Source organism: Hoplias malabaricus, chromosome 1, assembly GCF_029633855.1.
Source record: "Hoplias malabaricus isolate fHopMal1 chromosome 1, fHopMal1.hap1, whole genome shotgun sequence".
In the NCBI taxonomy this organism is placed as follows: domain Eukaryota; kingdom Metazoa; phylum Chordata; class Actinopteri; order Characiformes; family Erythrinidae; genus Hoplias; species Hoplias malabaricus.
In genome coordinates this window covers 41,298,719-41,370,807 of record NC_089800.1, presented here as the reverse complement: position 1 = coordinate 41,370,807, position 72,089 = coordinate 41,298,719, and the positions used below count along the sequence as shown (strand labels likewise).

The 72,089-nt window shown below is 39.5% G+C and overlaps 8 protein-coding genes and 1 pseudogene across 8 annotated transcripts; all 9 read right to left on the bottom strand.

Moving 5' to 3' along the window:
* Positions 1–184: 184 nt before the first annotated feature.
* LOC136666040 (odorant receptor 131-2-like) lies at positions 185–1,156 on the bottom strand. The gene has a single exon (XM_066644042.1). It carries the CDS (start codon positions 1,154–1,156, stop codon positions 185–187), a length of 972 nt encoding a protein of 323 aa, XP_066500139.1.
* A 13,445-nt stretch (positions 1,157–14,601) lies between these two features.
* LOC136665967 (odorant receptor 131-2-like) lies at positions 14,602–15,573 on the bottom strand. The gene has a single exon (XM_066643913.1). It carries the CDS (start codon positions 15,571–15,573, stop codon positions 14,602–14,604), a length of 972 nt encoding a protein of 323 aa, XP_066500010.1.
* A 9,307-nt stretch (positions 15,574–24,880) lies between these two features.
* Positions 24,881–25,852, bottom strand: LOC136665896 (odorant receptor 131-2-like). Its single transcript, XM_066643789.1, has one exon. The coding sequence runs from the start codon at positions 25,850–25,852 to the stop codon at positions 24,881–24,883; it is 972 nt and encodes a 323-aa protein (XP_066499886.1).
* Positions 25,853–29,821: 3,969 nt separating this feature from the next.
* Positions 29,822–30,720, bottom strand: LOC136665825 (odorant receptor 131-2-like; annotated as a pseudogene).
* Positions 30,721–37,280: 6,560 nt separating this feature from the next.
* Positions 37,281–38,210, bottom strand: LOC136665759 (odorant receptor 131-2-like). Its single transcript, XM_066643534.1, has one exon. The coding sequence runs from the start codon at positions 38,208–38,210 to the stop codon at positions 37,281–37,283; it is 930 nt and encodes a 309-aa protein (XP_066499631.1).
* Positions 38,211–41,553: 3,343 nt separating this feature from the next.
* LOC136665695 (odorant receptor 131-2-like) lies at positions 41,554–46,002 on the bottom strand. The gene is made up of 2 exons (XM_066643411.1): positions 45,062–46,002; positions 41,554–41,593 (listed from the first exon to the last, which is right to left on the bottom strand). Exons 1-2 carry the CDS (start codon positions 46,000–46,002, stop codon positions 41,554–41,556), a joined length of 981 nt encoding a protein of 326 aa, XP_066499508.1.
* Positions 46,003–50,172: 4,170 nt separating this feature from the next.
* Positions 50,173–51,054, bottom strand: LOC136665612 (odorant receptor 131-2-like). Its single transcript, XM_066643289.1, has one exon. The coding sequence runs from the start codon at positions 51,052–51,054 to the stop codon at positions 50,173–50,175; it is 882 nt and encodes a 293-aa protein (XP_066499386.1).
* A 4,323-nt stretch (positions 51,055–55,377) lies between these two features.
* Positions 55,378–56,250, bottom strand: LOC136665534 (odorant receptor 131-2-like). Its single transcript, XM_066643186.1, has one exon. It carries the CDS (start codon positions 56,248–56,250, stop codon positions 55,378–55,380), a length of 873 nt encoding a protein of 290 aa, XP_066499283.1.
* Positions 56,251–65,076: 8,826 nt separating this feature from the next.
* LOC136665432 (odorant receptor 131-2-like) lies at positions 65,077–70,616 on the bottom strand. The gene is made up of 4 exons (XM_066643100.1): positions 69,731–70,616; positions 67,997–68,069; positions 66,411–66,576; positions 65,077–65,598 (listed from the first exon to the last, which is right to left on the bottom strand). Exons 1-4 carry the CDS (start codon positions 70,614–70,616, stop codon positions 65,077–65,079), a joined length of 1,647 nt encoding a protein of 548 aa, XP_066499197.1.
* Positions 70,617–72,089: the final 1,473 nt, after the last annotated feature.

Sequence of the window (72,089 nt, the reverse complement as noted above, 5' to 3'; positions counted from 1 at the left end):
TTAATGGTACTCAGAGGCCACAGCATATTATTACAATATTACAGAAATCAGAGACAAAGCATTCAGTGATTTTTTTATTTAGGGATCTACTGTTATTTTCACTTATTCAATGATTCTCATTGTGTATCAAACACTGGGAAATTCTGAAAATTTGGACAGTATTACAATTTTAAAGGGCTTTAGTTTAGCGAGGTCTTATTTTCCACTTATTGAACTGGAACAATGTTGAGAAAAAGCTATCGAAGCCACACAAAGCCTGACGTTTTAAAACATAGAAAAACTTTTCATCTCTGAGTCCATAAATCAATGGACTTAAACAACGAGGTGCTATAAAGAACATCACAAAAACAGCTAATTTTAAATGAGCATACACATAGACATCTTTCTTAGAAAATAACATTTCTATATACGGGTTTACAAACTGCATTATACTGAGAAACAGTTGAAAAGCATGAAGGATCACAGTTCTTAGACTCTTATTAGTAGATTTCTTATTGTCTGCAGAGGCTCTGGCAGCAGTCATTATCTTGATGTAGGTGAAGACAATGATGATGATCATAAAGAGAAAAACAAGCTGAAATAGTGCAACACGTGTTTGTGCCTGCCATTCTTCCTCTAACATTACTTCCCCAGTGCACACAGCATAAGAGAGCAGAGCTGAAGGATGGACAACAGAAAGATAAGCTATTAATGTGGACAATGGAGCTATGGAGCTTATACCCCACATGATAAAAAATCCAAAGAGTCTGGTCCTGCTGGTAGAGATATCAGCATGTCTTAAAGGCATGCAGATAGCAACATAGCGCTCCAGACACATTGCCACAAGAGTCAGTGGCGAACAAATTGTGCAAATACTTACAATTGTACATATAAGAATACAAGGAATCATATGAATATGGTACTTATAATAATTCCATAACAACATTACATCACTCAATACCATCAGAAAAGAATCTACTAATAGTGTTTGTGCAAACAAAATGTAGCGAGTGTCCTCCCTGAACATCTCTTTTTTCAGAAAAGTGAATATCATCAGGCAGTTCACATAGAAAAAATTTATCACCAGTACCTGTACCAACATAACCTGTTTCATAAAAACTCTGGAAAAATTCATCATGTCAATATTTAAGCTACTGTTACCCACTGAGTCCTGCATTTCTGGAAGAGGATTCACCGATTTCACATATTAATAAAATCAAACCACCAAAAAAAACCACCCAATACATAAATAAATTAGTCAAATATAAAACCCACCAACACAGGTCAAAAGTTTATATCGGTGTTACATGAGGAAAATCTGTAAAATATAAAACAAACACTAGATGCAGTGGTTACCTAGAGCTTAAAGCTTGGTTTTATATGGTTCACAAATACCCTTGCTTATAAGGAGGGCCCAGTGGAACTTCAGTTTCATAACCAGAACTGCATAGCAACATTGTGGATAACATTAATATTTAATTGTGTCCTATAAAAAAAAGAGATTCATATACATATTTAGCTTAACTATATTTAGCATATTTGTAATAAAATAGTATATTTAGGTATAGTATTTTGGAATGATGTGTGTTATTTATTAGGGGTTGAAAAATATAGTGTGAGAACCCTGTTGTTTTTAAAATAAAATCCTGATTAAGATTTTTAAATACGCAGAACATTGTTTGATTAATGTACAATTTAAATAAGTATAAGAGACCTGCAAAATAATGATTAAAAATACAGTGCTGAACATATGTTATGGGTAAGGGAGTATAATAGCAACAGAATAGCAGATATGTTTTCAATCGTGTTTTAAATATGGTTACAATGCATTTTTACCATCTGTGAATTCATTCTAGATGATTCTGTTCAGTGGCTGAAAGCTGCCTTGAGTTTATTTGTAATTTTCAGCACTGCTAACAGACTGTGCACTGCTGATCTGGGATTCCTGAGTGGAGCAGCTCAGAGACAGAAGTCTGTCGCACAACTTGCTCCTCTCTTTCACAAATACTGTGTGTAGTGGGTGTTTATTATTGTCCAGTATTGAGTGCAGTTTGTTTAGAGTCCGTTTTTCAGCTACTGTAACCAGTAATTCCAGCTCGAAGCCGACCACTGTCCCAGCACGCATAATCAGTTTTCTTATCCTCTTTTCATCTTTCTTTGTAATTCTGCTTCCCCAGCACAAAACAGCATAAAAGAGGACACTGGCGACTACAGATTGAAGAAACACGTGCAGCAGTGATTTGCATATGTTGAAGGCTTTGACCCTTCCTGAACAAATAGTCCATATTAGTTGACCAGTCCAGTTTCTTTGTTTGGGAGGCTGCACCGACCTAGGAAAGTACACCACCATCTCCTTTCTCTTTGATGTATTTAGCAGTAGGTGGTTTTTCTGGCACCATAGAACAAAGTCCTTCACTAGGTTCCTGTATTCCCCTTCCTGCCCATCCCTGACACATCCAAGAACAACTGTCATCTGAGAACTTCTGCACGTGGCAGGTCTCAGAATTGTAGTTGAAGTCTGAAGTGTAAAGTGTGAAGAGAAAAGGGGACAGTACAGTTTCCTGCAGTGCTCCTGTGCTACTACTAACTGTTTCGTAATTACAGTTACCTATCCTAATGTACTGTGGTCTGTAAGTGAGGTAATGTGTAATCCAGGTTGCCAGCTGTGAGTCCACATGCATTCCAGTCAGTTTGTCTCTGAGCAAAAGAGGCTATACAGTGTTAAAGGCGCTGGAGAATAAAAAAAAACAAGATTCTAACAGCGCAGCCTCAGTAGGCAACTGTAGTGGATCTATTACATGCTGGACTTGAGGTCTGAGAAGGCGGACTAACAGTCGCTCCATGGTCTTGGTGATGTGCAAAGTCAGTGCTATTGGTCTGAAGTCATTCAGCACATCTGGGCACTTATTTTTACGTGCAGGAATGATGCATGATGTTTTCCAGAGTGTGGGGACCCTTCCTGGTCGCAGACTTAAATTGAATGTACTGTAGAGGTTCTCCCAGCTCGGAAGCACAGGTCATTAGTAGTTACGGGCATACTTTATCCGGACCCACTGACTTTCTGGTGCAAATCTGCCTCAGCTCACTTTTGACCTGGTCTGCAGTGATGACAGGTGGAAAGTGGGCTGAAAGTGCTATATTAACACCCTGAGTGAGGTGTTAGTCATAGGCTGTGGCAGGACGTGAGTGGTCAATCGCTGTATGGACTGAAGTCATTGGGTTGATAGCTGGCTGTAGGTGCAATGTCTGGACACCCACTAGCAGTCAGATCCGGAACAGGACAGTTAAAGCGGTTGTAAAATAGACTGATCTCATTCTCCACATTGCCATCATGAACTTTTTCCTTACTCTGCTTGTAGCCCGTGACTGTCCTCATACCATGCCAGAACTCCCTGGTGTTATTCTTTTGCAGTTTCTGCTCCACTGTACACTCCTAAGTTCCTCCTGGTTCTTATTTTGAAAAGCACTTTTCTTCTTATTCAGGAGGACTTTGACGTCACTGGTTATCCAGGGTTTGTTGTTAGCCTAGCAGCATACAGTTCTTTTTGGAACAGCAATGTCCATGCAGAAGATTATGTATTCTGTATCAGTGGCGGATGCTGGTCTTTCAAGGAGGGGAAGCTCAATTTCAGCCTACATCATAAAAGGTGTCGGTTTATTTATACATAAATTCTACCCTCCATTCCTTTTCAAGAAAATGATCTGTGACTCTGTCGTACCAACAAGGCGTCTGTTCCAGGGACTTGACTAGTGTCCTCTCAATGGCCAGCAGAGCTAGGCTGCTTAAACGGCCTTGGCCCATGTGAAGTGTGTCCGCCTGAGTGGTAGTAACGGTAGTGACTAGTGCTTTGTGACGGTGGAGGGGCTCAGCAGCACCCGCTGGACAGAAACTGCAATAGAAGTCAGAAAGAGTGATAGAAGTCAGTCTCCAAACACAAGCTGCTACAAACCCCACCAGAAATAGAAGCTCGATTTGTCACTAGTCGTTTTTAACAAAGAAAATGGCGCTAAGAGGTTTAAGAAAGTCTCCGGTTCAACTCAGTTCAGAATGAAAATGTAATGCTCCCACGGATCTTTACAGCAAAGGATCGCTGATTCGCTCATTTCGCTGTCAATCAAAAGGGGATTCAGCCTCAGACAGATCATCATGCAGAAGCTGAGCGTTCCGGGCCAGCCGAGGCCAGCCCACTGCCCCATAGACCCCCAGAGACGCTGAGCGTCCGATGGGCGGGACAAAGCCCAGCATTTATCCAATGACTCATCTCATTTCGCTGCACTTCACTGCTTCACTATTGAAGTCTGTGGACGCTAAGCGTCCTCACTGTTTAAAGCACTGTGAAGCTGCGGGAATGACTGAGAGGAAAGCCGCATCTTTACCAGTGATAAGAAGCTGATTCTGAACAAAAGTTGAGCGCGTTGTAGTGCATATTTATTCAATGACATGTACACCCAACAGTATATATTTGATCACTTATTTTTTGACATTTTAGGGGAAGCTGAGCTTCTCTTGCAGTCTTAGAGCAATCGCCTCTGTTCTGTATTCTGTTACACAGTGTGTGATTCCGTCAACATCCTCCCCCGATGATTCCTGAAACAAAATCCAGTCAGTATATGCCAAACAGTCCTGTAGAGACTTCCAGAGACCATTTTCTGAAAGTGCGTGAGGTTTTAGGCTGTCGTTTAACAAGGGGTTTGTATTGTGGCTGTAAGTGAATGATGTTGTGGTCAAATTTTCCTAGTGGGGGCAGTATTATGGCAGTGTATGCATCCTTGACATTTGCATAGAAAAGATCAATTGTCCTGCTTTTTCTTGTAGGGCGGTCTACATACTGATGGAATGCAGGTAATGTAGAAACCAGTGTAGTATGGTTGAAATCACCAGAGATAGCAAGGAAAGCATCTGGGTGCTGGGTCTGTAGTCTTGCGATTGTTGCATGTGTGATATCACACACAGATTCCGCATCAGCCTATGCTGGAATGTAAACACACACAGCAATGGGAGAACACTCTAGGCACATAATAGAGTCATAGACTCAACTCTATCAGTTCAAAGTCCCGGCAGCAGATCACCTCCTTCACTGTAACATGTACAGGATTGTACCATCTGTTGTTAATAAAGAACACTTTTGCATTTGCCGGTAAGCTTAGCATATTCATGTTAGCTTTGGGAATGTTGCTGGTTCGTCACGTTTCAGTAAGACAGAAATATTAGAAATATTTTGATTTATAACTATGATTGTAGTAGAGTGCCTTTTGGGCTCTTAGAAGTTGACATGTTGTACACTGGAGATTTGATAGTTCTGTACCAAAATGTCTGAGCAGCCTGATTCTTGTCTTGCCATTCAAAATTAAGACAATATAAATTCTGAGGTGGATTCCAGCTTGTTCTGTAGATGTTTGAATAAGACTGATTTTTTTGCAACAGTCTTCTATCTGTTTTCCCAATTTTGTACAGAGTGTTTTGTGCTTTTTCAGGGTAAATAAGGGATGCTACTGATTATTTTGCTAGGGCAGTAGTCTTGTTGGAAAACACGTCCTTGCTGTTGTTCTGACTTTTGTGGGATAGAGGGGCCCATTACTTTTTAGGGAGATCTTTGATGCAGCACATCAGACTCCTCCTATTTAAAAAAACCATTTAGTGTTTTTTTTTTCTGGGGTTTACTCTGAACTGTAGTTTTATATAAAATACACAATAAAATGGCACAGGTGTGCAGAATTGGCATTATACAGCCGGTTATGTGTGAACATACGGATGTCTTTTATCTTTTATATCCTTTTATCCCTGCTGCTACTTTGCTGTACACGCCGGCCTAGTGTGGCCGCTATCTCTGCTGTACTGCCCACGAGTGGGTCTGCTTTCCCCGCTGCTACTCTGCTCTGGGCCTTGGCAAAGTGCTGCTATCTTTGCTGATATGCCATTAAACATGCAGACTGGGAGTTGTTGCTATCTCTGCTGTACTCAGACTTAATCCATTCATGCTCATTCTGTATTGTTTTGTGGTCTGTTTGCTCTGTTTATGTATTTCACTCCCTCCCTATAGCTTGGTGTATAGCTGGATAAATAGCTCATTTACTAGTGGCTCCTAAGCTTTAGCTCACCAGGCTCTTTGACTCAGAGAGGAGACGTGGCTATGGTAGCCTTATGATTGGTCATGGTAATACTGACATAACAATTAGGACTGCCCATTCTACATTGAGAGGAGAGTAGTACTGGTCATTTTTGAGGAGAAATTGATCATATTTCTGTTTTGTGTTTTTATTTAAACATTGCTGAATGTTTCACATAATACACAAGCTTAGAATTATACAAAAAAAATCTAAATCTCAAAATAAAAAGTCTCATGAGAGGCTCCACACCAGTGAAAAGCTCCACAAGATAATCCCTTGCTGAACACGCCACAGTAAACCCTGGTTACGTATGTAACCATGGATTTATGAATGGTGGATGACCACCAGGGCGGTGCCAAAATGGATGTATCCCTGCTGTGCCACAGGCAACCGAGAACATATGCCAACAAAGTCACTTATGTGACACTGCGTGAGCATTCTCCGCAGTATATAAGCATAGAGGGAGACTTCCCGTCATTCAGTAGTGACTGCAAAAAGGACAGAAGTGTCTATAGCATGCAGGAGTGCAGGTCTAAATCTTGGCCAGCGCACCAGGCCTCAAAAAACTTCCATCTGCCCTCATAAAGGGCATGAGTAGAAGGGTCCCTAGAATTATCAATAGTTTGTTGCACCTGGGGAAAATACCACTCTAGCCCAGTGGGGGGCCTAAGGTATTGTGAGAGCAGATCTGAACGACCCATTCGCTCCCATGGTGTACCTTGAACCAGGGAAAGCAAAAGCAGAAACCACGGTTTGTATGGCCATTGAGGTGCCACCAAGAGGATCCAATGGCTTTCCCGGCACACTTCGTCCAAGACAGCTGGGAGAAGTGAAAAGGCAGGAAAAGCATAGGGTAGTGCCTCGAACAGTCATAGGCTAGGGCATCCTCATCCAGTCATCCAGTGGGTTGTCTTGCAACTGTTCTGAAACTGTAGGAGCGGGAACCCTGCGTCCGATGCAGCCGTGGAAAGAATATCTGAATCTGGTACAGGCTGAGGCAAAGCTGAGCCCAGAGAATCCGCTGAAGCTTCTTCTGACTGCCTCTGATTCTGGCTGCCCATAGCTAAAACCAAGTACTTCAGCTGGTTCAGCTCAGAGAAAACAGTGTCCATCCTGTCAGATAGAGCACTAGAACATTTCGGATGTGGCTTTTCCGTGAGGCTCAGGTGGTTCGTTTGGCTCGTATTTTTGCCACCATGTCTCGTGCCTTAAGGCCCATCAGGCGTTCCCAGCAATTGGTCACCGCCATCACGGTGCAGTTGATGCACGGGTCCATAAGTGCCTTGTGCAGGTGGTCCAGGCTCCAGGATGGAGGGCCAGTGAATACAGCTAATCATTCATTCATTATCTATAACCACTTATCCAGTTCAGGGTCGGGGTGGGTCCAGAGCCTACATGGAATCATTGGGCGCAAGGCAGGAATACACCCTGGAGGGGGTGCCACACCCACACACACACACACACACACACACCCACGGACACTTTTTTAATCCACCTACCAACGTGAGGTTTTGGACTGTGGGAGGAAACCGCAGCACCCGGAGGAAACCCACGCGGACACGGGGAGAACACACCAACTCATCACAGACAGTCACCCAGAGCGGGAATCGAACCCACAACCTCCAGGCCCCTGGAGCTGTGTGACTGCGACACTACCTGCTGCCGCCCTACAGCATATCTAAAGGAAAAGGAACCACGTCATAAAACGTGTTACTGGCGTATACTGCGTGGCCTCGGTGGATTCAGTGCACCGAGCACTAAGGAGCAGAAAGGAAAAATGCGCTAGTTTGCGTTGATGCCCAGTGCTATAGCCTTTGGTGTACCCTTTCTGAATGCTGGAGAAGGGTACTCACCCGTTAGGTTCTGAGTGGTTCGTACTGCGTATACGTTTGTAAATAAGTTCTAGTGTACCAGGCTACGTACAGTGGCCGGCTGAAGTATTCAAAGAGACGAGAACAGAAGTGAAGAGAAGAAAAAACAGCTCTATAAGTCGAAGAAATATTCTGAAGCTTAAAGCGAGCTGTGCTCAATTGGCTTCCAAGGCGAGAAGAGGAGGCAGTAAAGCGTGATCCAAACAGCTATATACTGCAGAGGATGCTAATGCGGTGTCATGTGTCGTGTGACTTCATTGGCATACGCTCTCAGTTGGTCGTGGCAGGGCAGGAATACCATTTTTGGCACCACCCTGGCAGTCAGGAGATATGAAACATAACACGCCTTTATTTCCTGTGTAATGGTAACGCACTGTTGTGGTGCTCCTGGCGCCCAGGCAATGAGAACGTTTTATGTAAAATCTACATGAATGCAAAGCTGAGGGCATACCTCCTTGGACTTAGTGTAGCTGTGAACCAATGAGTGGCTGCCAGCTGTGAGGCAGGGGATGGGGGCACTGCTGGATGCTGCTTTCTACAGGGGTTCGGTCACAGCTCTCAGCTGGTGGGTCAGAAGTGATTGATACATCTGTAAACTAATAGCAGGGACACAGACGAACACAAAGAAAGGCGATGTGCGGAGCTCATTCACCCTCTGGGCCTGGGAGAAGGGGGAGTGTCTGGGAACAAGAGGCACACTCCACAGGTGCACAGGAGCGCTTAAGGCTGAAAGAGCGCTATGGAAAGCCATCCAGGCCAAAATATTTTAGAATAAAATTAAATGTACAAGTTTTATCACTTAACAACAAATAAAACCTTTATGTTTTGTGACAGACTATTTGAAACTTTTGGGCAGTTTGAGGTACACATTGTCTGCTTTCAGAAATTTCAGTATAACCCCATAATACTTGACTGTTTATCCTTAAAATTTGTAAGTTGTCTTACAAGACCCTAGTGAATCAGAAATGGTTATCCTCAGCACCCGGCATCACATTGTTTACGCCTAAAATAAAAGGCACCTTTTGATTTTTGCCTTGTTTTTTTGTCTTCCTGTTCTCAACTGGGGGCGGCACGGTGGCGCAGGGACCTGGAGGTTGTGGGTTCGATTCCCGCTCCGGGTGACTGTCTGTGAGGAGTTGGTGTTTCCTCCGGGTGCTCCGGTTTCCTCCCACAGTCCAAAAACACACGTTGCAGGTGGATTGGCGACTCGAAAGTGTCCGTGTGAGTGAATGTGTGTGTGTCTGTGTTGCCCTGTGAAGGACTGGCGTCCCCTCCAGGGTGTATTCCCGCCTTGCGCCCAATAATTCCAGGTAGGCTCTGGACCCCCCCCCGCGACCCTAAATTGGATAAGCGGTTACAGATAATGGATGGATGGATGGATGTTCTCAACTGGAATCTAAATGATGGAAACAAATTCCTGAAGATGAATAAATGTCTTGGCCAAAATGTCTACATCAGTTTAAGCCTTGAATGATCATTCCACTTTTAGTGGCACTCCGTATCTTGCAAATCCTTTTGTACCACCTTTGGCAGTCAGTCTAACAACGAGTATTTGAAGAACGCGAGTGAGACAGAATCTTCTTTTAAATGTTTACTTATAAAACACAAAAGTACTCAATATGGCTTGGTCAAAAAACTGTGCTGTTTCTTCATCTCTAACTGCCATCTGACCTTTTTTCATGCAAGCAAAAAAATATATATTTCCTTTTAACTCGATGGACCCTATATATATAGCTATTTTGCTATTCCGTTTATTTGTCAGTGCCTCTTTCAGTTGCATTTAAACAGTAATTATGTGACATATTGAATATGGCTATGTTGTTTTATTTTCTAAAGAACCTTAGCTACTCAAATATGTAATCACTTGAGGTTTTCATGCTGACCGATAAATCAATTTTTCTATAAAGTTGTCATGTTTTGACCAAAAATTTTACCTAGCGCCTGCTTTTTTTTTTCATATTTCTCAATGTACAGCCTTGAAATAATATTCCCACAGTGGATATCTTGACACAGATTGTTAGTGTGAGGTGTATTTTAGTTGAAAACATAAGCATTTTTGATGCTAATTTATTACATGTCATATTACTGTGACAAAATAAATTTTTAGCATCAGACGGACATATTTTTCTTGATTTTCTAAGCTCTGGGATGTATGACTGATAAAGTTCTGACAGTCACAGCAGGCCCAGACTTTCAGGAATTTAGTTCAGGGCAAATATGGACAATATCCCAACAAATAAAAAACATTTTGGTACTTTGGCAGTTTTCTCAGATGCTGATAATGTTTACAGTTATTATTATTATTATAATCTTTTTAAAAAATGATGAAATAATACTTGTTTATTTAGAAAACACACAATAAATAATTATTTAAGCTGTTTAGTTTATATTTGTTGATCTAATGCAGTGTTATTTGATGTGAAACCTAAAAAAAACCTTGAAAAACTATAAATCAATAATAGAAATATGTTTTTGCTGATGACTCATATTTTTCTGCCCAGAGACAGCGTGGGTTGATGTTATGTGAGTCAAAACGAAACTGAAAGTAAACAGCGTCTTTCTTGTCCCTTTTTCAGCGTTTTTTTTTTATGATTTTAGCGCCTATCATTAGTCTTTCATGACAAGGACATAAGACCAAAATTTTGAAGGAGCGCCTTGATTTTTAGGTGGTTTTTCACACTGGATTACTCCCAGAGGCTTCACTATTTTTAGAAACGGTAGGATCTGCGCTTTCTAACGGTATACGGAGCTCACAGAAGCATTCAGACATTCAAGACTTACAAAGCTGATTATATAAGGTGTGTTTCTACCCCGCAAAATGCGGGGTTCGGGTTCAAATGGTTAAGGTTTATACAACACTAAATTATGCATTTTAGAAAATAAAATTATTGTAAATTCTTAATAAATTATCTTCAAATATTTGAACCTATTTTAATCTTTTTAACTAAATTATTTCAACAAATGAATTAACCCTTAACTGGCTCTTACATTACCCGGCCCCTAATTGTTTAGGCTGGAGGACTAAGCAATTGCAAAATTATAACATTAAGAGCCAACAACTTAAACTTCAAATGTCCTTAAGGATCACCTTGTCTTCCTTTTGTTAGTCGTCTAATGTTGCTTCTTTTAACAGGCATAGTTTATTTATAGGCCTTTCCAAAGTGTTGGTCTTGGTCTTAAATTTCACTCTTTGCACTGTTCCACTGGAGTCTGGCAACGTTTCAACTATCTTTCCCATAACCCAAGAGTTGTGAGGGGAAGAACAGTCCACTAATAGCACAACATCTCCCACCATGAAGTTTCTTCTGAGCTTCAGCCATTTCTGTCGCTCCTGAAGAAGTGGAAGATATTCACGTGTCCATCTAGACCAGAATAAGTATCATCTTTAAAGAAGATGCCTGGAGGCATAACTGGTTGAGGCTTCAAAAGCAGTAAGTGATTGGGAGTTAAAGGCTCAACATCGTTTACATCATCTGAAACACTCATGAGCGGCCTACCATCGATGATACTTTCTACTTCACACATTATTGTATGAAGACAGTGTGATGGAAATTTGTTTATAGAAATTATTCATAATCAATAGAGATATTTTTATTCAGCAATGACCACGCATGCTTGTGTAAACTGAAATTGTTTTATTCCTAATTCTCTGTGTGAGACAGCAGACTTATGTGTGTGTGTGTGTGTTTCAAATAACATATCGACACTTTCCGTTCAATCAACTCCCTTTGTCTCCAGACCAAAGAGATAGAGGGGGAGTCACAGGCCACGTCTGGAAAGGTGTTAGAAATACAGGAGATAGTGGAAAACAAATGGTGGGAAACTCTGAGTTTTGGGAACAGGATACAGTGAAAGATGATTGAAATGTAAAAGAGCAGACAGATGGTGAACTTCAAAGGGTTTTCCATGTATAAAAAGACGCTGATCAAAAATGGTCAGCAGAGAGGTGAAAAACAGCGTTGCGCGCACGTCCCTCTCTCACGTTAATAAAAATTGCTATCTCACTTGATGCCGACTCAGAGACTCAAAGAGCTGTCTTATTTTCTGTCATAATTTTCCACCACAACAGTCATCGTTCACTGCTCGCTCCTTCATTATGGAATTAAGGATTCTTCGCGCACTGCGAATTTGTCTTTCCCAAACCCCGCCCTGATGTGAGGCTGCTGGGCTGTTAAATATCCACTTTATTCCCTTTGGCTGCAAGGTTCTTTCAATCTTATCATTATCCTGCTGTTGTATGGCTCCCCTTAACTCTCTTTCAGCTGCCACAAAATTTGTGCCATTGTCTGACCTCATGATGGTAACTTGACCTCACATATAAACCTGCGAATTGCATTAATGCAGGAGTCCGTGTCAAGGCTGTCAGCAACTTCAATATTAAAGGCTCGAAGAGAGAGACAAATGAACATCACCCCATACCTTTTAACGGTACACCGTCCCCGTTTAACCTCAAATGATCCGAAGAAATCAACCCCAGTGTTTGTGAAAGGAGGTTGGTCTGGAAGAAGACAATCTTCAGGTAAATCCGCCATCCTTTGCTCTCCAACCTTTCCCTACGGCACACTGCATTTATTGATAATCTTCCTGATTGCAGAATTGGCTTGTGGAATCCAATATTGGCATCTCAGTTGTGCCAACACATAACTGCGTCCACAGTTGCCTTTTCTTTGATGTATGTCTCTCAAGATCAAGGAGGCAACTTTACTGTGTTTAGAAAGAATTGCTGGATGTTTAGCATTTTCCGGCATTGCATATTTGTTAAGTCTTCCATTAACCCTTAAAATGCCATCTTGAAGAATCTGATCCAGTTTAAACAATGCACTGCTGCGGCTGAGCTGTGTGCCCTTTTGCAGGATCTTAATTTCTTCTCCAAAATACTGTCTTTGATTGAACTGTATTATTTCTGATTCAGCAGTGTCCAGATCATTTAAAGTAAGTGATTTCGTTTCTATTGCACCTTTAATTTTATTTGACAGATGTTTTAACTTTGTTCTTAGCTTTCTAGGATCCTTTTCAGCCTGCTTGATTGTTCTTAATGCCTCTTTACATTCTTCCTTCCGTTTCCACAGAGCATCCTTTACATTTACCATCCAAGCCACTGATTGTTTAAGTTTATTCCAATCCAACAGAGCTCTTAACCTCTGGGTCATTGTCAAGACTTTCCTTCCATCGCACATGTTGTTCTGGCCAATCATTTTCATTTGGCAGAAACTCTGGTCCACTTATCCATGTTCCTCCTTGGACCAAGCTCTTTGCCTTTAGACCTCTGCTGGCTTGATCTGCAGGATTTTCAACTTTCAATTTGATCAAACATACTTCCACTGAGATAGCTTGGTTGCTTCTCGGATCATGGAAATTCTGTTTGCAAAAATTTTTTTAAAACAAGCAGTTTCACTGTAGATGTATCTGAGCACCGTATTGCTGTCTGTCCAGAAGACAGATTGTTGCTTCCATCTGTGTTTCCAGTGATACGGGGCCTCTCCCAAAACCTAGTGAGCTGTCTAACTAGAGAGCATTTTACGTCACTGTATGCTTGCTCCCGACACATAACCTGTCCCAATTCTTAGATACCTCATCATGCTAACATATCTTAATTTGGCAGAATTTTAAGGCAGCATCAAACACTTCCTTAGCTGTGAAAGCAATGCTAGCAGGGAGCACAAGAACAACTCCCATAAACTTTGATCCCAGAGAAAAATAAATAAAATCATGATAAAAACAGGATGATTAGAATCCACCACACTGAGGTAAACATGTTGCATGCGGTGAGTGAGAACAAGTTGTGACGCAATCAGTCTCTTTCTACAGCCTCTCAATAATCTGCCTCACGAAGACAGACAAAAGTTAGAATGCTGGCTTCTTAAACTGCTGTCTATGCAGTCACTGCCATGGTCTGCCCCTTGGCCAGGTCATATTTGATGTATTTGACGTAGTCATTATCATACATTAGAATGCTCACAATGAACAGAATAACTATTATTTTGCAAAATAAAGATTATTTGTAAAGGACTGTATGATGAAATAATTGAAATTAATGCAGTTGCTCTGTGCATAACAAGCTGATTACATCATCATCATCATCATCTTTGCCGCTTAATCCATATCAGTGTCAAGGTAAGCTGGTTGCAATAGCATTAAAATATTACATCATTGATCATTTCTGAAAAAAATTATGTGCCATTGCTGATTCTCTGAGGGATTTCTCATGAAAGGATTTTAATATGGGATTTATTGTGTACATACAACAGGAAAGAGGTTATACCACTCCAGTAATATTCCCAAAAGATTCATATACATTCATATACAAAGCAGATGATACTAATGCATGTGGACAATTATAAATTGTTTTGTTAAAAAAGAGTAAATACAGTAAAATGATTTTCTCCTGCAGTCTATAAATCTCACCATAACATGACAGAATATGAAACTAATAATACTTGGTACTTAGAGGCCACAGCATATTATTACAATATTACAGAAATCAGAGACAAAGCATTCAGTGATTTTTTTATTTAGGGATCTACTGTCAAGCATGAAATAAAATATTTATTTTCACAACACTGATTCAATGATTCTCATTGTGTACCAAACTCTGGAAAACTCTGAAAATTTGGACAGTATTACAATTTTAAAGGGCTTTAGTTTAGCGGGATCTTATTTTCCACTTATTGAACCGGAACAATGTTGAGAAAAAGCTATCGAAGCCACACAAAGCATTATGTTTTAAAACATAGAAAAACTTTTCATCTCTGAGTCCATAAATCAATGGACTTAAACAACGAGGTGCTATAAAAAACACCACAAAAACAGCAAATTTTAAATGAGCATACACATAGAAATCTATCTTTGAAAACGACATTTCTATATATGGACTTATAAACTGCATTATACTGAGAAACAGTTGAAAAGCATGAAGGATCACAGTTCTTAGACTCTTATTAGTAGATTTTTTATTGTCTGCAGAGGCCCTGGCAGCAGTCATTATCTTGATGTAGGTGAAGACAATGATGATGATCATAAAGAGAAAGACAAACTGAAAAAGTGTAACTCGTATTTGTGCCTGCCATTCTTCCTCTAACATTACTTCCACAGTGCACACAGCGTAAGAGAGCAGAGCCGAAGGATGGACAACAGAAAGATAAGCTATAAAACTGAACAGTGGAGCTATGGAGCTTATACCCCACATGATAAAAAATCCAAAGAGTCTGGTCCTGCTGGTAGAGATATCAGCATGTCTTAAAGGTATGCAGATAGCAATATAACGTTCCAGACACATTGCCACAAGAGTCAGTGGCGAACAAATTGTGCAAATATTTACAATTGTACATGTGAGAATACAAGGAATCATATGAATAGGGTACTGGAAATAATTCCATAACAACATTACATCACTCAATACCATCAGAAAAGAATCTACTAATAGTGTTTGTGCAAACAAAATGTAGCGAGTGTCCTCCCTGAACATCTCTTTTTTCAGAAAAGTGAATATCATCAGGCAGTTCACATAGAAAAAAACTATCACCAGTACCTGTACCAACATAACCTGCTTCATAAAAACTCTGGAAAAATTCATCATGTCAATATTTAAGCTACTGTTAGTCACTGAGTTCTGCATTACTGGAAGAAGAGTTATGGACTACATTTAACAAACAAATAAAAAACCCAATAGATATCACCCAAATATTCATGTGGTGGTTACATGAAGACTAGTTGTAAAATGTAAAAGCAAATACCTTTAAATGGTGAACAACAGCTAGTTTTTATAATGTTCAAATAGACCCTTGCTGATAAGGAGGGCTCAGTGGGACTAACAAAAATAGCATAGCAACGGTTTTCATTGTATTAATATTTACTTGCGTTCTGCAATGAAAAAATAAATATAAATATAAAAACAGAACATGAAAATATACATATCATGCATAAAATCTAGTTTCACTGAAAACAGTAGGAAGAAAATATTCCAGATATGGAAATATATATATATGTAATATTTATTTCCATAAAATTTGGAATGGGAACACTTGGTTTAGAAATAAGAAATAAGAAATGGTGAGAGTTTACCACACTGGGCAGGAAAATAATGAAACAATTTATAAATATACACTCTGAACATAAAATATTGAAGAAATTAGGGATTTCTTCACCCTTAGTACAGTAGACAAGGACCAAAATATTGACTTGTTGTGGAGAGGAAATCACTGTATTGGGTCAGCTACATTTTCCAAAACCACCGTCTGTGAACAGGGTTCATTGATTCATCCACAGAAACAGGTTATATCTCATAGATACAAAAATTAGTCCATATACAAGCAAAATCCAGAAACACAGCTGACTTCTCTAGGCTCAAGATAATTCAAGATGGACTGAATTAAAGAGGACCTGCAGTCTGGAGAATCAAAATTCAAAATTCTGTTTGAAAATCATGGATGGTGTATCCTCTGGGCTAAAGAGGTTAGGGACCATCTGGCTAGCTATACGAGCACAGTTCAAAACTAGTTATGGTATGGGGGTGCATTAATGTCCATAGCATGGGTAACTTCTTGTAACATCTTGAAAGCATTGAAACCATTAATGCTGAATGAGATATACATGTTTTGGATTAACAGGCTCTCATTCATACAATGTCTTTTTCTGGGAAGACCTTGATTATTTAAATTAAACAAGCCCAATCCACATTCTGCAAGGCCAGACATATAACCCACTGAATATATTAATTCATTCATTGTATGTAACCACTTATCCAGTTCAGGGTCATGGTGAGTCCAAGGTTTACCTGAAATCACTGGGTGATTCACTGACCAAAGTGGGTTTTTCGACTGTGGGAGGAAACCGGAGCACCCGGAGGAAACCCGCGCAAACACGGGGAGAACAAGGCATTTATAGAGCACCTTTCATACACAAGGGCAATTCAAAGTGCTTTACAGAGTCAAAAGGAACAGTAGAAATCAGTAAAATTAAGAGCAAGTATACAAATCATAAAAACAATTAAAATATTATTTTTAAGGCTTACAGCTCAGTTTAATGTTTTAAGACTTGATTTAAAAGTGTATAAAGTCTGGGCTCTTCTGAGAGCATTTAAGAGTGGCATAGTAGCGTCTCCATTTATCCAGCTCTGATAAATACTCTGGTCTTACACAATTAAAACATTTTTAGACCATTAACCACATCTTAAAGTCTATTCTGTAACAGACTGGTATTCAATATAAGGATTTAAAAACGGGACTGATGGCAGCTGCATTTTGAATTAGCTGAAACTGTTTATAGGACTTTTTTGGAAGTCCATTTAAGAGACCATTACAGTAATCAATCCTGCTAGAAATAAAATCATGGATAAGTTTCTCCAGGTCTGGTTTAGTCAGAAAATCTCTAACCTTCCTGATATTCTTAAGATGGTAAAATGTAGTAACCGCTTTAACATGGCTACTAAAACTGAGACCTGAGTCCATTAATACACCAAGGTTGCAAGCCAGTTCTTTAGATTTGAGGGATCTTGAGTGATCTGTTCAGACTAATGTTAGATATATGTCATATTATACAGACTGTGTGAACAGCAGAACAAAAACAATCAAATTTGGTCACGAAATCAGATTTGGGCCACTTTTACCTGCTGTGTGAACATAGCCAAAGTGTCAGCTGGACCAGAGTTATTTGGGGACAGGGCCAAGTAAATCTGAGTATCATCTGCATAGCTGTGTTAGGATAACCAGGCTTGTAGATTCTGGTCAAGAGGAAGCATGTATAAATTATAAAGAAGTGGACCAAGAATAGAACCTTGGGGGACACCCCAGGAAACTGGCACTTTCTCAGAAATATTATTTTCTATTTCTACAAAGTAGTTCCTGCCTTCCAAGTATGAAATGAATAACTTTGACTGTTCCTGAGAATCCAACCCATTTTGCAAGTCTATCTGTAAGAATTTTATGGTCAATGGTATCAAAGGCAGCACTGAGATCAAGCAGTGATAGAAGAGAAACCTTTCCAGCTTCTGTATTTAAGCGAATGTCATTAATGAACCCGGACTGAATTTGTCTAGGCTGCCATTAGTGGACAAGAAGCTAGTGATTTGCTGTTTTCTCAATAATTCTGCTAATGAACGGTAAATTAGAAATTGGTCTGTAGTCACTTAACTATATTTCTAAATTTTTCTTTTTTAGAAGAAAAACTGCAGTTTTAAGAGAGCGCTGAAAAACCCCTGACACGAGTGAAGTGTTTACAATCTGGATTATGTGTAGTGTGAAACACATTCTTTAAAAACTTGTTGGTTTGAGATGACTAACTGTGTGAATTAAAATTCAATTGCTAACAGTACAGAACTCTGACATTTCTGGATTTTAGTGTGAAAAAAGAATGAAAAACTCATTACATCTCTCAGTTGATATTACTTCAAGGGCCATTTGGATGAGTTTGTAAGTCTGTTTACCATGGCGAAGAGGATTTGGCTGTTGTTAATGTTAATTTTGATGATGCTAGAAATATAGGATTGTCGTGTTTTGCATAATATCATGCTGTTTTCACATAGTCTATCTTTGAAAATGTCTTTGTGAATATGAAGGCTGGTTTTACGCTATCTGGGTTCTGCCTTGCGACATTCCCTTTTTCGGATTTGAACAACAGTAGCATTTCTCCAAGGTGGTTTGCATTTGCAAGAACTTCAGTTTATCTGGTGCAATCCCATCCATAACACTGATTATTTTTTAGTTAAGACTATCCAGCAAAGCATCTGCAGAGTTGGATTGTTCACATGGTTTAGTGTACATTTTTCTCATGAAAAGTGTAGCTGTGCAGTCTTTTATAATCCTTTTTTGACACAAACCAGTCTGCCCATGGTGTCACTTTCAGAACTGCACAGAGGTACTCGAATTATGTAAAATCACCAAATGATAACAGCTTGCATTTAAAAGAACCATGGAACAGAGCAGCTAGACCATTTCTACTGGCACGAGATACGTTTAAAAAAATGAAAGTTTGGAGGAGCCAGCTCCTTTAAGACAGTTGCTGCACTACATTAATTTAGCCAAGTTTCTGTTCAAATATAAACTCAAGCCTGCAATCTGTAATAAAAGCCTGTATGCTGTAATAAAATCATTAATTATATGTGATTTGTTTGTGTAAGATCTGATATTTAGAAGAGCTAACTCAGTAAATTGTACACTTTGCCATAGAATCTCTGCCTCACATTTTATATGTTGTAGATTTACTACATTCACAGTGTCGGACCTGTACTCCCTGTTCTTCCTCTTCCTGATAAGTACTGGAATGGGAGAAATTACAGGCACCCAGGGTCTGAGTTTTGAAAACATGTATTGCTGACATCATTACTGCAGCAGCCAGGACCCGAAAAAACATCGCTTCCCCTCTACCCTATCAGCTGATGGAGTTGTATGGAGCTCCTCTTGCCTTTCTGGTGGTCAAAGTGTTTGTCTCTATCTTTCAGGTGCTTCAGGTGGTGATGGAGTGTGATTTTTCTTAGGGGACAGTACTGGGGATGTGGCAATAGATGAGAGTGGATTAGAAGCTGGGGTGGTTCTTTTCTGCACCAGGGAAAGTGACAGCCTTCTCCATGGCTGCTGGGAGGTTCAGTTGGGGCGATGTGGGAGGGGAAACAGAGAATATGGAGGATTCAGCTGACAGGATTGCTCATTGCCACTCATGTCCAGTGTCTGCTTCTCCCTCAGGCCATCCTCAGTGCAGGGAGGATATTCTGGTTCGGAAATGAAGTCATCAGCTTGTACAGGAGACTTCCTGAATGTTGGTGCTGATGTTGCACACTGAGAAAATTAGATTTTCTGCCAGATGTTTAACACCCCTCTTGTTTGTGTGCAGTCCATCTCTCCTAAAAAGTTCCCAAAGGACAAGTTAAAGTTGCCAATGAAGTTCAGTCCATTTGACCTGCAGCTTTTCTGTAGAAAATCCAAGTAACCTTGAGAACATATTTGTGCTTCCTGCAGGTAAATGTCTGTAGTGTCTTTACCTGTCCAATTTTAGCTTGGACAAGCAGTCCCAGTCGCAGTCACACAGCTCCGCTCTGGGTGACTGTCTGTGAGGAGTTTGGTGTGTTCTCCCCGTGTGCGCGTGGGTTTCCTCCGGGTGCTCTGGTTTCCTCCCACAGTCCAAAAAAACATGCTGGTAAGTGGATTGGCAACTCAAAAGTGAGTGTGTGAGTGAATGTGTGTGTTGCCCTATGAAGGAGTGGGGCTCCCTCCAGGGTGTATTCCCACCTTGCGCCCAATGATTCCAGGTAGGTTCTGGACCCACCGCGACCCTGAACTGGATAAGGGGTTACAGATAATGAATGAATGAATGAAGTAGGCCATCTTCACATATTATACAGCAGTATTAGCTGGAATTAATTATTATTCATGAATTATGCTCATTGACCGCTGTAGGTAAAGAAATGAAACCATGTGACCTTATGTATCCCGGGAGATAGCTGGGAGCATGTCGCTGATGCGCTGTGCTTTCTGGCGCGGCTTCCTTGAGCACTACAGACACTGGCCTCGTCACGCCAGTCATGGCAACCCCACCGTCGGAGCTGGTGTCGTGCTGAAGGTCTCTGTGGGAATTCTCCATCATCGCTGATCTACCACCTTGTGAAAGACGTGTCCATGCAGGTCTCTCCTGGGCCTCATCTCAGAAGGTGATTCTGAGGGTGCAAGTGGCCATCTTCTTCGCTGGTCCGGAAGCTTTTGTTATCACTTTGAAGGTCTGAGGTGTCCTTCATGCTCTGTGTGGCACTGGAGTTTGCTGGAATTAAACTATAGCTTTCTTAACCTATAGTTTTCTACTAGAGATAAAATTAAAATAGAGCTAGACAAACCAAGTCTGTTTAAGAAAGCCACGAGAGTCTGACGCCTGCAGAGGCGCCTGAAGAGTCATTTCAAAACCCGAGTCATTTCTCTCTTTAGCCTTGAAAAAGGCTTAAAAGAGTAAACGTGTGAAGTGAAGCGCAGGTGTGTGAAAAGAGGAGACAAAGTGGGGAAAGAATGGGTGTGTCATTTGGCGCCACTGGGTTTTAACCAGAGTTTAGAAAACTCGCCTTGAATACCGAGTAGTCCTCAGTGATTGAGGATTGGAGCCTCTCTTGCTTCTGATTGGCTGTTTCCTGTACCTTGGTAGTGACATCACATAAAATTTATGACACTTGACAAAGACTTGAAGATGATTCCTGACCATCACAGAATTCTGAATCATACTTTTGCACTATAAAAGGTTATATGTTAACACAAAGTAATATCATTCAGACAGCCATTTTTACATAATTCTTAACCAAATATCACACATAGTATGTGGCTACCTTGGTTCAACATAAATTCATATAAAAAGAAATGACTTTAAAAGCATGTAAATTAATCCCACCTATTTTGATTGTCTAAATGGAATTAATTTCAAACAGTTGTACCCATAGGCAACATGTTCATCAGGTAAACCAAGGAATTAAGGAATGTGATTATTTTGTTTAACAATCTTTCAAAATGTGTGAGAAAACAGTTTTAATCAAGGTTGAGTCTGTGCGTCTCTCTGCATTCTGCAATTGAGAAGAGTTGCATGACCCTCCAAGACCCTGTATCGTAAACTGTCCTTAAAAGGGCCTGTAGTGTCAGTTTTATGACTCTCTGACACAGACCTTCAGGCACCAATTTGGAGCCAGTTCTTGCTGAAAAGCTTATCTCAAATTCCAGTCTTACTTGGTGTGGCTTGGGGATGTCTCTGAAAACCAGCTAAAGTGTGGGTATTAAAATCAAAACTCAGAAACTCAAATTTCTTAATAGAAATTAATACACATTCATCATATCACACTACAGGTCCACTGATGAAAGATTGTATGTTGAGCCTGCTGAGTGCGTTAAAGAGGTCATTAAAGTCTCTTTTTAGAACTTCAGACTCCTGCTTGATAGTGTCATTATTTCCAACATTTACAGTAATCCGCTTCACAGTCATGCACTCAGCCAGTACAGCTGGAAGCTTTGCATTAAATTCAGTGATTGTGATGTTTGGCTCACATCGCACTGCAAATTTTGGGTTTCTTACCCTCTTAACAGTGTCATCTCCAATGAGCAGGGTGTTTGCAGGGGTGCTGTGACCGGCTGACACTTCAGGCACTTTCTGTGTTGTGTTCATGGTGTTTGTGATCCTCACCAATGGCATGCCAGTGGATCAAATCTGTTTTTATGCTGTAGTGCATAAGACCATTATTCTGGTTTGGTTCTGTGCTGTGGTCTCTGAGCAGCAGTGTTAATAGTTGATCGTTCTGGACCAGCTGTCGTACCAGGAGTAGAGAGAAAGACTACAGAGCTATACAAAGACGACATTTTGGTCTAGCTTCAATCTGCACCCATTGCCCATCTCTAGCTGTACTCACTGCAGTGTTGCCATCCACAGGATCCTCTGGTCCGGTTGTGTGCATCTCCACTGTCCACATCCCTTTCCAAAATTGTCCTTTTTTGTAGAAATCTGTAAAAATTGTGACAGCACGTGTTGGAAAAATTTAGCCATTTTAAAAGTTTCTTCTGCTGTAGCCTGATGGAACTGTCCTGGTTCCTAGAACTATCACACTATTTTAAAAAGTATCAAAAACAAAAATAAAATGCCCACTTGTGGCTTTGTAATGTTGCTCATTTCTGCTTATTTAAAAAGCTCAGATACTCTATCACAGAAAAACAAGAAGCTTTTGAAAATAAAGTAAAGAAATAAACGATGTCAGAACTATGCAGCAAAGCATCTGAACAGCAGCAGTCAAGCAGGATAATGCACCAAACTCTGCACAGATAGTAACCCAGAGCAGGGCTAGAACCCACAAGCCCAGGTCCCTGGAGTTGTATGAGTGACACTACTTTCTGGGCCACCATGCCGCCACCCCACTGAAAGCAGTACATTATAAAACACTATAATGGTGACTGTCAGCTGCTGAGCACCTGTAATTCTAGAACAAGCAAGAAAAAGAAAACATTTACATAGTATTGTTAAAAAGAGGTGATGCATCACAGTAGTAAATGCCCCTGTCCCAAATTTTGACATGTTGCTGGCATCAAGTATAAAATAAGCATTCATTTTTTTTCAAAATCTATACATTTTACTCAGCTTCAAAATTTTAAAATGTAGTCTTATATTATTTTAAGTTATATTTTTATTTAAATATTTGGTATTAATTATTTGCACATGACTGCATTTTGTTTTTATTTTCATGTTATACAGCATCCCAACTTTTTGGGAAATGGCATTTGTTGATTTTCAAATCAGTATAATTCCCCCAGTGTTCCGTTTTGTACTGTGCATTAGGAAGGTTTTGTCAACAAGAGATCTAACTATCATCATGAGCTAACTATGATTCTAGTGGTGGGTCTTATGGGCTCTTAGAAGTTGACATAGTGTACACTAGAGATTGGACATACCTATACCAATATTTGGTAAAATTAAGATATTGGAACTGAGCTTGTTCTGCAAATGTGTGAATATGCAAAAGTCCTCGATCAGGATTTTTCCCATTGCTGCTTTTAAATGTTTGTATAGTGCAAGCTGTGCTGGTATTGCTGGTTTTCTGGCTTGTTGGTTGGAGAAGACCATTATTTTTTTAGGTGAACTAAAAAGAGAGAGAACTTTGACCCAGCACATGTAAGTTTGTCCTTCTGCTCAGAGAAGCCCAGATGGGGTGAAAGCTGGAGAGCTAAGGATAGCTTAGGTTTAGTCAAACCTGAGACGTGTCCATGTAGTGTTCATTCTCACATATTAATTGTAATTCTGATATCCTGTCTGTACAATAATTTTTCAGATATATGCAGATTTAGCTTCATAGTTTTTTGACCTGTGTCCATGTGCAGAGGTTCATGATTTGACATGTTTTCATACATGGTAGAGACTAAAGCTATATTTTTTTCATGGTTTGTATAATGCAGGAGGCCATCTTTGGAGAAAATAGGATATTTTTTCAAGTTGGAAGCAGACCCCAAATTAATATTTCATTTTTAAACTTGTTGAGAAGACTGACAAATACAGTCAAGAAATGTGTCTGTGCTTTGTAGGCCCTTGACTGTGCTAGCTGGCCTATTCTGTTTGACTTCTCATGACCTCATTCTGTTAAAGTGGTCCGATGTAAGTCTGATGGGGCCATTGTTGTTAAGGGAGTCGTCAAAATTCATTAGTGATTCTAATCTGTTAACCAGGCTACAACAGCATTAAAATATTACATAAAAAATGACCAATGATACCTATTTAAACAAGAATGTGTCACTACTGATTCGCTGTGGTGAGCATGATATCAAAAAGAATTTTGATATTGAAATTTACAGTGTGCAACAGCAGAAAAGAGGTAATGTCACTCCATCAGAATTTCCAAAAGCTTCATCTAAACCTCGAAGCCAATGATAAAAATTTACATGTACATAACAATATAAATCACTTTATTAAAGGAAATTAAATATGGTAAACCAACTTATCCTGTAGTCTACAAACCAGATCGTTTTAAGACATAACATGAATCTGATAACACTGTATTTAATAGTAGTCAGTGAAGACAGCATATTAGTACCTTATTACATATATAACATTTAGTATAAGGCATTCAGTGTATTCACAATTTAGAGTTCTATTGTCAAGCATGACGTATAATATGTATTTTATCAACTCAAAAAAATAGTAGATACAGTAAAATAATTTTCTCCTGCAGTTTATAAATTTCATAATATGACAGAATATGAAACTAATAACACTTACTTAATGGTACTCAGGGGCCACAGCATATTATTACAATATTACAGAAATCAGAGACAAAGCATTCAGTGATTTATGATTTATGATTTAGGGATCTACTGTCAAGCGTGATATAAAATATATATTTTCACAACACTGATTTAATGATTCTCATTGTGTACCAAACCCTGGGAAACTCTGACATTTAGGATATAATTACAATTTTAAAGGGCTTTAGTTTAGTGAGGTCTTATTTTCCAGTTACTGAATCTGAAAACATTTGAGAAAGAACTATCAAAGCCACACAAAGCATTATGTTTTAAAACATAGAAAAACTTTTCATCTCTGAGTCCATAAATCAATGGACTTAAACAACGAGGTGCTATATAGAACATCACAAAAAGAGCATATTTCAAATGAGCATACACATAGATATCTTTCTTAGAAAATGCCATTTCTATATATGGGCTTACAAATTGCATTATACAGAGAAAGAGTTGAAAAGCATGAAGGATCACAGTTCTTAGACTCTTACTAGTTGATTTTTTATTGTCTGCAGAGGCCCTGGCAGCAGTCATTATCTTGACGTAGGTGAAGACAATGATGATGATCATAAGGAGAAAAAGAAACTGAAAAATTAAAACACGTGTTTGTGCCTGCCATTCTTCCCCTAACATTACCTCCACACTGCACACAGCATAAGAGAGCAGAGCCGAAGGATGAACAACAGAAAGATAAGCTATAAAACTGAACAGTGGAGCTATGGAGCTTATACCCCATATGGTAAGAAATCCAAAGAGTCTGGTCCTGCTGGTAGAGATGTCAGCATGTCTTAAAGGCATGCAGATAGCAACATAACGTTCCAGACACATTGCCACAAGAGTCAATGGAGAACAGATGGTGACAAGAGTTACAATTGTACATATAAGAATGCAAGGAATCATATGGATAGAGTACTTGAAGTAATTCCATAACAACATTACATCAGTAAATACCATCAGAAAAGAATCTACTAATAGTGTTTGTGCAAACAAAATGTAGCGAGTGTCCTCCCTGAACATCTCTTTTTTCAGAAAAGTGAATATCATCAGGCAGTTCACATAGAAAAATATTCCCACCAGTACCTGTACAAACATAACCTGCTTCATAAAAACTCTGGAAAAATTCATCATGTCAATATTTAAGCTACTGTTAATCATTGAGTTCTGCATCTCTGGAAGAGGATTTACTGATATTAATTAAAAAAAGAATAATCACTCAAATGTTTGAGTGGATTACCTGAAAACATGTTGCAAAATTTAAAAACAAACAGCAGTTGGATTAGCCATCTACAGCTTAAATCTAAATTATACTCCTTTTATACTGTTCACAAAGACCCCTTGCCGATAAGGAGAACCAAGTGGCACTTCAGTTCAAAAACAAGTTTTGCATAGCAACAGTGTGTTTAGCATTAATATTTAATTGTGTCCTAAAAATAATATAAAAAATTATGTGCATATTTACTATGTACCAGCTTCATAGTTTGAAGAAAATTGCATATTTGGGTACATTATTTTGAATTATTGGACAAATTAAAAGAAACCTTGTTTATTTGTGTTATTTATTAGAGATCCAAGCATGTAGTGGAACTCATATTCCCTCTATTTCTTCTTATATAAATGATTCATTCATACCAACCTAATTCTATGTAAAAACCAAATCATATATTAAATACATGTGAAACCTTTTTTTTACTTTTGTTAATCAGGATTCCAAAAGAGGGATTATTCTGCATATTATTATGGGATTATTCTGCAGAAAGTTGGCGACCTATGCGCACTATGCCCTTCATCATCTGCTGACCTTGCTCCTTCACTTGTGGCCTACCACTTCGTGGATGAGTTGCTGTCATTCCCAATCACTTCTTCTTATTTATAATACTACTGACAGTTGACTGTGGAATATTTAATAGCAAGGAAATTTCATGACTGGACTGATCTCCTGAATGTGAACCAGCTGAACACTTTGTCTCTTTTGTGGTTGTATGAAGACAAGGTTGTTCGTGTTTTGGCCGTGGGCATTGTATCAAGTTGGACTGCTCCCTTGTGCTCAAAGTTGGCACAGCATGCTAATTCTTAGCATCTAGCTCCTCCCAATTTTTTATTAACCTTAGACTTCAGGGCTTCCATAATAATGAGATATCATATTAATATTTTTATAAAAATCATAATATGTTGATATTATCAGTGTTACAGGATAAAAAAAAATCACACTCAACTTATACTGATGATTTGCACTGAATGGTGTCAGCCAGGTGTGAAAAGTCTGAATAGTAGCTGTTGATGAAAATTCTCAAGCAGGCTTCCTAGTGATCATCAGTGAGGGTGGACCTATATTTTGACTTAATAATTTCCATGTGGGAAAAGGCTCACATTCACATGAGTAGGTCCAAAAATGCTGTCAAATATGTGATAGATTTTCTTATGTTTGAGATTTTTCTTCAGTCAGCAAGTTCCAAAATTGCCCATCAGAGGCCCTTCATTTAAATGTCAGCTTGCTGGGCTAAAATATCATCCTCAAGAGCAGAAGGGTCCATATGGAACAACGATGCAATGTTTGACGGCAGCACATCAGGGTCAGCTGCTCCATCATACAGAAAGCACATTCGGCTCAGGCAAACTAAAATCTTGAAAGCGCTGTTCGAAGTCCGATAGCAAGTTCTGAATTTGCTTAATGCACCATGCACTTGTCAACTGTGTGCAAGGTGCCTTTTCCAGTCCTGACGGTGCAAGTTTGAGGACAGTAACTGTGAAAGCGTTCATGGAGCTGATCATGTCCACCGCACATTTGTATTTGCTTTGCTGCTATAAATTCAGCTCATTCAACATGTTGGTTAGATCTGTCATAAATGCCTGATCTAAGAGCCACTGTTAGTCACCCAGCTGGGTGTATTCACCATGGTGTGAGGTGCAAATAAACTCTTTGATCTCAGGTAAAAGATCCTGAAACCTCTGCAGAAATTTGCCTCTACATCTGTATGTAGCATGAGATCAGAGTACTTTCCTTCAGCTTCTTCCATGTATGTACGAAATAGGCGAATAGGCGAGGTTGTGCCCGAATCGAAGAGGTGATCTTTGTCGACACATCCATTACTTCAGGCATGTTTAACATATTTGAGCATAGTGCCTTTTGGTGCACTATACAGTGAAAATTTCTGAAAGTCTGGAAAGGCTATGTCCTCCTTGCATTTGGTAATAAACCCATTTGTGCAACCCACTAATTCAGGAGCTCTGTCAGTTGTGATGGGTACAAGCTTAGACACAGGCAACTGGGATTTGTCAATAAATGCACTGAATGCATGAAAAATGTCCCCTCCTCTTGTGTGTTCTTTCAAGGATAATATTGCAAGAAGCTCCACTTCAGGTGTCATGTCATCAAATACCATTCTAATGAAAATGCACAACTGCCCTGTATCTATGACATCTGTTGACTAATCAAATTGCAGCGAAAAGCACATGCAGTTATTTGTCTTTTTTTAAGCTGCTGCACTATGTCGTCTGCCATCATCTCGCAGTGTGGTGTAACTGTGTTCTAGCCAACTGAACAGATTTAATAGCAGACACCATCTCCACTTTTACAATCCTGAAACAATGAGTCTGCTGCCTCCAGTAAGGCCTCTTTGATTATTTCTCTTTTGATTATTTTATTCTTGAAATAATTTCTTGTGCTTCAGTGATAGCACGACTCAACTGGAATGATGCAACAGCAGCAGCTTTTGCTTTGGAGCTGGGCCTTGTAAAGATAGAATGCTGGGCAATTAATTGTGATTTCGTCGTTGTACTTTTTGTGCATAGTTCGATCAGGTCGATCTCAATCAATGTATTGGGCACCCCTAGTTTAAGGTTTTCTCAACAGTTATTCCATTTATAGTGATCAACTTAATGAACACATTCTTTCTGTTATGTGTTAATTTTGGGGTTGCATCAAAATTTGGCAGGAAGGTTTTTATGGCTTTTCTGATATTAGTAATTTCATCTGGACAGCAAGAGCTGATTTTATTGCATTGCTGAATGATTGTAATTCAGGGGCTATAAGTAGTGAAGGATTTGTTAGACTGTCAAAAGTGATGTAAAAAAATTTTGAATTATTGATGCTTTTACTGATGATGTCTGGCTTTTCTTCTTTGTTTCAAGCTTATAGTTCTGAAGTCTCTGTTTGTAAATGTCATAAGCCTTGCAAAACACTTGCAATCTATGCTGAGCTGCCAGTGAATTCAAGACAAAATAATAACAAGTGTGGATCCAAGTGCGAGGAGATTTTATTAAACAAGAAAAGTATGAAACTACAAACAGGAACCAAAACTATCAAGCTATCAACAGAGATTCCTCCAAATGTTGCTTGAATGTTGCATGTAGAGGACATGGTACTGAAAAACAGAGCCCTCATATTATTATTTCTATGAAAATTTCTGACATATACAGGATGACTTATTTAGTGGAGATAAGAATATGCCCAAAAATATTTCACCATATAAGATATATAGCCAATATAGACAATAATATGATTATGCTCATTATCAGCTTTTGTATGGACCCAATTACAACCTGTCCTTTGCTGTCTAATGGATGTTAAAATTACAAGCTATTAAAAAACTGCCAAAGTCTGTAAAGAGCACAGAAACAAGTTGATTTATCAAAATTACCAGAATATTCTGAAAGTGATGTAAATAATGATCATATTTATGTTAATCAACTCAATGGAATTATGCGTTGTTTGTTTTTGTTATTATAGGTAGAACCATGTAAAAGTGTTGCTTACAGTTACATTTCTAGATAAGAGAGATCTTTTATGAATACAAATATAACTTTGCATAATTGACCAGTACCTTCAAGCTTCAAGCAATATGTATTTCAAAAAGTCTCCATTTTGCTTGTACACTTGTTATGACCACTTTCTCTTGTTAAGATTTACTTTAAAATCCAAAGTAGATTGATGCTCTGTTTACATTTTGTATGTAATACTTGAGAACAACCTTGATATTACAGTAGATAGGGTTGGTTAAGCATTTTTTTTTTATAACAAAGTCAGTATTTCTATGACAGGCTTTAGAACATAATAGAAACATTATATTTAGGCTATAAATACTGATTTAATTTTAATGATTTAATTTAATTATTTTTTTTAAATAATTACACTTTTATTCAAGAAGGATATATAGGTCTTATTTTCCAGTCACTGAACAAAGGAGAGAAACGGCGATCAAAACCACACATGACATTATGTCTTAAAGCATGGAAAAACTTGTCATCCCTTAGACCATAAATCAATGGGCTAAGACAACGTGGTGCAATAATAAAAGCAATAAAATCAAAATATCGTACACTATTAAACAGTACAAAATCATCCTTCCAAAATGCCATTTCTATATATGGGCAAATAAATTGAAGCGTACAGAGAAACAACTGAAAGGCATGAAGGATCACGGTCTTTAGGCTCTTATTAGTTGATTTCTTTTTTTCAGAGGAGGCACCTCTGGCTGCAATCATAATCTTAATATAGGTGAAGAGGATGACTATCAGCATAAATAAAAAACAAGCTGAAAAAGCATAAAACGTGTTCGTGACTGCCATTCTTCTCCTATCATTAACTCCACACTACACACAGTATAAGAAAGCAGAGTAGAATGAGGGACCACAGAAACGTATGCTATAAAATTGAACATTGCAGGTATAAAGCTGATAGCCCATATCACAAGGAGTCCCAGAAATCTGGTCCTGCTGGTAGAGATGTTTGCATGATTTAAAGGCATTCATATAGCAACATAGCGTTCCAGACACATTGCCACCAGAGTCAGTGGAGTACAAACGGTAAAAAGAGTTGCAGCTGTACAGATTAAAATACAAGGAATCACAGGTATACTGCACTGGAAATGATTAACAATTAGCAGCAGAGCACAAATAAGCATGAGAGCAGTGTCTACAAATAGGGTTTGTGCAAACAATATGTAGCGAGTTTCTTCCCTGAACATTTCCTTTTTCAGAAAGGCTGTTATCATTAGGCAGTTCACATAGAGAAACATCAAGTCTAATATCTGCATCATTGTCATCATCACAAAGAAAGGGCTTGAAATATAATTGAACATATCATTACTTGAGTTACTGTAATCTATTGAACCCTGCATTGTTAAGGAAACAAAATTAATATTGTTCAGTTTATTGGAATACAACAAGATAAATACACACACAATCAAAAATATAAATAAAATAGTCAACAACAGAGGTAAAACCACAAGAAGTAGTGTGCCAAAGGTAAACTGCTCACTATATATTTATGAACAACCACCAAGGTACAGAGGTGGAGCCTGATATATTTTTTGGTTAATATTTTCAAATACCTGTTTTTCAGTTAATTTGTAATTTAAACTAAGTATCAACATTTTTACAGTTATTATATATAGTATATAATTTTTATTTTATTTGTATTTTCCATTTTCCATTAGTACTTAGGTTTATAAAACTTAGAATAGCAGAAATAGATTTTCCCGCCTATTTGTTTATTCAAATTTTCTTCAATTGTGGTTATTTTATGTTAAAAGGTGCAGTTACGGTTCATGAGCATTATTAAAAGTGGTTTCTTTTTGCATTTTTGATGATGCACTAGGTTGGGAGAAGATTTAGTAGAGCCAGTGATGTAGGATTTTTGTTAATATACTGTTCACATCACCCAAACTGTCAGAAATCATGGCTGGCGGACTGACGGAGACGAACTATAACAAAACAAAGAGACTTTAACAGAAAGGCAACACACAGGGAGCTAACAGAGACTGAACTAAAATACAAAGAGCTGTACAGACTAAACCTAAAATGGAGAACTATAGCAAACGGGAAAGACAGACAGACTAAAGACCTAGACAGAGATATGTGACAGAGATCTAGACAGAGATACTTCACTAAGACCTAGAAAGCTAAATAAACACAGATAGCTAAAGCTAAATATAAACACAGTACTAAATCAGAAACTAAACACAGAGGGCTAGAGCAAATAGACAGACTTAATAACATAACAAAGGAAACTACTGAGATAGACAGACCGGACTGGGTAACATGACACAGCAACATTGGAAGAGGAACATGACTAGAGGAATGAAACGAATGACAGACAAACAAGAAGTGAGACAAGGGAACTTAAATACATAACACAGACAAGACACACCTGAGACAGATAACGAGGCGGACAGACAAGAAGGCGGAACAAAGGCGGGACAAGGGCAGAGACATGGACAATAACAAACAGATTCATGTGCTAAGAGAGCACATGGCGGGGAAAACAGACATGACAGGACAAGGGCATGACAGATGCCCCCCCCCCCCCGAACGCGCAATTCCTGGGGCGCATATACCTAAACCCCCCAGGAGCTGGCGCAGGAGAGGGCACGGAAAACAAGACAACAAACCAACAGGAGACAGGATACAGGACAAGGGGCTAGAGACCTAAGACCAGAAACAAGAGACTAGACTCTGGACAGGACAGGAGACTGACAAAGGGGAGAATCAGGAGAAGAAACTTGAGACAACACAGAGGACAGAAACAGAGACAAGACAGAACTAGAGACGGGTGATGAAACACTGAAATGAAGAGGGGGACGGACTAGAGACAAAACCAGAGAGCAGACGGGACTGAGCAGGTGACTGATAAAAGGGAACAGGAGACAGGACTTGGGACTGGAAAGGAATAGACAGGACAGGAGTGGACACATGAGACTGGACAGGAGCAGGTAACTGGACAGGGGATTGGACAGGGTGCTTGACATTGGACAGGACACTGGATGGGAACGGGGACTGGACGAGAGACAGGACAGATGACGAGACTGAGGCCGGGTACTGGGACTGAACTTGAGACAGGGCAGGATATGAGACAGGAGACTGGGCTTGAACTCTGGACAGGGACTGAGACAGAACAGATGTAGGTGTGGGAGACATGACTGGTGTCAGGACAGGATTAGGAACGGGAGACAAGACAGAAGATTGGACAGGGGCATGTGACAGGACAGGGTGTTGGACATTGGGCTGGATACTGAACAGGCGTAGACAATGGATACAAGACTGGGGAAAGAACGGGACTAGAGACAGAAGGCTGGACAGGAGCAGGTGACAGAATAGGGGACAGGACAGTGGACCGGAAGGGGGACAAGACAGGTGACTGAACAGGGGACAAAACATTAGACTGGACACTGGGTGGATAAAGGGACTGGACATGATTAAAGACTGGGGACTGGAATGGAGACAGGACAGGTGACAGAACTGGGTAATGGGACTGGACAGGGGACTGGACAGATGGTTGAAACTGGGACTGGACTGGACTTGGCAGGGGAACAAGAACCAGGATGTTCACGGGGACAGACACAAACACAGTGACAGGGACAGGAACAGAGACAAAGGGACTTTGATAGAGACAGGAAACAGGATAGGAACAGACAGAGGAATCAAAACAGGGTGGTGCCCAGGACTGGCCAAAGTCTGTGGGGATGTCCGAGAAGCCAGTCTGGGCACAACTCTGGGGATATACGGACACGAACTGAAGAAGCTGCCTTCTCAGGGACAGAAGCGGCCTGGGTGACCGCCTTCACAGGGACAGGAACGGCCTGGGTGGTCGCCTTCACAGGGACAGGAGCGGCCTGGGTGGTCGCCTTCACAGGGACAGGAGCGGCCTGGGTGGCCGCCTTCACAGGGACAGGAGCGGCCTGGGTGGCCGCCTTCACGGGGACAGGAGCGGCCTGGGTGGCCGCCTTCATGGGGACAGGAGCGGCCTGGGTGGCCGCCTTTTTGGGGACAGAAGCGGCCTGGGTGACCGCCTTCACAGGGACAGGAACGGCCTGGGTGGTCGCCTTCACAGGGACAGGAGCGGCCTGGGTGGTCGCCTTCACAGGGACAGGAGCGGCCTGGGTGGCCGCCTTCACAGGGACAGGAGCGGCCTGGGTGGCCGCCTTCACGGGGACAGGAGCGGCCTGGGTGGCCGCCTTCATGGGGACAGGAGCGGCCTGGGTGGCCGCCTTTTTGGGGACAGGAGTGGCCGTGGAAGCTGCCTTCGCAGGGACAGGAGCGGCTGTGGAAGACACCTTCTCAGGGACAGGAGCGGCTGTGGAAGCCACCTTCTCGGGGACAGGAGCGGCTGTGGAAGCCGTCTTCGCAGGGACAGGAGCGGCTGTGGAAGCCACCTTCTCAGGGACAGGAGCGGCTGTGGAAGTCGCCTTCTCAGGGACAGGAGTGTCGGGGTTCGCCGCCATCTCGGGAACAGGAGCGGAGACAGTGACAGGGACAGGAACAGAGACAAAGGGACTTTGATAGAGACAGGAAACAGGATAGGAACAGACAGAGGAATCAAAACAGGGTGGTGCCCAGGACTGGCCAAAGTCTGTGGGGATGTCCGAGAAGCCAGTCTGGGCACAACTCTGGGGATATACGGACACGAACTGAAGAAGCTGCCTTCTCAGGGACAGAAGCCTTCACAGAGGCAGGGGCTTGTGCTGCTCGCCAGGCATGTGCTGGAGTTATTGCGGGTTTAGAGGGACTGATGGGCGCACTCGAGGGACTTCTTCAACCATAGTTCCCCAGAGCACCCAGAGGAATCCCATGCAAACACAGAGAGAACACACCACTCCTCACAGTCACCTGAGACACTACATAACTGAATGCCACGTGAAGCAGTAGAGGACTTGCATTAAATTGAGTGAATTGAAAATCCTTTATTGATTATACAGACAATGGAAGCTGACAAGTATAAAGTATGACACAACTGGACTAAAATTGGACCCAAAGTGCCACAGCGACAACAGGTCAAGCAACACAATAGGGTCACCGGAAATTATTGTGAGATGGCTGAATTTACGGACTGAAAGAAAATGGCCAGTGGCTGTAATAAAAACCACCAAATCTATGAGATAAGCAGCATTACTGAAAGTGAGAATCCTAAATTGGCAAGCATGTTGTTAAAAGATGCTGTTCTGGTTGCATACAAGGAAAAATGTAAGAAAGAGTAGGTAAGTAATGGAATAAAGATCTAGAGGGATTCCACACAGGGGAAAATTGAAAAGCCCCAAAGAGGAGCTTATATTTGCCACCACAGGAACAATGAGATGAAGAGAAATCAGCTTGTCACATTGGAGCGAGCCCTGAAAGAGACATAATCCAAATTAACCAATGAACCAGAGCATGGTGGCAAAGAAGAAAATTTCTAATTAAACAACAAAGAGATGCACATACAGTGGAAGGAAGGTGCCACAGGAGAAGTAGCAAGTATGAGGAGGAGGGCGAATTGTTTAAGAGGAAGCCACTTGTTGACGAGGTGGCATTGGGCATCCAGGATCCAAGTGACGAGCTAAAGAGAGAGCACAGGCAGTAAAGTTAGATCCTGGAAACAGCCTGGCTGCAAAAGGGAGAGGCTAGGATAAGGGTCGACAGCAGCACCTGAGGAGAGAGCACAAGCTGTAAAGTTAGAGGCTGAAAGAAGCATGGGCTGAAATTTTTGGAGCAAAGGATTTAAAGTTTCCAGAAATATTTCCACTTTGACATGGTTTGGCCTGAAATTAAAAGTGCATTTAGTTCAATTCCTTCAGCAAGGCTAGCTAACCATGCTGAGAGTCAGTAAACCATTTTGTTGTGCTGGTTTAATGAAGTAAGGATTGGCTGATTCCTTCCACATTTACCATACTCAATCGATATCTCTGTAGGTTTCTTAGGTAGTTCCTGATCACACAAAAAGATGGAAATAGGAACCGTGACAGGGTTACCTGGAGTTTTACTGGTCCGATGTATGCCTAATTGATATGTTTTTATTTAGGGTGTCAAGATTCAAATCTGTTAGCCAGATGTTAACACCAGAAAGCAGAGAACAAGAAATGAGGCTGTGAATAATATTACATACAGCAGAATTTTATTAGTCAGACCTTTATATAAAATGCAGGCATTTCTACCTAAATGTCTGGTTCCTAGCGAAGCACAATTCATTTATCATGTATATTTAACTTCTGCATTTAGTAAAGTTCAAAACAACATCACGATTAAAATGTAATATTGCCAGTACTTTTCAGTGATCATAAGTTTTCTGGTGTATTCCAAACCAGTAAGTCACATAATAGTGTTTTTGTTATTACTGTTTAGGGCCAAATATTACAGGGAATAGAATCTGGCTAGAAAAGGCCTTTGTTAATTTTCTTATTAAAAGGTAACTGTCATGTGTGCATTAGTCGTCTTTTTTACTTTTTCTACCCACCCCAAACCTCATCCTGCCCCAAGTGTTTTCTTTTTTGAAAATCACTATAGGTTCATCTTACATAAAAAAAAAACTTTTGCCAATGTTTTTGAAAACACTTGCTAAAACTTCCAGCATTTTCAGAAGATATTGTGGGTTGAACATGTATAGGCCCATGTATTTGTCTTTTAAAAAACATTTCCTGCATCTTGGCCCATGTTAGTTGGTGTAGTTAACATCATATTTACATTATACATCTATTACAAGTCATTTTTCTTATTTGATATAGTACAAGTGTCCACAGTGTACTTTGAAAAAGGCTTTGGTAAAACATTATTTTAGGTCTACCTCTTAACAGTTTATTAAGTTTTAGCAAGCGGTTAACAAACAGTTAATAGTAACATTTAGGATAAACATACTATTTGTAAGAGATGCATTTATACAATGTGTTGAATGCTGGCAACTAAACAGACATTCAGAATAATCACTGTGAGGCATAGTCACTGTTACTGTAGATATCAAGGAGCATAGTGTGTGTTTACAGCAATTTATTTGACTCTCACTGTGTAAAAATGTCTTACCCTTATGAAGTGTTTATTAATGCTATTGCTGGTTCATGGTGATTTCTGATCAACAGGAGACTCAATTGAAATCCTATTATACACATATAGTTTATTTATTAGCAATAACTATCACATTAGATCAGTCTGGATTTAAGTATTTTAACCTGTTTATATTCAAGGGTCAGTGTGTTGTATAAAGACTGAGGTCTGAAACGGAATTTTACAACTGCATAAATATTTAGGACATTAGAAAATAAACAGTTAAACTATCTTAAATGCATTAAATAAATGGATTGTATTTTACATATTTATACATGTTTACAACTGATATGTTAGAATTAAATAAATAATGGTTAATAGCTAATTATATACTTGCTAAATGTTAATTAACCGACACCGACCTTAAAAAAAAGTGTTACCAAGGCTTTTCTTAAATTCCTAAATAAGATTTATTAAGACAATAGTTACCTTGCATCATTGAACAGTATCTTGATGCTTCAGGTAGTTGGATAAATAGTACTCACATTAAAGGTAAATTGAAAATAAAGCAGAACGGCTGAGTAACCTCAATATGAAGTGTTTGTAAGAAAGTGTTTTGTACACTGGTTACCACTTTTTTCCATATGAATCTTTACTTTAAAATCCAAAGTATAATTAAGTTCTACTTAAGTTTTCTATGAATGTCAGAGATTAATTTGAAATTACTGTAACTAGGGTTTGTGAAGCATTTTCTCCTGAAAACATATATAAATTAATTTTCATAAGTGGCTGTAAAACTATGCAAACATTATATTATGTTCTAAATACTGATTTAAATAATTATTTTAACTGAATTACTTTGACAACATATTCAGGAAGGAGAGCTAGGTCTTATTTTCCAGTCATTGAACAAAGGAGAGAAACAACGATTAAAACCACACATAGCATTATGTCTTAAAGCATGGAAAAATTTGTCATCTCTTAGACCATAAATCAGTGGACTAAGACAACGAGGTGCAATAATAAAAGCAATAAAATCAAAATATCTTACACTGATAAACAATATGAGATCATCATTCCACAATGCCTTTTCTATATATGGGCATATGAACTGAAGTGTACAGAGAAACAACTGAAAGGCATGAAGGATCACTGTCTTTAGGCTCTTATTAGTTGATTTCTTTTTTTCAGAGGAGGCACCTCTGGCTGCAATCATAATCTTAATATAGGTGAAGAGGATGATTATGAGCATAAATAAAAAAACAAGCAAAAAAAGCATAAAACGTGTTTGTGCCTGCCATTCTTCTCCTATCATTAACTCCACACTACACACAGTATAAGAAAGCAGAGTAGAACGAGGGACCACAGAAACGTATGCTATAAAATTGAACATTGCAGGTATCAAACTGATAGCCCATATCACAAGGAGTCCCAGAAATCTGGTCCTGCTGGTAGAGATGTTTGCATGGTTTAAAGGCATGCATATAGCAACATAGCGTTCCAGACACATTGCCACCAGAGTCAGTGGAGTACAAACGGTAAAAAGAGTTGCAGCTGTACAGATTAAAATACAAGGAATCACAGGTATATGGCACTGGAGTAGATTAACAATCACCAGAAGAGTACATATAAGTATGAAAGCAGTGTCAACAAATAGGGTTTGTGCAAACAATATGTAGCGAGTTTCTTCCCTGAACATCTCCTTTTTCAGAAAGGTAAATATCATCAGACAGTTCACATTGAGAAACATCAAGACTAATATCTGCACTAATGACGTCATCAAAAAGAAGGGGCTTGACATGCCCATTAAAATATCATTACTTGAGTTACTGTAATCTATTACACTCTGCATTGCTGATAATATAAATTATGTTTATACATAACAGTACAACACAGTACAAAGTAAATAAATTTAAACAACTTAAGTGAAACCATAAGAAGTATTTTAAAGGCAAAGCGCTCATTCTTCAGCATTTATACCATTTTAAAATACACCAAGGTTAAGAGGTGGAGCCTTTTTTTTCTTTTCTTTTCTTCTATGAAATAGCATAGCAGCTTTTCTGTTTTTATTTTTTTCAAAGATCTGTTTTTGAGTGCAGTTTTACTGAACTTTTAAAATATAAATCTATCAGGAATTATACAAATTGCATATTCATTTGTTAATAGACAATTCAGGTTAATAGTTCTCTATTTGTACCCAGATTTAAGAAAACTGGAACAGAAGAAAGTGATTTCTCTCACAAACCTTTCCAGGTTTAGAATAACCTTTCAGTGAGTGCTTAGAGCATAGATAATGTCTCAGATTTTGAAGTCTAGGCTAAAAAACCTATATGTTTATTCATCCTATTCTGTAATGTTTTTTTTTTTTTTTTCGGTTAAACGGTACAATTAGGTATCATTGACAATATTATATTAAGTTAGTCATGGGTTGCAGTAACAATGTTTTTGGCATGGGTTACATATTGGGGACAGACTGTCTAATTTCAGAGCATAGCACTAATGTAGACGAATAGGAAAATACAGTTACGTTTTTGTTATACACAACTTTTTTCCCTGCATTGGAGAGAGTTTTACAACACATTAGCCACATTAACATTTTCATCTTAGGATCTAATGAAAAACTGTTAGCACATCAACCTCGAATGTGTTTCTCTGCTCTTCTGTCTGAATCTGACTGTGTTATCCATACACAGATCACATACAAGCTTCGGTAATCATCTTATTTCACTCACTGTTTTTCTGATAATAATCTGATTCTGCTGTCTCTGCGCTTTTAGAGTAGAACAGATTCTTGGAGGATAAGATTTTATCGCAACTGTCTACCTAAGTTATTTCTTTGGTTTGGCTTAAAGTTTAATAAGGTAGCTGTCCTTGTCTGAAAGTGTGTGAGATCAGTGCAATATATTTCCGTTAGGCCACAAAGCCGAGGCAGAATCCCAAACATCTCCCCATACACGCAGGGCAAAATCATAAAATAACAGTTTATGCACAGTGATATTTACTGAGATATAAGTTTCAAGTTTCCCTGTTGAATTAGCACCTAATTGCGGTCTGTATTATTAGTTGTATAATCTGTGATGTGCACTATGTAGGGAGTGTGATGCTACTTTGGGACCTAGCCCAAGCTCCTTTACTGTCTGAAACAGGCAAACAGAGCTATGTTTACAAATGTGACATGGATAAATGGGTCAGGGACCCATAGTTATGAGGAATGAGTAGATCCCCAATATGTTGGCTACTATGTACTGTGACGACAGCTGCAACCCTGTCACGCAGGTGTGGGAAAAGAGACAACCGGTTGCGAGTGGAGGAAAGACTTTAATCACAAATCAAATAATCCGAAATCGAAGTGAGCAGTCCAAAAGGTCATACACAGGAAAAACAGTTCTGAGCAAAGATACACAAGGGGCAATAGCAAAGAGTAATAAGAAAAACTAAACTTAGGTCAAAAACGAATAACACTATGAACGCTTGGTAAAGAATGAGACAATGCACAAAACAATACTTCACAAAGGAGTCACAGAGCATGCCAAATAAGTAGACCCAGACAGGTGCAAGCAATTCAGTATTCAGGTGATGGAGAACGATTGCTCCGTCTCCGATTGGAGACTGACCTGATGCTCCTACCCACATGAGCTCCCAGGTACTCCTGGGACCTGTAGTCTTGAGGCTTAGATGTGACAAAAGATGTTGGTGCTATATCCTCACTGCTTTTACAGACTCATTCCATTTTGACGTCAGTGGAAAAGAGTGGTATATTCATTCATTCATTATCTGTAACCGCTTATCCAGTTCAGGGTCGTGGTGGGTCCAGAGCCTACCTGGAATCGTTGGGCGCAAGGTGGGAATACACCCTGGAGGGCAACACAGACACACACACATATTCACTCACACACACTTTTGAGTCGTCAATCCACCTACCAATATGTGTTTTTGGACCATGGGAGGAAACTGGAGCACCCAGAGGAAACCCACGCGGACATGGGGAGAACACACCTTCTCACAGACACAGCTCCTCACAGACAGTCACCCGGAGCGGGAATTGAACACACAACCTCCTGGAACCTGGAGCTGTGTGACAGCGACACTAACTCCTGTGCCACCGTGCCACCCTGAGTGGTACATATATTTGTTATTTAATAATTAATTTATGCAATAACATAATTTTGAGAGTAGGACCATGCCTGAACTCCTCTCTTAGCCTTATATACCCTGCAAACTCATTTCATTTCTGTATCAAACTCGCTGTACATGGCTGACGAGATGGACATTGACTCAACTGGTTCACAATGTGAACTTGCTCCTCTGCTCTGGGTTATTTTCTGTTGATCCTCTGCCTTATATTAGGAGATGCGTTCGGCCATCGTTCGGGCATCGTCAACCCAGGCTCCTGCGCAGCCTCGGTTCCTGATTCCCTTTCTCCTGCTACTACTGGCGTACAGACAGAACCCCCACATTTGCCTAAATCATCTGTGTGTTGACCCAAGCCTCCTATTTTCCGACGCTGGGGAGCAACTTCAAGCCTTTTAATGCTTTGGAGTTTGTCCAGCTTAACTTAGCTCCAACCCAGAGAGCTGAAAGACTTTCTGAGCTAGAAGAGAGACCTTGAAGCACATGAAGAAGACTTGAACTAAGTTTGGCAGCATTCCATACTTTGCGCTTATTTAATATTTAATGACAAATAGCTTAGTCTAATAATCTTGTTTGTCCGTTCATGCATGAGCCAAAGAAATGTCCAAAGCTCTCTTAAAGAGTTACTCACAGAATATAAGCATAGAATAAAAGATGAGCTAGGTCCAGTGGCCTTGTTGTGTACAACACCAAGTACAGGGTGGGTCATTTATATGGATACACCTTAATAAAATGGGAATGGTAGGTGATGTTAACTTCCTGTTTGTGGCACATTAGTATATGGGAAGGGGAAAACTTTTTAAGATGAGTGGTGACCATGGTGGCCATTTTGAAATCGGCCATTTTGGATCCAACTTTTGTTTTTTCAATGGGAAGAGAGTCATGTGACACATCGAACTTATTGGGAATTTCACAAGAAAAACAATGGTCATATAATGTAAAGCCCACCTCTTCCGGGCTCATTGGAGGGTTGTAATTGGCTGGACTCTATTGGTTGCAGTGCAAAGTCGAGATCAGCCGATCACACACATCATGGACAAGCATGTGGGAGACCTGAGAGAATGAACACAAGAAAAACAAAAACACAAATCACGTGTACTCTATGCACACAACACCCAGATATATGATAATAGCATGATAATCCCGCCACTCATATTGGAGAATTATGACATGTAAAAATGTTAATTTTAGTCAAATAAACAAAAACCCATGGCTGTGGTTTCACACTGAACACGGTGCTCCAAGACGGTGCAGTTATGCTTTTCAGCTGCCTGATGAGGAACAATTTCATTTTGTGATGAGTAAGTGAAATATATTTTACTAGTTTTTCTGCAGCACGCTTGGCGTTGGTTAGCTTCGATGCTATGCTAGTTCAGTACTATATTTCAGCAAGGGAATACATGAGGCTGAAGGAAAATATTTTGTAATTGTGCAGAGGCACAGAGCCCAACTTAAAGAGGCAAAAATGTCTTGTAGTAAAGTTTGGATGCTCTCTGCTGCTTTTAAGCAGTGATCTATTGTTCATGTTTATGGATTTTTTGCTCCAAAGCAGCCTTTGTCATTGTTAAATATCTAAAATACCACCATTTACAACCAAACAATTCAGTCAGTCTCACTGATGGGGTGGGGTGGGGGCTAATGGGCCATTGTCTTTGATAGTGAGGAGGGGATTTCTCACCTGTGTTTCACATCTATCTTATGAATAGTCAATGTGTGAACCACAGGTATTGAGAAAAACAGTGTAACATCAGATTCTTAGCAGTATAGAAGAAAAATGTAATTATCAGAAAGCTGTAAACACCAGTGTGTAGCCAATACCCATATCTACAACGTTCAGAGCTCAAAATAAAACTTCATAAATGTTTACAATGTGTTTTTTCGCTATATATCTGTACCTTTGAAAATATGTTATTGGAAAGTCCATGTTTAGAGGACATTTAAACAAGAAAACAAACAAACAACAACAACAAAAACCCAATGGATGACATACATACTTCTCTCACATTTTTGTTGCTGGGTTTGTGCTGAATATTTGCATGTTCAGCTTTTTGGGAACAAACACTTTTACGTAGGTGAAATTTGTTAAAATAGCAAGGCATATACTTGACTCTTATGCAATACAGGTAAGTATGGTTACAGGTCGCAAGACCATGGGACCTCCTCCCTAAGCTAGCCCCCCTTGGACTCATGTGAGTGTTCTCCTGCTAGTCTCGCTCTCAATACCTGTTTCCCCTTCTTCTTATATGATTGGCCCCACCCCTAGACTGAACCATGGAATCCAAGGGGTGTGTCCAACATATTAGAATAAGCTACACATTTATTCACAAATACCATTAAAACCTATTACAACAAAACATAAAGTAACATGAGATAATACAGGTGCTGGTCATAAAATTAGAATAGCATGAACATGTTGATTTATTTCAGTAATTACATTAAAAATGTGAAACTTGTATATTATACACATTCATTACACAGACTGGTATATTTCAAGTGTTTATTTCTTTTAATTTGATGATTATAACTGACAACTAATGAAAACCCTAAATTCAGTATCTCAGAAAATTAGAATATTGTGAAAATGTTCAATATAGGCCTGGTGCCACACTCGAATCATCTAATTAACTCTAAACACCTGCAAAGGCCTTTAAATGGTGCTTCATGTGCTTCAGGAACCACCACACCACCACAAATCAGTGCTTCAAGAACCACCACGCACAGATGTATGTAAGACATGGGTTTCAGCTGTCACATTCCTTGTGTCAAGCAACTCTTGAACAGAAACAGTGTCAGAAGCGTCTTGCTTTCAAAAAGGACTGGACTGCTGCTGAGTGGTCCAAAGTTATGTTCTCCGATGAAAGTAAATTTTGCATTTCCTTTGGAAATCAAGGTCCCAGAGTCTGGAGGAAGAGAGGAGAGGCAGAGAATCCATGTTACTTGAGGTCCAGCGTAAAGTTTCCACATTCAGTGATGGTTTGGGGTGCCATGTAATCTGCTGGTTACACTGGGGTGCTGGTTGGTCCACCATATTCTGGTTTTCTGGTTATTTCTGGAAAATAATAATTAAAAAAACTAAGAAAAAACATTGAATGAGATGATGTGTCAAAACTTTTGAATGGCACTGTACATTCACAATATGTGGAAAATGGCCCAAAACAAAGAAAACCCTCCCTGAGTGGGCATTTCCAAGCATTTGACTGGTACTGTATACAAACACAAAAAATAAACAAAAATAATATATAGTTATATATTTAAGAAAGATGTGAAAAAAAGGTGACAAAAGCAAATTGCTGGAGCATTTATACTATTTTAATAGACACCAAGGTACAGAGTTGGAGCCCTCACAGACTTATTTCTGTTTGGTATCAGTGGAGCAGAGGGGAATGTATATCTGATGGTTTAGTCATTGAGTCAAATGTAAATTATGGACTGTTTAATTTCTGACTGGCATATAGGTACTGAAGGGAATCTTCTGTATTCTGTTGCATTCCAAATCCACATAAAACAGTGTATCTGGAGCCTAATTAAATAGATTTTCATTGATAAGTAGTTACATATGACAGGTAATCCTTAATCTCTTTGTATTGTAAGTAAAACACATTACATTTTTTATGATAATTATTTCTATGTAATCACCGTTTAACATCTTTACATTTATTTGCAAATAACTTTTCAATTCCCTGAGAAGGAAAAACATTTTGCCTTGACTTGGAAAATGATCCAATTATATAATTAGAAAATCACTTTCCACAAAGATTTTTTTGAAATAATATAAATAAAGTCCGGGCTGTAGGGTGGGTGACTAATGTCTGGGTATCAGTATTCCTGCACAGAGCGACCATTTTTGTCAACATACATGTGCTAATCATAATGATTTAGTTTTCATAGCCACACATCTACAAAGGTGGACTGAAGACAACGTAGCGCCTCTGACCTCCAATGTATGTGACAAGGCATTCAGACAGTTACAGACATCCATCCACCCAGCACAATTTCCCCTGTCAATTCAGCCACACTCCCTGATGAGCTCAACTATCCTTATGCATGCAATGATTGGGGAAATAAGAAGGCATTCCTTAAGACAGAACTGCTAGGGAGGAACAGCCAGCCACTGATTTTTGCACCTCAGAATGCATGGAAAGCAGCTGGCACTGCTGGTAAACCTGGCTTCAGCTTAGAGCCTGTGCAGAGCAGTTGGCACACGTGTTTCAGATATTTTCAATCTTTCGACCAGGCAGTTGTCCCAATTATTTAATGAATATGTATGCTGTGGACACAAACTACTTGCATCATTGTTTAGTACACTGGATTCTAATTCTTGTGGTCCATGCAGGAGATGAAATATATTCTCAGCATTTTCTGTTCAAATTTAAAATCTTTGTGATTTGCTAAAATTGCATGTATAAAATATTAATAGTCTTATACTATTATTTCTCTAACTGAGTGTGAAAGCATGTGTGAATAAACTCAATGTGTTCTGTTTTATGAAGATTGCCTAGGTCTTATTTTCTATTCACTGACCATAATTGGGAAAAGCTTAAGCCACACATTGCATAATGTTTTAAAACAAGGAAAAACTTTTCATCTCTTACACCATAAATCAGTGGACTGAGACAACGTGGTGCAATAAGAAAAATAATAAAATTACAATATTTTAAATTGTACAGTACTGCGGCATCAGCTTTCCAAAATGCCATTTCTATATAGGGGGTTAAAAATCGCATTATACACAGAAACAACTGAAATGCATGTAGGAGCACCGTCCTTAAACACTTGTTTGCTGATTTCTTATTTTCTAAGGAAGCAGCTCTAGCTGCAGTCATTATCTTAAAATAGGTGAAGACAATAATAATGGTTATTAAAAGGAAAAGGATCTGCAGAATTATAACACGTGTTTGTGCCTGCCATTCTTCCCCTAATGCCACTTCCACACTACAAATTGTATAGTATGACAGAGTACCTGATTGAACAACAGTAAGATATGCTATAAAAGTGAACAGTGCAGGCATAGAGCTGATACCCCATATAACAAGAAATCCAAACAATCTGGTCCTGCTGGTAGAGATGTCAGCATGTCTTAAAGGCATACAGATAGCAACATAGCGCTCCAGACACATGGCCACAAGTGTCAGTGGAGTACAACTGTTAAGAACAGATACAACTGTACAAATGATTAAACAACAAAACACATTGATGCAGTACTGATAACTACTTGCAACCATTAACATATTACTTAAAATCATGAGGGTAGAGTCAACAAACAGAGTTTGTGCAAACAATATGTAGCGAGTGTCCTCCCTGAACATATCTTTTTTCAGAAAACTGAATATCATCAGGCAGTTCACATAAAGGAATATTCCTACAAGAACCTGCACCACCAAAACCTTTACAAGCAGTAAAGGTTTTGAAAAATTCATAACCAGATTACTGCTTGAGGTTACATTAACTTGCAAGCTTTGCATATTTAAAAGAAAAAACAAATATAAACATGTAGTTTCCCAAGTTAACCACTGAAGAACAAAACATACAACAATTGCAGTGAGCATAATCAACAAGTTCATCATTATATTTCTCAGTATTTATAGAGTTGTTAAAGACAGCTTTAGTAATGCGGTGGAGAGGTGGAGCCTTTTTTGTTTTTTTGTTTAACCAACAGTGGTTAAACAACAGTTTTTATTTTTGTTTAACCAACAGTGTAGCTATTTTGATGTTGATAGAATTAAGATTAATAAATGAACTTCACGAAAACTTGTAGTTTTTCTATCTGTTAAACATTACTTTAGAAAAGTACAATATTGTGCAAATGATGGTGACAAAATATTCAGGTCGGAGGGGAATCTATGTTCACTCGACACAGGTTCAATCATTATATGTGAACATCTGGTTTAGCTCTGAGAGTTCAATAATGCCTCTTAGTAATAGTAATAAACTGTACTATTTATTTGTGTGTTTTTCATTTGATGATAATAAATTACTTATTTGTTTGTCTGTTCTCTCTGAGTACTTTGCTAAGAATTTGACCTGCCAGATGATGGTGAGAACAACAAGTTCCAGAGAATGGCCCACACACTTTAGCTCACCCTGAAAGATGCCATGACGCACCCACATGCTGATTTGGTCATATCAAGAGCAAGAAAGCTGATACATGCTGTGAGGAAATCATCAGTAGCAAATGAAACAATGATCAAAAAGTGTGCCAAAACTCTGGTCTGAGATTGTAGCAAACGCTGGAACAGCACTTTTGATATGCTGAGAAGACTGTTATAGATCAGAACTGAACTAAACCAAAGACTTGAGGAGTTGGGCATGGCCACACTTCTCACAAGCAATTGGGCTAAGCTGGAAAACCTGGTCAAGTTGCTTAAGCTCTTTGCCATTCATACAGACCAGCTCTCACATGTAGTGCCATGCCTGCCTAACCTTGAGGCACACCTATTGACGACTTCTTTTGACGATCTTGTTAGTGCCCCTGCCTCACAAGCCTTTGTGGAGTGCATCTTCTCAGTGTGTGGACTGTTGTCATCAGGCCTAAGAAACAGAACAACCACATTTCTGGTGCAGCGTGTTTTCAAGAAATTGTTGATTGACTGAAGTCCATACAAATATATCTCTCTATGTATATCTCTCTCTCTCATACACACACAATTACAGTCTTAAAGAGTTGTATTTGAGACCGCTGATTCCTTCAAATGCAAGGACTTCAATTATTTTTTTGTTTACAGTGTTGTGCAGAATGCCCAAATCATTCACTGTGTTCACTTACTGATGTTATATACAATATGAGAGGTACAGTATTGTTAGTTCTACTGCACTGATGTGCCAAAAAGCTGTACCTGCATCTAGTGCTGGGCAGTCCACTTCCTAATTTATTTTTCAGCTGGTAATTTTAGTCAAAAATTAATCAAACATTTAGTTTATTGGGTTTTTGAGTTGTTTTTCAGGCAAAAGGAGCCCCAACTAAGTATTGAGTGCTGTACATGTGTAACCTGTATTTAATATGGTTAACATATTTTACATTAAGAACCTTCTGGCAAGTGAGGGGTTAAAATCTGCTGGCAAAGCAGGCTGCACCACCAGTCACAGCCAATCACAAAACACAAAAGAGTTTTAAATGTGTCTTGGATAGGCACATAAACATAAGTGTAAATAGAAGTTGCAATCTAGGAAAAAAAGAGAAGGTTTAGTTCAGTATATGTACATAAAATGTTATTATCCATTATCTGTAACCGCTTATCCAATTTAGGGTCGCGGGGGGTCCAGAGCCTACCTGGAATCATCGGGCGCAAGGCGGGAATACACCCTGGAGGGGACGCCAGTACTTCACAGGGCAACACAGACACACACACATTCACTCACACCTACGGACACTTTCGAGTCGCCAATCCACCTGCAACGTGTGTTTTTGGACTGTGGGAGGAAACCGGAGCACCCGGAGGAAACCCACGCGGACACGGGGAGAACACACCAACTCCTCACAGACAGTCACCCGGAGCGGGAATCAAACCCACAACCTCCAGGCCCCTGGAGCTGTGTGACTGCGACACTACCTGCTGCCCACATAAAATGTTAATACTTACTTTTTGATGTCCTGAGCTTGAAAGAAAAAAAAAAGTATTGGTTATTATTGGTTTTTATTTGCATATAATTGTCATTGTGAAAAGAAAGTGCTTGTGAGAGAAGCGCTATAGCCTTCTTGGCTAAGCTTAGCTAAATTGTTACAGTACCTGTTTGGTTTAAACAGATGAGGGTTTTTTGTGGGGCTCATCAGAACCTGGGGAGACAGAGCCTGGTGGAGATTCAGAAAAGCAGATGGCGAGCCACCCAAGAGTTGAACTGATTATTTAAGATTTCCTCTTCACTACAAACTGGTGAAGTAACAGGATACGAGACAGAGAGACTTTTTCATATTTTCCTTTCCTTCTAAACAAGCACCAGCATTCATATTATTATTTTTTCATATAAGTTTTTTATTTGAGTTATTAAGGCGAAACAAATGGTCGAAATAGGTATAAAGCAGACTTAACAACCTAACTAAAATGATAATTCTTTTATAATTACATACATCCTAAATCATATTAATTTCATTAATTAAACAGATCATTGGACATAATTATTCCAAATAATAATTTGAATAAACTAAACAAGTAAATTAGCATTATAACCAAGGCTAAACCCTTATTAAATTAAAGATAACTAAACCCTAAGATCTATCAACATAAAGAGTTACATGGGACCAAATTACAACCAAAGTATTTAAGAGGGTCAATTTAAAGTAAGAAACAGAATTAAGACACAGAAGTGTTTGAATGTGTTTTTTCTTGTTAATTTCTGTACACTTATCTATATCTTTTAGCAAAGTGGATCTTACCTTTAACCCTTACTTTTGTGTTCTGTGTATGCTGTCACACATCTAACACCTCCTCTTTATCCTAGTTATACTGGTCCATAGCCTTATTGCAGCTTTAGTATTTACACCCAATCAGCAGTTTTATAGGTTTTTGGTGACCAGCTATATGCCGGTGAAGGTAAGGCAGTTGCTGCCCTAGTTTATCCCTGCATATAGGTTTACACATGCTCGTACATTTACTGTTCCAACTTATTTGGTCAGCATTTTTAAAAAGCCTTTTTTTATATTGGTCTTAAGTAATATTCAAATTTTCTGAGATACTGAATTTGGGTTTTTCATAAGTTGTCAGTTATAACCATCAAATTAAAAGAAATAAACACTTGAAATATATCAGTCTGTGTGCAATGAAAGAGTATAATATACAAGTTTCACTTTTGGAATGGAATTACTGAAATACATTTTTTCATGATATTCTAATTTTATGACCAGCACCAGTAGTTCTTGGCACTTGCATTACTGACTTCACTGATGGTGGTTTTAATAAGTACTTGTTTGTAAGCCCTCTTTTATGTTCATTCTGGTGACGTTGTCACTTTAAAGCTGCTGTTTTGCAGGTTAATATATAAACCCTGTTTACCACATATATACACATATTTTAGTTGATATTTAGGGTTTAGCTCATTACTTGTTGAGAAATTTCAATAACCGAGCTACTCTATGATTAGAAAAAAGATCCCACTGACTAGATAATATTTGTCTGGTGGACAAAATGAAAAACAGCAGTACTGGTGACATTTCTATGCAGTTCACAGGCATAGATATCCGTTACCCCATTCCCAGCCAGCAGAAGCATGTAGTTTAAGATTGCTGAATGTGTCTTCATTAGAGTCAACGAATAACAACAGACCAAATAAGCTCCAAGATAATGAAGCTGATTTTATGAAATGACTGGTGTGATCAAGGTTTGGAGGTTTTACCTGTAACCACACGTCCTTTCGTTCTATCTATTCACCACTAAAATTGATATAAATTGACAGGGAATTACACTTGGTCTTGGAAAGAGATGCACTTCCTATTATACAAGAGCTCAGCACATTTCCTGATGAAAACATAAGACACAGTGTGTCCGGTGGAATCAAATTCTAAATGGATTAAGTAGATTTTACATAACATAAAATATATACATTTTTATAATTGTCTAACAGTGTAATTAACTTGCGTATTGTAAATTATTATTCACACATTAAGGAAAAAAGAGAGTTCATGAATATTAGTCAAATAAGGTTTACTGTGCATTAAATGGCAATATTTGTGAATGATTATGAAAGCCACAAATAGCATAATGTCTTAAAACAAGGAAAAAATGTTCATCTCTCAGTCCATAAATCAGTGGACTAAGACAACGTGATGCAATATAGAAAACAACAAAAAATGAATATCTTACATTATAGTAAACAAGGACATTCATCCAAAAAGCCATTTCTATATATGGGCATATAAACTGCATTATACAGAGAAACAGCTGAAAGGCATGAAGGATCACTGTTTTTAGACTCTTATTGGTCGATTTGTTTTTGCTAGAGGAGGCAGCTCTGGCTGCAATCATTATCTTGATGTAGGTGAAGACAACAATGATGATCATGAAAATAAAAAGAATCAGCAAAATTGTAAAACGTGTTTGTGCTTGCCATTCCTCCTTATACAGTGCCTCCACAGTACAATCTGCATAAGAGAGCAGATTGGAAGTAGGGACCAGAGAAATGTATGATATAACCGTGAATAATGGAGATATGGAGCTGATAGCCCATATAATAAGGATTCCTAGAAATCTGGTCCTGCTGGTAGAGATGTCAGCATGTCTTAAAGGCATGCATATTGCAACATAACGTTCCAGACACATGGCCACAAGTGTCAATGGAGTACAATTGGTGAAAAAATCTGCAGTTGTACAGATGAGAACACAAGGAATCATATGTATACGGAACTGGTAATGATTACCTAACAACAGCACATCACATAGAACCAAGAAAGCAGAGTCACCAAAGAGTGTTTGTGCAAACAAAATGTAGCGAGTGTCCTCCCTGAACATCTCCTTTTTCAGAAAAGTGAATATCATCAGACAGTTCACATAAAGGAAAATCCCTATCAGTACCTGCACTAATATCATCTTTGGTACAATAAAAGTATCCTCCAGTAGATCCGTGCTTATGCTGTTGTTTGCAATGCTTGCCATTTCTGTGAAAATTAGGTACGAACACAAATGAAGCAACAATCATCTCCACCTATGATGAAAATCAATGTGGTGTACTGCACACGGGTCTCCCCCTTTGTGTATTTATAGTGCTTTTAAAGACATCAAGGGTGGAGCCATAGTTTTATCTGACTTAAAACTGGATAGGCTTATGTCTTTAATAATCTAATACATCATATCTCATATAAACAGTATATTCTTATATCTTAATGAGAAAAGGATAAAATCTAATTACCCTCTTTCTATAATACTAGTTGATTTTTCTGCACTCCCCAGCTGGTTTGCCACTATAGGCCATGTTCCAGCCTGCATGTACATGTGTTACATTCCTTGGTTTTATGTTTTGTTTTGTTTTTTATTTGTTTTGTTTTTTTGCTTTGCTCTCTCTGCTAATCAGGTACCACCCTCATTTATGGACAATGGCTTGTGATTGGCTACTTCTGGATGTGCAGGGGTATTTCTTTCTGGAGTTGAGGTCTTAGACACTGAATGCCGGAGCTGGCTACATGGGTTAATGCCAACAGCCAGACTTTGTAGTTGTTTCTTAAGTTGAACTTTCTTAAAACCAAACTAGAACATTATTTTGTATATCAAGGAAGGTTAGCATTAGTTTTGTACTTTTTGGTTTGTTGTGTGAATGCTTGATTGTACTTTTTGGACCATAGTTTCTCTGTTTGTTACTGTTTGTATAAACAAGCTATCCAGTTGCATATACTGAACCTATGTAGGAGTGGACGCCATTCTTTTTCTCTTGTTTTCTCCTTAATTTTTTTTCTCTCAAATTATGTGCAAATGATCTAAAACCTATATTTAATTGACAATCGTATAAGCCCAATGTATGAAATGTTGAAAGTTTGTCCATTTTGTTGTTTTGCCCATTTTCAATTTGATACCCAGATGGCATCAGATGGCATATCTCAGGAATAAATAGATAAATTGGCAAGATTTCAATAGCTTAACTGGGTGCAACAAATGCTTTCTAAGGAATCTTTGGTGAAAAGTGGCTGAAAGGTTTCTATCGCCACTCTTTTCCTTGTTAATGCTGGGTGACCTGCCATTCAATGGGTTCAATGGTATTCCTTGTTCACAACCTACGTCCTAGCACCTGGTTTGGATGGAGTGTCAGATGGGAGACAGCATGAAGTGCTACTGCACTGTTTAGGGCAAGAGGGACAACATATGATCAGGACCCCTGGAGTCACTACAACACAGCTGCTGTTGATGACCGTCCTTTTAAAATGGGTCATGTTTCAGTGGACACAGTTGATGGCAGACCTGCACGGTTTGGCAGCATATGCAAATTTGGGGCTCTACGAGAAGAACTGATATGGGTCCAGCTCATTCTTCATATAAATTCATATAAAATGACTGTTGCTCTAAAACGAATGACATTAATGACAGCCCTCCAGCGTCTCAGGTTGATTTGGCTTTACATTGTGATGCTAGCCTTTTGACTCCTGGTGAGTATTCCCCTGTTAATGCACTCAGCCCCAAGGCACCTCCCTCCCTACTATCATACCTGAAAGCAGCCTAACCCTAACCTGGCCACTTACAAATGTTTCTGCTCCCACAAGCCTCTGGAACCCTCCTTCACTACTCTGCATGGCTATACATATTCCTCCGGTTGCCACTGAGATACAGCAACAAGATAATATCCACTTTAAAATTCCATGTGAAATGCTACAGGGCCATCCTCCTCGTCTTTACCTTTTCAGTAGTTTTGGTTTTACTCTGCTAGATGCCACAGGCTCAGTAACGCAACAGCAATGGCCTGCCCAGTTTTGCAGTATAAGCTGCCTCACTGCTTTCACCTACTGACGCCTTGTCGATCCTAAAGTGACACTAGATATACAGTCCCTCTGCAGCTCTCCACTAGCACTGTGGGCAGGCATCTCAGTGGAGTTACAGAATATGCTGGTAGCTGACATTATTAAACAGATCTATGCTTTGACCTGTTTCCTCTGACTCGGATCTTCAATTTGATGGTGGCAATTGAAAGAAGAGTTTACTTCCCAGTTTCATCTGTAAACAATATTTTCCAAGTTGGAACTCTGCCAGAGTTATCTCCAGGTGCCACTAAACCCTCATCTCAATTTCATTTTTGTCCATGTGGCCATGACAATGTGTCATGTTCAGCATTTCCATGGAGAGTTCACTGTTCTACCAAGACACCACCTCAAACAACACAAGTGTGTTTTTGCTGCCCCAGCCATCGAGTAAGTGAGGTATTGTCTCATCTACAGTGGGCTTTTAATGCATCCATTCAATCAGAGAGGCCATTAGCCCAGTCCCTGAGCCCTGCACATTTGCTCAGGTCACCTCCTCCTGAATATGAGAGTGAAGAAGTTTTTATGGTCTACCAGTTAAACTGACCAGTCGTCTCCAGTATATCCAGAATTCTGTAGACAGGGATCTTACTTTCACCAAGCATAGAGCTCATATTACTCCTGTACTTCATCAATTGCATTGGCTTCCTGTAGAGTCTAGGATTAAATATAAAATTCTTCTTTTAACGCGGTCTGGCTCCTACATATTTCTCTGATCTTATTTCTTCATATTGTCCCTCTCGCTGTCTTAGATCTTCTAACTCTGGACTTCTTACTGTTTCTTCTTTTAGACTTTCTACTTTGGGTGGTAGGTCTTTCAGTGTCGCTGCCCACAAGCTCTGGAACTCTCTTCCTCCTGACCTTCGTAATAGTTCAACCCTGTCTCACTTCAAATCACTGCACAAAACATTATTCTTCTCTTCTCTGTGTCTTTAATTAATTAATATTTTTATTTTATTATTATTATTATGATTGTAAAGCACCCTTGGGTTTGTGAAAGGCGCTATATAAATTGAACTAATTATTATTATAATTACTATTATTATTAAAGAGAGCCGCTAAGGCAAAATGTGGCCTTACAAGAAAAATCCAGATGAAACAAACTTTATTCCTTTTAAGGGCTAAGTGAAAACACAACTCTGGCCTGGAGGTTGTAGCTTCAAGTCCCCCTCCGGGTGACTGTCCGTGAGGATTTCCTCTGGGTGCTCCGGTTTGCTCCCACGGTCCAAAAACCCATGTTGGTAGGTGGATTGGTGACTCAAATGTGTCCATAGGAGTGAGTGTGTGAGTGTGTGTTGCCCTGTGAAGGACTAGCGCCCCCTCCAGGGTGTATTCCCGCCTTGTGCCCAATAATTCCAGGTAGGCTCTGGACCCACCGCACCCTGAACTGGATAAGCGCTTACAGATAATGAATGAATAAATGAATTAATTTTTTTTTTTTTTAGATTTGAGAAAAAAAATCTTTTTTTTTGTTTAACATTGAGAACTACCTTTGATAAAGGTTTTAATAAGTAAATGTTTGGACTTGCACTACTAACATAAAGAATAATTTTTGTGATGTTGTCAATTTAAAGCTGCTGTATTGCAGTGTAATATATAAACCCCGTTGACCACATATATGCACATTTTGTTGGATGAAAGTTAAGGTGTATCTCATCATTTGCATAGAAATTTCAATAACCCAACTACTCTGTCCATGATTAGAAAAAAAGATCCCACTAACTAGAAAATATTTGTCTGGGGGACAGTATGAAAAACAGCAGCGGCACTGATATTTCTGTGCACTTCACAGGCACAGATATCTGCTACCTCATTTCCAGCCAGCACCAGTTGTATGTAGTTTCTCTTTAATAATTGCTGATTATTTACAAAAATTGCAGTTCATTTAGCTGCTCTGCTCAGAACGGTAGAGAAAAAAAAAGCTTGTGTTTGTTGTTAAGGCCCCTTTATGAGAATAAGAATCAATGAGTAGCTTGGTATAAAACTGATTTTTATGAATTTACTTTTGTGTGATCAAGGTTTGGAGGTTTTACCCACAGTCCCTCAGTCCACAATTAAAATTGGTATGAACTTTGCAGAGAATTTGCTTTTGGTCCTGGAACCAAATACAAGAGCTCAGCACATTCACTGATGAAAAAACAAGACACAGTTACAGTTTGCCCTGTGGAATCAAATTCAGCAGCCATATTTAACAAGCAATTTTTGTGAGATTTGTTATGTGATGGGAGAAACCTCTAGTCTATGATTAGCACTGAAAATTTAAAATCCAATAATGAGCAGAATTTAAATGATATTTATAGATGTTTAGAATTGTTTAGCAGTGTAATTAACTTGGGTATTGTAAAATATTATTCACATTTTAAACAAAAAACACAGAGTTAATTAATATTAGTCAAATAAGGTTTACTGTGTGTTAAATGGGCAAACTCTGTAAATGTTTATGAAAGCCACAAGTAGCATAATGTCTTAAAACCAGGAAAAAATGTTCATCTCTCAGTCCATAAATCAGTGGACTAAGACAACGTGGTGCAATATAGAAAACAACAAAAAAGCAATATCTTACATTATAAAACACTAAGACATTATTCCAAAATACCATTTCTATATAAGGGCATATAAACTGCATTATACAGAGACACAGTTGAAAGGCATGAAGGATCACTGTTTTTAGACTCTTATTGGTCGATTTGTTTTTGCTAGAGGAGGCAGCTCTGGCTGCAATCATTATCTTGATGTAGGTGAATACAACAATGATGATCATGAAAATAAAAAGAATCAGCAAAATTATAAAACGTGTTTGTGCTTGCCATTCCTCCTTATACGGTGCCTCCACAGTACAATCTGCATAAGAGAGCAGATTGGAAGTAGGGACCAGAGAAATATATGATATAACCGTGAATAATGGAGATATGGAGCTGATAGCCCATATAATAAGGATTCCTAGAAATCTGGTCCTGCTGGTAGAGATGTCAGCATGTCTTAAAGGCATGCATATTGCAACATAACGTTCCAGACACATGGCCACAAGAGTCAATGGAGTACAATTGGTGAAAAAAGCTGCAGTTGTACAGATGAGAAAACAAGGAATCATGTGCATACGGAACTGGTAATGATTACCTAACAGCAGCACATCACATAGAACCAAGAAAGCAGAGTCACCAAAGAGTGTTTGTGCAAACAAAATGTAGCGAGTGTCCTCCCTGAACATCTCCTTTTTCAGAAAAGTGAATATCATCAGGCAGTTCACATAAAGGAAAATCCCTATCAGTACCTGCACTAATATCATCTTTGGTACAATAAAAGTATCCTCCAGTAGATCCGTGCTTATGCTGTTGTTTGAAATGTTAGCCATTCCTGTAAAGATTAAGTACAAACACAAATGAAGCAACAATCATCTCCACCTATGATGAAAATCAAAGTGGTGTACTGCACATGTGTCTCTCCCCCTTTGTGTATTTATAGTGCTTTTAAAGACATCAAGGGTGGAGCCATAGTTTTCTCTAACTTAAAACAGCATAGTGATTTGTTGATGTCTCTGTTAATCTAATACATCATATCTCATATGAACTGTGCATTTTTAGATATTAGTGAGAAAAGGATATAATATAATTAACTTTTTTATTAATACTAGTTTATGTTTCTGCACTTCTCAGCTGATTTGCCATTTCTGGCAGTGTTCCAGTCTGCTCAGTGGGTTCAACATGTACATGTGTTACACTCCTTGGTAGTATGTTTGTTTTTGTTTTGCGATTTTTCTTTTTCTTTTGTTCACTTTTCTTTGCTCTCTCTGTTAATTAGGTTCCACCCTCCTTTATGGACCATGGCTTGTCCCTGGAGTATGCAGAGGTATTGCTGGAGCTATACTATATTGCTGGAGGCCTGAGACTCTGCAGGCTACAGCCAGCTACATGTGCTAATACCAACAGCCATACTTTCTTGTTTGTTTAGTTAAAGACCAAACTAGCACATAGTTTTGTATATCAAGGATGGAAAATGCTTATGTTAGCATTAGTTCTATACTCTTTTGTTTATTGTGTGAATGCTTAATTGTACTTATCTGACTACAGGTTTTCTGCTTGTCACTGTTTGCATCAACAATCTATCTAGTGGCATTTGTACTTATGTGGACTTATGTAGGAGTGAGCACTATTTTATTTAGTTAGGGAGTCAGGTAAGACTGTGTATTTTAATTTCTTTTGTTTGGTACATAATTTAACTTATTTTACAGCGCCCTCCATAATTGGCACCCCTAGTTAAAATGTGGAACAGGTAGTTTATGGGAAATAATTATTTCTTAGTCAATATTTTTTTTTTTTCATTTAAGTTGAAGGTTGCTTTTTTCTAAATTTCTTCAGAGTGAGATTATGCTTCTGAAATTAAAAAAAATGATTTATTTTAAGGCTTTTAATAATTTCTTGGAAATTAATGTATTTGATCCATTTATGTCATTTCTACTGTAGTGTATAAAGTGGATCAAAGTATTCAGGAATCAAATGGTAGTACCTTGGGGTTACAAGGTGTCCCAAATAACCATCAGGCTCTATCTACATGCCAACAAGCTGTTTGGGAGGCATGTACGGAGAAAGCCTTTTCCTGAGTTTTACTCATAAACGTAAACGGGTGGAGTTTGCCATGTGGTACTGGGATTTTAACTGGGACCGTGTGCTTTGGTCAGATGAGACCAAGATAGAGCTTTTTGGCAACACACACTCAAAGTGGGTCTGGCATAACACCAAGGATGAGTACGCAGAAAAACACCTCATGCCCACTGTTAAGTATGGGGGAGGATCAGTGATGCTGTGGGCCTGTTTGTCCTCCAAAGGACCTGGGAACCTTGTAATGATAAATGGGATCATGAACTCTTTGAAATATCAGGACATTTTAAATCAGAATCTGGTGGCCACTGCCCGAAAGCTGAAGATGGGTCAACACTGGGTCTTTCAGGAAGATAATGACCCTAAACATGTGGCCAAATCTACTCAAAAATGGTTCACAAGGCACAAAATCAAGCTCCTCTCAGGGCCATCTCAGTCCCCAGACCTCAACCCAATAGAAAACATGTGGGTTAAGCTGAAGAGGAGAGTGCATAGGAGAAGACCCAGAACTCTGGATGATTTAGAGAGGTTGGGCAAAGAGGAATGGTCAAAGAACTCTCTTTCTGTATTCTGTCTTGTTGGCAAAATGAGGTTGTACAAAGTGCTAACACCAGGGGTGGCAATAATTGTGGCACACATGATTTCATTCAAAAGATTTGTTTCTTAATGTGTGATTTTTTTTCCCGACCAAATCAAGGCACTTGAATTAAAGCTTAGATTTTTCTCTTTTTTTTTATTAAAAAAAAAGAAGAATTTTTTAGAAGCCAAAGAACACTTCTTAACCAGGGGTGCCAATAATTATGGAGGGCGCTGTATGTGTAAATTAGATGGTTATATTTGTTATTTGGGCTTGGTCTGACACCAGTTTGTTAAAAACCTTGGCAAAAACATCAATATACCACTTTTAAAACAGCTGTGGACTTCTTTTTTTTTAAACTTTTTTATGTTATGACTACTATTTAACCCCTAGACTGGTCCTAAGATAGGTTCTTTCAAAGATCATAATTTTGTCATATACCTTTTAATAATATTTTGTATGAAATTTACATTAGTCATGACATATGTTAACCTGCATGGGATTACATTAACATCTTCCATGGTTAGTAGTTTTACTGTAATCTTTTCAGATTTACCCACTTTGAACCATTATCCGTCAAAGCCCATTGAATCGGGTATTAGAATATGACATTTTGATAATTCCTTTTGATCTACTAACTCTTTTCCCAGAAAAATGTGATGCTGTATAAAATTATTAAAAAATGTAAGTTATGTGCAAATGATCTAAAACTTATATTTAATTGGCCTGAATATAAGCACAATGTATCAAGTGTGCAGAGTAGGCTGCTGAAACCTGTGTTGTGACATAGGTGCTGGGGTGAAAAATCCTTGATGTCAATGCTCTGCCTTGTAGACTCAGGTGAGAGAGGCTGTGTAAGGCATCAAAAACCAATCTACACCAACTGGCTGGGACGATGGGCCTGGGATGGCCTGTGAAGACATCACACATGAGAGTAGACATGCTGTTGCAGAACGGGGCATCTGTTAGCTGCATGCTGTTAACGGCCAACCTGTAGAATTGGAATTAGATCAGCCTATATTTGCACTTGCTAGGTCGGAGTTGGTGGCTGAACAATGCTAGTATGCCAGTTATTGCCAGGTGCCATCCACCCATTGCTCATGCTCATGCACTGCATAAACTTCATGCATCCATGGTGATGGAAATGGTAGCGTCAGGAGAAGGATGTGCCAACACAGTAGCCTCAGCCAGCGCACGCTTCAAGACACAGAATGCAGCCACACTCTCGTCAGTCAATTACAGATTATGCTTGGATGCTCCACTTTTGAGTGCCTCATAGAGAGGGCACATGAGGCTGGCTGTGTGTGGGATCGGTGGTAGAAATTAATCATGTCTAGGAACTCCTCTGATGGTGGGTGGACTGGTGAAATCTTGACTCACTCACACTTTAGCTGGAAGTGGAACAGCTTGCATGTCAGTGAAGTGATGGCCAAGAAAATCAATTGAGGGCAGCCCAAACTGACACTTGGGAGGGCTGTTGATCAACCCGTGCCAACAGCCATTCAAACAGGGTCCTGAAGTGCTGCAGGTGTTCCAATTTTGAGGTGCTGGCCACCAAGATGCCATCCAGGTAAACAAAAAGGACAGGCAGGTCATGCAGAACACTGTCCATGAGGTGCTTGAAAGTCTGCCAGGATTTTTGAGCCTGAAAGGTATGCAAAGAAATTCGAAAAGACCAAATTAGGTATTATCAAATCAAATCAAATTTACTTGTATAGCGCTTTTTACAACTGATATTGTCACAAAGAGGCTTCACAGAATTCCAGTAAAGACATTTTGACATGAAATGTAAAAATGTATATATAAAAAAACCCAGGTGAGCAAGCCAGGGCGACAGTGGTAAGGAAAAACTCCCTCGGAGCTGAAGAAGAAACCTTGGGGGGATCCAAGGTTCACAAGGGGGGACCTATCCTTCTCTGGTCAATCTCCCTACAAATTATTGACAAAATTAAAAGGACCCTATATATCACATAGGTCTGCTGTTATGCTTATGTGTACTGATATAATGATAGCATTATTAATGTAAGCATTGGTGATGATGATATTCATTCATTCATTATCTGTAACCGCTTATCCAATTCAGGGTTGCAGTGGGTCCAGAGCCTACCTGGAATCATTGGGCGCAAGGCGGGAATACACCCTGGAGAGGGCGCCAGTCCTTCACAGGGCAACACAGGCACACACACACACATTCACACCTACGGACACTTTTTTGAGTCGCCAATCCACCTGCAACGTGTGTTTTTGGACTGTGGGAGGAAACCGGAACACCCGGAGGAAACCCACGCGGACACGGGGAGAACACACCAACTCCTCACAGACAGTCACCCGGAGCGGGAATCGAACCCACAACTTCCAGGTCCCTGGAGCTGTGTGACTGCGACACTACCTGCTGCACCACCGTGCCGCCCGATGATGATATTATTATTCTTATATATTATTATTGTTATTAATATTACTGGTAGTAATAGTTAGGAGTCTGTGAAAATGTAGGGTGGAGCAGATAGTCCAAGGCAAGTCGTGGTGGCTGGAATGTGGGTAGCTGGTCTGAAGTGTAGAGGAGGGGAGCTCATCCATCAGTGGTCATTTACTCTGAAAAAAGGTAAAGGGATGGAATTATTATTATGGGTGAATGTAAAGCAGAAAATGTAAACATTTCCAGAGAGTGGCTAATGACTCCGGCTGACTATAACAGTTTAACTAAAAGGAGAGAACCAGAAGGCCACAGGTATAAGAACATCCTGAAACATTGGCATCCCTCTGCTCCACCATCAACAAACTTGCATGTGGGACTTGTTTGGACTTGCTCTACTAACAAATAAGAATCCCTCTTTTATGTTCATTTTAATGATGTTGATGATTGAGTTGTTGAGTTTAATAAATAGACCCTGTTTACATTCTGTTTTGTGCTGAATTGTTTTGAAATACAGTTTACTTAATAAAAAGTGAATAAATTGGTATCAATTCTAATATTTAAAAGAAAAATTAATTGTTTAAATTCATTGAATAATGGGTAAATAAGTCAGATTATTTAATAGAAAATTGTTAGTGACAGTCCTAAAACCATCCATAAATAGTTGTTCTTTAATTGGTGAAAAGGCAGAAATTTGGAATATTTGGAACAGACATAGGTGATCACATCTGCTCATTTTACATGACCTAAGTTGGCAGTATATTAGGTAAAGCTCTAAATGAATTAGTTACAGGTTTTGACCATATTATCCAGTACTATATAGATTCATCTTGTTGGTTAAAATTTAGGGTGTAGATCATCATTTGTTCAGAAATTTCATCAAATTTTTCATAAAAAAAGCTCCCACTGACTAGATAATATTTGTCTGGTGGGCAAAATGCAAAACAGCAGTGGCACTGATATGATGATAGTAAGAGTGTATGAAACAGCAGTACTGCTGGCATTTCTATGCATGGCACAGGCACAGATATTCGCTACCTCATTTCTAGCCAGCACTAGAAGTATATAGTTTCTCTTTTAAAATTGCTGACTATTTACAAAAATTTAAGTTCATTCAGCTGCTCTGCTCTGAACTAGAAAGAAAAAAAAGAACTTGTGTTTGTAATTAAGGCCCCTTTACGAGAATAAGGTGTTGTCTTCATTACAGTCAAAGAGTAGCAATAGACCAAATAAGCTCCAAATCAAATGTATTGTATGAAATGACGTTTGGAGCCTTTACCCATAACCCCACGTCCCTATTTTCCCATAATCCACCACTAAATTGATATTAACTTTACAGGGAATTGCACTACATCCTGAAACTAGATACATTTCCTGTTATACGAGAAATTATACAAGAGCTCAGCACATTTACTGATGAAAACACAAGACACAGTCACATTGTGCCCTGTGGAATCAAATTCAGCAGCCACATTTAACAAGTACTTTTTGTGAGATGTGTTATGTGATGGGAGAAACCTCTAATCTATCATTAGCATCCAGAATCCTGAAAGGATTGAGCAGATGTTACATAAAATATATATACAAGTTTTTAAATGTTTAGCGGTGTACTTAACTTGGGTATTGTACATTATTATTCACACATTAAACAAACAAAAAAACTTAATGAGTTAATGAATATTAGTAAAATAAGGTTTACTATGCATTAAATGGGCAGATAGGAAAATCCCTATCAGTACCTGCACTAATATCATCTTTGGTACAATAAAAGTATCCTCCAGTAGATCCGTGCTTATGCTGTTGTTTGCAATGCTTGCCATTTCTGTGAAAATTAGGTACAAACACAAATGAAGCAACAATCATCTCCACCTATGATAAAATCAATGTGGTGTACTGCACACCGGTCTCCCCCTTTGTGTATTTATAGTGCTTTTTGCTAGTACGGACCATGCCCGCAGAGGCTGAAACGGGGAGGCAAACTCAGAAGTCTTTTGGGGAAGAGTTCAGGGCGGCTTATGAATGCGTATGAAGCCGGACCCCCAAAAATTTACAGGAATGCTGGTCATTAAGTGCTACAGAATGGATAGGTTCAGGTACTCTGGTCAAGGGTTTGATTGGTGTCCTGATTGTGTTTAGGTGAAATGAAGGGGTTAGTGAGTCTTTGAATGAACTACCTTTAATAAACTGGTGTATGACTGAGTGTCATGTGAGACGGTAGAGAAATAGCATGAGTAAGTTGAATGTCCTTTGTTGATTATGATAACGGAAATTGTAGTGTGACTGGTAATTCGAGTATTCAGATGCCGCAGTGGTAAAGGGGTGATGATTGCGAAAAGTGATATAGAGTCAGAGTTGGTCTTAAGAGGACAAGATCATCGCATTGGCAAAAATCCTAATTGATCAACTAGTGATAGAATTTTAACGTATCACCAGCTAAATGTCATTTTGCTACAGTGTAACAATAATAGTGACATTTATCTAGGCCGCCATGCACTGGACAGAGTGTTGCTAAGTCCAATTTCTACTTCAGTGTAATTGATGGTGATTGGGTAATAGTGAGGGGTCTGAGGCTGGCAATAATGGGTGGAAAGTGGATTAGTATCAGCCTTGAAGTCAAGTACTACAGAGGGGCAGTGTTAATTAAACGAGATATTCTTCGTTGGCAGGTGTGCCCTGGTGGTTCCTTTCCAATGGCATAGAGAGAATCGAGAACGGAATGGTGATCTAGAGGGATGACAGATGAGGCTAGTTAAGAAGCCCAAAAAGGTCAGCACCGCAGGAAAGCGAGATAGAAAGAAGGCATTTTGTCACACGGGAGAAAACTCTGGAAGAGGAAAATCCAAAAAGTGCCGAGGTGCTCAAGCAAGGTGGCAATGTAGAAAGTTGACTACAAGATACAAAGATGCCTAGAGGGTGTTGAAATAACAGGTGCCCTAGGTGGCATCAAGTGTCGGTCCAAGGTAACCTAGGGAGAGAGCATAAGCTGGAACAGTGCGACCGCAAAGCAATGGGGTTGGGACGAAGGTCTGTGGCATGAGAGAGGAGGGCTGTAAAGGAAGAGGCAGGATGCAGCGAAACCACGAGGGGAAGGGGATTAGGATGAAGGTCCACATCAGGAGAGAGGGTGTGCTGTAAAGGAAGAGGGGGGGTGCGGGACAGATGCAAAGCAGAGGATTAGGACATGGCCTGTAACGGCACCCGGGAAGACGATGAGCTGGAAAGTCAGGGACTCTGAGTAGTGCAGCAGTAAGAAGTGGAGGATGAAGGTCCACCGAAGCACCTGAAAACAGAGCAGGAGTTAGAAGCTGTAGAGTGTGAGCAGCAAGGCAGCACAGAGGAGGGGCTGGTACAACAGTCCACAGCAGCATCTGAAAAGAGAGTATAAACGGGAAGCCAGAGGTTGGGAGAAGCACATCAGCAGAGGAGTCAGGATGAGGGTCTGCAGCAGCAACTAAATAGAAAAATGAGAATTGTAATGTTAGAGGCGGGGTATGGCGTGGCCGCAAATTAAAGAGGTTGGGATGAGTGTCCATGAAGTATGCAAGCTGCTGATGTAGAGGCTGGGAGAATGAGACGATCGGATGGGAGCGAATCTAGGGTGAGGAAGCTGTGCAACAAGGAAACTGCATCGAGTGCCCAGAGCGCTGGACAGGAGACAGGCCCGTCGCAGCACCTATAGAGGGGTGTGGGCTAGAAGGTCTGAGGCATACAGCTGCGGCTGCAATGGGGAAAAAGTGGGAAGATGAAGGGGGGGGGGTGGGATGATGCGTAGAGTAGACCTACGAAGAGTAGACCGCGTCGAGTGGTCAGAGCGCTGGACAGGAGACAGGCCCACCGCAGCACCTATAGAGGGGTGCGAGCTAGAAGGTCTGAGGCATGCAGCTGCGGCTGCAACAGGGGAAGAGGTGGGATGATGAAGGGAGGGGAGGGATGATGCGTAGAGACAGATGTAGAGAAAGAAAAAAGGGGAGGGGTGGGATGATAAAGGGAGGGGTGGGATGATGCATAGAGACAGATGTAGAGAAAGAAAAAGGGGAGGGGTGGGATGATAAAGGGAGGGGTGGGATGATGCGTAGAGACAGATGTAGAGAAAGAAAAAGGGGAGGGGTGGGATGATAAAGGGAGGGGTGGGATGATGCGTAGAGACAGATGTAGAGAAAGAAAAAGGGGGAGGGGTGGGATGATGCATAGAGAGGATAAGAGAGAACGAAATGAACTCGGAGGGCTGTCTAAATGGGTGCGATGCTGTCAATCAAGGTAGTGTTCAGATGGAAAGAGGAGCCGGTTTGGAATGGAAGCTTAAACATGCTGCCTGCTTTGCTCTATTTTTTTTTCAACATTTCAGATAGGACCAGTTTGGCAAGCAGTGTAGGTAAACTACTGCATGGGAGATGTGCATAAATAATGCAGATTCTAAGCCATTATCCAATTCAGCTCAGATAATTATATTATTATCAAAACAGCCCTCTAAGGCACCGACCTGTGAGACAGCAAAGACTATAAGACATTGAGGCTAATGTCTCCAGCTTAGACACGACCAGAAAGGGTAACGGGAAGACGAAGGATACTCCAGCAGGGGGCGTCGGAGATAGACGGTTGTGATGTCATCACATTGCTGCGCAGGGGATCCTTACACTGGCAGACGGGTTTCTCTCTCTTTAGCTGAGTGAGCGACGCCATTGTTTCGGAGCACGTTGCTAGAACGCCGAGGCTGTTCTGCCGGAGAGGAGGAAATGGGAGTCTCGAGGCGCTGTAGAGCTCGTAGATGTGGAGCCGCAGACGTGACGACGGTAGATTCACGTTCCCCAAAACACGAGGCAGTCCCGTAGCAGCGTAGCCGAAGATGAAGATAAGGGGAGGCTCGAAGCCTTTCGCCAGCGTCGGAGGGATATGCGGGGGGTCACTTGGGAGGCCGAATGCAGCGGGAGGAGAAGCAGGAGAACAGAGCACCGATCCAGAGCGGGTAAGACAGCAGAGCATAGAACAGTTGAAGCGGTTGCAGGCGTGACAACGGCCGTACGTTACTTCAGATACCGGGCAGTCCCATAGCTTTTAGCAGGAGCGAGTTTAAAACAGGAGGCTCAGTGGGCTTGATAAAGGCCGAACACGGCTCCGAATATGGGGATCAGCAGGAATGACTCAGCGCGGAGGAGCAAGCTGACGTCGTGAAGCAGTCGAGTCAAGATCCGTCTCCTGAACTAAATGAGGCGAGTTTGTCTGTCGCAGAAATGACGTGAATTTGCAGGGTATATATAGGGCTGAGAGGAGGAGTTCGGGCGTGGTCCTACTCCCAAAATTATGTTATTAGCATAACTTCACTTAAAGACATCAAGGGTGGAGCCATAGTTTTCTCTGACTAATAATTGCATAGTGATTTGTTGATGTCTCTGTTAATCTAATACATCATATCTCATATGAACATGTGTTACTTGTGTTACATTCTTTGGTTTTGTTTTGTGTTTTACTTTTGCTTTTGTTCTCTTTTGTTGCCCTTCCTGCTAATTAGGTACTGCCCTCCATACAACCATCTTCCATAGCTAGTAGTGTTACTATTATCATTTTATATTTATTTATTTTTAACTTTTCTCCATCAGAGCCCACTGAATGGGGTATTAGAAGAAAAATTAGCTAAAACATTTTTAATTGTCAATAATATAAACATGATGTATGAAATGTTGAAAGTGAATCATTTATAATTTTGCACCTTATAAATTTTAAACTAGCAACACCTCTAAAATTTGTTTGTACAGTAGCAACCAGGGGAGCCTGTCTGTCTAGCCGTCATCCCGGAATGCAGTTTTCATGTAGTGACCGAACAGCTCACACAACTCATTTTCCTGTTGGCTGGTCGGCGGTCATACTAGGTTGACCCCAAGGCCCTGAGCCATGGTGTTCCAGAGATCAGAGGTGAATTGAGGGCTGTGGTCTGAGAAAATTGCAGAGGGACACCAAACTGTGGGACCCACCTCTCTATTAGTGTGGAGAGGTTTGAGAACCCACGGGATGGAGGCAGCGGCTCCACCAAATCTAAGTGCACATGAACAATTGGCTTGCACTCACCAATGGAAATGTTGCCGAGGAATGTTGTTCTGGCATCACAGAATAGAACATCTGCCTGCAGCAGGCCAGGAGGCTAACTGCTATCCTGTAAGCCTGGACCTATATGTTGGACACCTGCTATGATGCCACCCGTGAATAGCCAATGTCCATGCCCAGGCACAACTGAGCCGGAAAACAGATGGCCCTCCAGAAGGAAAAGCTACAGCCAAGTACAGGGTGAGCAGCTCACGATTTAATGCTGAAGAACACAAGAGGTTGCCAATCACCACTGACCCACTGCTCATGCACTGCCCCTACCTTGTAGTCTGATGCATCCTTGGGAATAATAATGGGTGAGGGGTTAGGGTGTGCCTGAATGTTAACCTCTGCCAGTGTATATTTAATGGTGCTGAATAAGAGAAACCACTCATCAGTCCTGTGTGTTGTGTGTCTTTGAATGGCAAGTAGTGCAAGATGCCATCCATGAGACATTGGAAAGGTTGGGCAGTATTCTTGAGCCCGAACAACATGCAAAGGAATCCAAAGAGGCAAAATGTGGTGATCACCAGACTTTGGAACATCCACCAGGGCACAGGGACTTTGTGGTAATCACGGATCAAGTCCACCTTGGAAAATGAGACCCTCCCCCAAGTATAAATAAATGCCAGTTGTGTTTGACATAACAGAATCGGTTTCTTTAGCCACAGACCCCTGGTTTCTTCTTCAACTTTGACACATCTTCTCTCTCAGTATATTTAATTCATCGCACATTTGCTCATTCTTTCAGGAGCAGTGCTACCTCTAGAGCTTCCATTCAAGGACTCCCAGATCATTCTAACCATTAGTTAATAGACCTCTGAAACATATGACTCTTTCATACACACTCATGTCAATTATCATTTTGCTGCCCATCAATGCCTTGCATCTCCATTGCATTAGGATCCACGCACTCTTAAGCTTACCTGAACTCCAGCCCAGAATACAGTGCCCTCCATGATTATTGGCACCCCTAGTTAAAATGTGTTAAAACCCTTAAAATATATATATATTTTTTTTATTTGAAAAAAGATAAAGAAACAATCCTGACTAAGAAATAATTATTTACCATAAATTACCTGTTCAACAATTATTGGCACCCTTAACTTAAACAGCTTGAAAATAAATGTATTTGAACCATTTATGTCATTTCTACTGTAGTGTATAAAGTGGATCAAAGTATCCAGGAACCTTTAATTAGTAATTCATCACTTCCTCTTTCCCTAGGGTATTAATATGGCATTACACAGAGGCCTATTTTTCTTACTCACTCTTAAACATGGGAAAGACAAGAGGACACACTATTCAAGTAAGGCAGATGTGTGTTGACCTTCATAAATCAGGCAATGGCTACAAAAAGATAGCCACTCACCTGCAGATGTCCTTATCTATAGTCAGAGCAATCATCAAAAAGTTCAAAACATCTGAAACTGTGACAAACAAGCCTGGAAGAAGACACAAGAGTATCTTGCCATCACGCACAGTGAGAAGAATGGTAAGAGAAGTAAAAAGTTCTCTAAAGCTCACTGTAAGAGAATTGAATCAAATGGTAGTGTCTTGGGGTTACAAAGTCTCCCAAACCATCATCAGGCGCTATATACATGCCAACAAGCTGTTTGGGGGAGGATCGGTGATGATGTGGGCCTGGTTCTCCTCCAAAGGACCTGGGAACCTTGTAATGATAAATGGGATCATGAACTCTTTAAAATATCAGAACATTTTGAATCCGAATCTGGTGGCCTCTGCCCAAAAGCTGAAGATGGGTCGTAACTGGGTCTTTCAGCAAGATAATGAAACATGTGGCCAAATCTATTCAAAATGGTTCACAAGGCACAAAATCAAGCTCCACTCAGGGCCATCTCAGTCCCCAGACCTCAACCCAATAGAAAACCTGTTGGGTTAGCTGAAGAGGAGAGTTCATAAAAGAAGACCCTCTAGACAATTTAGAGAAGTTGTGCAAAGAGGAATGGTCAAAGATCCCTCTTTCTCTATTCCCCCATCTTGTGAAGATTTATAGGAGAAGATTAAGTGTTGTCTTGTTGGCAACAGGAGGTTGTACAAAGTTTTGATTTTATTCAAAATAATTATTTAATTAATTATTTAATGTGTGATCTTTTTCTCACCAAATAAAGGCACTTGAATTAAAGCTTGGATTTCTCTCTTTTTTGCATTGTTGTCCTATGTTATTTAAAAAAGCCAAAGAACACTTCTTAACCAGGGGTGCCAATAATTATGAAGTTTGCCTCCTTGTATTGGCCTTTACAGGCATGGTCCATACTACCAAGTAGCAAAATAAATAATAATAATAATAGTAATAATAATAATAATAAGTTAGTGATGACTCAAAGGTACTGCTGATGAGCTGAGGAATCAGGAAAAAAAAAACATTGCTGATGCATGCTCCCTGCCATACCCAGGTCACATCACCTGATTTTATTGTAGCTAGCCATGCCTGTGCAGCACCAGAAGCTCCACTAGTGTCTTGTAAGTATTTTTAAGGTATTTATAATTATGGGCAAATTCATTCAAAATTGAAGTAGCAATCCTTGTAAAAATATTTATATATTACCAATCATCGCATACGGTCTACTTAACTTTTACATCTAAATTAACAGGCACTTTAAGTTATTTGTTTTATATGTACCTCTCGTGTCCCTCCCTTCCCTCAAAGCACCCCAAATTTGATACCTACCTGACAGTGAATTGCACTTTGTCCTGGCATTAGATGCATTTCCTAGAAAGCTCCACTGTTATATACAAGCTCAGGTCTGTTACTGATGAAAACACAAGAGAACAGTCTCAGTGTGCCCCATGGAACAAAAAGCAGCAGCCACATTCAACATTGCATATTTAAAAAGCAGATTTCTTCAGGTATGTCAGTGAGAGAAGAACCCTCTAGTCACCCACTAGCATCCAGAATCCTCAAAGGTATACAAATTAATAAGTACTCATAAAATGTATAAATGTATCATATATCTAAGGTGTAATAATCATGAGGATTGTAAATTATTATTTAAACTTAACATAAAAAACACTGACTTTAGGAGTTTCAGTCATATAGAGTTTTGTGCTTTGTATTAAATAGGCAAGGTTTTTAAGCAATTACGAAAGCCCCAGAAAGCATAATTCTTTAAAACAAGGAAATAATGTTCATCTCTCAGTCCATAAATCAGTGGACTAAGACAACGTGGTGCAATATAAACAACAATGAAAAATGAATATCTTACATTATAAAACACCAAGACATTTTTCCAAAAAGCCATTTCTATATATGGGCAAATAAACTGCATTATACAGAGAAACAACTGAAAGGCATGAAGGATCACTGTTTTTAGACTCTTATTGGTTGATTTGTTTTTGCTAGAGGAGGCAGCTCTGGCTACAAGCATTATCTTGATGTAGGTGAAGACAACAATGATGATCATGAAAAGAAATAGAACCAGCAAAATTGTAAAACTTATTTGTGCTTGCCATTCTTCCTTATACATTACCTCTACTGTACAATAATCAAAAGACATCAGAGTGGAAGGTGAGACCACACAAAGATATGCTATAAATGTGAATAAAGGAAATATGGAGCTGATACCCCATATGATAAAGATTCCAAGAATTCTTGTCCTCCTGCTGGTAGAGATGTCAGCATGTCTTAAAGGCATGCATATAGCAACGTAGCGCTCCAGACACATGGCCACAAGAGTCACTGGAGTACAATTGGAGAAAATAGCTGCAGCTGTACAGATGAGAATACAAGGAATCATGTGGATACGGAACTGGTAATTAGTACATATAAACAACAGATTACATGCAACCAAGAAAGCAGAGTCAACAAACAGAGTTTGGGCAAACAAAATGTAGCGAGTGTCCTCCCTGAACATCTCCTTTTTCAGAAAAGTGAATATCATCAGGCAGTTCACATAAAGGAAAACCCCTACAAGTACCTGCACTAATATTATCCTCGGTAAACCAAGATAATACTCCACACTTGGATCCATGCTTATACTGATATTCGCAATGCTTGCCATTTCCGTGAAAATTAGGTACAAACACAAACAAGTGAAGCAACTGTCATCTCCACCTATGACGTCTATGTAGTGTCTATCTCTTCGTGTATTTATAGTGTTTTTAAAAACATCAAGGGTGGAGCTTTATTCTTCTCTCACTAATAACTGCATAGTGACTTTGCTGATACTTCCACTAATCTGAAAATTAATATTTCATATGAACTGGATAAGTGGTTTCAGACAATGAATGAATGTACTTTTTGCATCTCAGTGGGAAAAGGATATTATCTAAATAATATTTTCTGAGTACTTACTGATATAGCCAAAATATTTGTACCCTTTTACCTAAAATACTGACTAAACTCTTTCTGTAATACTAGGTGAGATTTCTGCACTTGGTAGCTGACCCAATTCTGACTAAATACTCCAATCTGGTTCATGGTGTCAGCATATATAAAACAGCTGTTCTTTAAAAGACCATAAAAGTATCAGATACTTTATAATTTTGCCTTGTATGAAATTTACATTAGACATATGTTGTTATATCATCATCATCCATGGCTAGTTAGTTTACTGTAATACTTTCAGATTTATACATTTAACAGTTCTCTATCAGAGCACACTGAAAAAAAATTTAGAGAATACATTTGTCCTATAAACAATTTTTGCAAAAGATTTAAAGCCAATATTTCCTATATTTCACAGAAAATAGTACAAGAACAATGAATCCAGTTATGAAAGTTAGTCATTGTATTGTTTTTTTTTTTTTTTTGCCTAAATTAAAATGTAATACATACAACTTTAAAGAGCATTCCTCAGTGACATGAAGTACATGAAGTACATTACTTTGAGTAATGCTAAAGTAAAAATCTTCATTTACCAATTTTGTTTGTACTTAGGTTAGTCTTGTTTTGTTGTGTTTTGGCACCAAAACGTGAAGATGGTCATCAACTTGTCCAGTATCTGCTTAAGCAGGTTGAAGCTCAGTGTATGCACGGATGCGTCAGAGCCTTGTAAAGGTGTTTCGCACAACGGCAGGATGTATACACAATGTGGCAATCATCCAGTTGGAAAAAAGTGTTATGCATAAGGTACAAGCAGGGTTATCTTTGCTGGAATAGACGAAGAGGAAAGAGGTTCATCGAAGGCAGGAAGGGATAGAGCACAGCAAAGGGAAATACATGATGACAAATTGCTCTGGCATTAGAAATGTCACAGAGGGATGGAATAAACATAGAGAGATACAGACCATGATATCATCTGAAAACAGAGAGAGCTGTTAAAAAAGACCACAGAGAAGAGAGGAAGTACTGTGAAAACCATCGATGAAGTGTCTGGATGTAGAGTGAATTATGAACACAGGGAGATTTACAGCATCTGATTCATTACTCCTACCAGTCTCTGGTATGAACCACAGCTCTGGAGGGCAAGAAAAAAAACTGATCAGGGAGCAACCAGCATGCC

Coding starts and splice junctions, on each gene's coding strand:
- LOC136665432 (XM_066643100.1), bottom strand. CDS start 70,616: ATGGATCCAAGTGTGGAGTATTATCTTGGTTTACCGAGGATAATATTA. Junction 66,577..67,996: donor ATAGATAAGGACATCTGCAG/GTGAGTGGCTAT, acceptor ATGTGCACTTAG/ATTTGGTGGAGCCGCTGCCT. Junction 65,599..66,410: donor AGGGCCTTGGGGTCAACCTA/GTATGACCGCCG, acceptor TCCTGCTAAAAG/CTATGGGACTGCCCGGTATC.
- LOC136665612 (XM_066643289.1), bottom strand. CDS start 51,054: ATGATATTAGTGCAGGTACTGATAGGGATTTTCCTTTATGTGAACTGT.
- LOC136665534 (XM_066643186.1), bottom strand. CDS start 56,250: ATGATATTAGTGCAGGTACTGATAGGGATTTTCCTTTATGTGAACTGC.
- LOC136665896 (XM_066643789.1), bottom strand. CDS start 25,852: ATGCAGAACTCAATGATTAACAGTAGCTTAAATATTGACATGATGAAT.
- LOC136665695 (XM_066643411.1), bottom strand. CDS start 46,002: ATGCAAAGCTTGCAAGTTAATGTAACCTCAAGCAGTAATCTGGTTATG. Junction 41,594..45,061: donor TTAAGCTTTTCCCAATTATG/GTCAGTGAATAG, acceptor TCATTCTCTCAG/GTCTCCCACATGCTTGTCCA.
- LOC136665967 (XM_066643913.1), bottom strand. CDS start 15,573: ATGCAGAACTCAGTGACTAACAGTAGCTTAAATATTGACATGATGAAT.
- LOC136666040 (XM_066644042.1), bottom strand. CDS start 1,156: ATGCAGGACTCAGTGGGTAACAGTAGCTTAAATATTGACATGATGAAT.
- LOC136665759 (XM_066643534.1), bottom strand. CDS start 38,210: ATGTCAAGCCCCTTCTTTTTGATGACGTCATTAGTGCAGATATTAGTC.